The sequence below is a fragment of the Oculina patagonica genome, chromosome 4 (assembly GCF_052425735.1).
Source record: "Oculina patagonica isolate OP01 chromosome 4, crgOcupat, whole genome shotgun sequence".
In the NCBI taxonomy this organism is placed as follows: Eukaryota; Metazoa; Cnidaria; class Anthozoa; order Scleractinia; family Oculinidae; genus Oculina; species Oculina patagonica.
The window spans coordinates 34,921,491-34,993,579 of NC_135761.1; the positions used below are offsets into that span (position 1 = coordinate 34,921,491).

The following is a 72,089-nucleotide window of genomic DNA, read 5'->3' on the forward strand; positions in this document are numbered from 1 at the left end:
AATTAAAACATGAAAAAATCACTGGAACAGAAATCAATCCCCAAAATCTCATGCTGGGTTTCTGACTAAAAAAGGGAATGATATAAATTAAAGAAAAACATTAGAAACATGTTTGTTTGTACTGTATTCATAGAACTATGCGGCCAAGGCACTACCATGCCAAAAAATACTTGCCAAGTTTTTCTACACAAAGACAACAACAACAACAACAATCTTTATTTCGTGCCCAGAAGAGTTTTACAATAAATAGATACATGCAAGAGGAAAACTTTACAATAAAAAAATGGCACAGCCACTGAGAAATAGCTAAGGCTAATCGAGCTAAGTGGCTGGGCCAAGCGGAAAAAAAATATTGCTATAAAGTTACAGAGTATATAAAAAAACGGGACACGATTTCCATTCACACACACACAGAGACAAATAACAAAAAAAGAAAAGTGTATGTACACACAGAAAAGAAAAATAAAGTTCATCAATGTAACCAGTTAGTAGTTGGAGATAATCAATTCTTTTAAGAGATTTTTGAAACAAGCACGACTCTTAGATTTAAGTGAGTCATCAATGGAATTCCAAACTTTAGCACCGAAAAAACGAAGTTAAATTTTCGTAATTATTCCTTGCTTTTGGCAGATAGTATGAAATCCTACTTGCTAGTCTGGTTTGATATTGATGCACTTTATTGATACTCTTAAAGAAATTGTCAAAAATTAGAGGCAGGCTATTAGAGTAATAGTCGTACATAAATAAAGCACTATACAAATATATTAAGTCACATAGTTTAAGTAATGTTTAATAAATGAGCAGCAGTGTTTTATCAAGTTTAAAACACGAGACGCAGCCGAGTGTTTTGACTTCATAAAACACGAACTGCGAATGTATTGAACGGCTTAAAAATCTTCTGATGAAGATCAACTAGTTCTTGCACTAATATTTAGATTTGGAGTTATTTTGGGCTAGAAAATTGGACGTAAATTTTTGCCGTGTCTTTATCAGATATAAAGACACTCATTAAACATTAATTTCTTTTGTATTTTCTTTATGAATTATTAATGAGTTTTTTAAGTATTTTTAATTTCTGAAAGAGTGGACTGGAGTGGGAATTATATTCTGAGAATGTCATTATTCTGACTGCTTTTTTTGTAAGATGATAATAGGTAAAAGAGTTGTTTGATATTTATTCCCCCAAGTTATTAAACTATAAGTCAAAAAGGGATAAATTAGTGAGTAATACAACTGTATAAGGACCTGATCAGTCACAGAGTGCCTGATCTTAGAGAGTATGCCAATACATCGCTTAATCTTTTTAGAAATATGTAAGATGTGATACTTCCAACTGAGATGTGAATCAATTAGGAGACCCCAGTACTTTATGAATTTCTCCTGCATAATCACCCTGTTAGAAATTATTAATTTGACTATGTGACCCTTAGCCTTTTGAGGGGGGTGAAAAATGAGGGGGGCGAAAGAAAACATCTGAGTCCGTAACAGGAATCAACAGATCTACAAGAGACTCGTGGTGGGCTGGGCCACATTGTTGAACAGTGAGAGACACCCTTGTTGTAAATGGCGCAGCTCACCATGAGTCTCTTGTAGCTCAGTTGGTTAGAGCTCACAATGGGTATCTGGGAAGTGATGGGTTCAATTCCTGTCACAGTCAGGGACTGCGAATTTTTCCTTGTCCCATGCTTGTGTTATTGTTTAACAATTCATCTTCATTATTTATCAGCAAGCATGGAAAGTGTTAGATATGTCAATTATAGTGGCAACTAGCTAGTGTTTTGGATAATGCAGTATTTATTAATGTAAGTTACCTTGTAGAACCGTGTTTGAGATGTAATCTAAGATCAAAATGCAATTTATTTACTTATTGTCTTTACGTATTGTCAGAGTTCTTGCTCTGCACGTTGTTTATTATTATTATTATTATTATTAATAAACAACGTGCAGAGCTGCAATGAACTGCGCAGCGCAGTTTATAATCATCTGGGTTGCAACAAAATTTGACCAGATCGGCTAATTGCGCTTTTGTAGTGAGCACCACTCTAACCTCTGCGCCAGTAGTTTAAATGGACACACACTAGGTCCCGATGAACCGTAAGCTTTACCTTTAATGTAAGCGAAATCTACTCGTAACGAGAACTAGATACAATCAAGATGGCGGATGCCAAGGAACAGCATGCGCGGGCTTTTATACCACAATAAACGCCGCTGGCCGATTACAGCGAAATGCCGCTGAACAACCAGCCTACTGGCGTGGCTTCTTCTTTCCTTCTAAAATAAATAATCATGCAAACAAAGAAACTCTAGTCTAGGTGACGAGTTGATATGAAATACACACACGGAGAAATTACTACTGACTGAAGGACAGACTCTGAGCTACGAGTTAGACAAGAAAACAAACTTAATCAGTGAATTGACCAGCTAAATGTCTAAATGTCTAGAATCGTCCGGGCTACTTTAATTCGACTACATAGCCCTGAAGATGCTGCAGGATGTCTAGAATTGAGCCGCTAAATGACTAAATGTCTAGAATCGTCCGAGCTACTTTAATTCGACTACACAGTCTTGAAGATGCTGCGGGAGACGCCGCTGCCAGGTAGGGCGCTTGTTCACCGCAGGGCTAACAATTGGAGAGAGGGCAGGGATAACCTCGACGTCATCTGGCGAGCCGGGTTGGCTATCCTCACCATAACTCGGGACATCTTCTGGTGGTACAGAAGCGGAAGGTGGAGACAATATCTCGATAGGGATCCCTGGGGCAGGCGGAGGTAACGGTTGGCTTTCTGGGGGAGGTTCCTCGTCAATAGGAAGTCCACGACCATCAGCGGGTAAGCCCTGGTCGACACCAACAACGTCAGGATCACAGTCGCTGGAGTCTTCGTCGTTGAGGTACCTGGGCGTGTGTACACTGAAGGGGGCGACCTTATAGCACTCATTCTTCTTCACACGGTACGAAACGTTTCGTAGCTGTGAGCCAACGAACTTGCGAACATTACACCACTCACGGTCGACTGAGACAACGAGGTAACGGTCACGACTTTGGGACTTGTTACGGTCACAGTAGAGGTAAACTAAGTCACCAACATATATTGAAGGAGAGCTACGCAAGACACCACGGGGGGTTTTCGACGTTTCACTGTGAGGATGGTTTTCCAGTCTTTGCAGATGTTGCTCGCATATTAGCGCCTGATCTGTTAGGGGAATCTGAGAGTTGGTAAACTGGTCTCGTTGAGTCCACATTTCTCTAGCAGATAGGCCGCGGGAGCGGATTCTTGAGTTCAGGTTGGCAGTGGCTACGGACAGAGTCCTAGGAGAGACAGGACCACCTTCCGGTTGCAACCGCAGGAGCTCGTGTTCCAACTCTTGGATTGCTTTTTCAGCGACTGGATTCTTGTTCTGATTTTTCACCCGACCAATCTCAAGGCTAATCTTGTGTTGCAATAGAAGCTGGTCACTCACAAGGGCTCTGAAGGCGGGAGCTGGATCACACCGAATGACAGCGTTAGGCCCATCAAGGGGTCGCAAGCCGACGCATAATTGGATTAACCCATCACGTAAGGTCCCATGCTTCTCGTCTACCACGAGGAGGGTTGAAGTATAGGAAGTGATGCACTCTCGGAGTACCAAAATAAGTTGGCGAGACTGCTTCAGGATATCGGCTGCGAAAGATACACCCACTGCTGCCGGAGGGTCAGAAGTTGACTGTTCTATAACAGCGTGCGGGGCGTGGCGAAGTGCAGCGCATGAATGACAACCAAGGGAAACACGCTCTATTGCCTTGTCCAGGTCAAGGGCGAAGAAGTAGCGGCTGACAACCTTCTTGAGTTGGAGACTTGATGGGTGAGACAACCTGAGGTGCAAGGCTGTCAGTAAACCATCTAAGACCTGTCTGGGCACTATGATACAATCCCGCGAAGGAGCCAAAGGCTCAGTCTTTTTCACGACTAAGAGGCCATCACTGGAGATAGAAGCTACTGACAAGTACCTTTTTACGTCCTTAATGTTAGTCAGCTTCTTGGAAGGACGAGTCCCTTGTATTAGGTGAGGATGTGTTCGACGTAAGTCCGCGCACTCAGATTGGATAGACAGCCAAGTATTTCGACTTGTGAAAGGAAGGTTTTTCTGACCAGATAAGACATCCTGGGCAGATAGGTGTCGAACGACAGACTCCTCAGCTTGGGTGATGAACTTGCACACCTGACAAGAGGGATCAGAGCAGTCCGGTGCATTGCGGCTTGCAAAGTCAGAAGGTAAAATTGCAGCACCAGCAACATGCCTCACGTTGGCTTGGAAGCGGCTGACAGTAGACAAATAGGTCGACACTCGTGGGCTAGCAGAAAACTCTCCCCTGCACATTTTCTCGAAGGCCTGGACACAAGGCTTACTGTCGGTGAGCACACAAGCCTTGTGCTTGGATTGTATTATGTACGGACTGAAGTGTTTTATAGCAACCCCAATTGCAAGAGCTTCAACTTCACACGGTAGCCAAGACACTTGATGAGCACGCAATTTGGCACTAAAGAACCCAGCGAGGGCTAGGTTGTCACCCCTCGAGATGTAGAGAGTGGCAGCGATTCCGGGTCTCTTGACAGCAGCGTCTGTCACAATCCATAATTGGTCATCGGGCTTTGGAAGAGTGATTGTGCGGCTGGACGCAAGGGAAGCTTGGGCAGACTTGAAGGCCTCAGTAAGATGTTCGGACCACACGATGTCATCCTGAGACTGTTTCCCAGCTACGGCCTCGTCAAGGGGGGCTAATAGAGAAGAACAATGTGGAACAACACGAGCAAGGACCTTGAAAGCACCAATGAAGGACTTCATGCCACTAACTTTACTGGGAGGACTGCAGGAGGACAGAGTTGAGACGCGATGAGGGTTGGCGCGAAGAGTGCCTTGGGACCAAGTCCAACCCAGGATAGAAATAGTTTTTGGATTGATGATGGTCTTCGACGCCGAGAGGCGTAGGCTAGCTTTATGAAGAGCTTGGAGAACAGAAGCCCAATTTCGGAGTAACTCGTCTGGGCTGTTGCCCCCACAGTACAGATCATCTGCTATCTTGGCAACGATACCAGCCTGGAGGAGGTCACCCAAGACGCGACACATGAGCTCTTCCAGTGCGGTTTCTGAGCCAGGTATACCCATGGCCGACCGGGCATAAACGCGTACTCCTCGGAATGGGGTGGCAACTCCGCAGTACTTCATAGACTCACGGGCGAGTGGGATCTGATAGAAAGCACTGGTTAGATCTGAGACGATGATGTGTTTCCACTGGGCTATGCAGCGTAGGGTAGAATCCACGTCTGGGAGCAGGGAAGGCTGGGGTTTGCTATAACGACCCACGTCTGCGAAGTCAGTGACGAGTCGAAAGCCACCCAATGACTTTTTGACCAAGAAGGACGGGTTAAGATACTCTACAGAAACATCTATGTCTTCAGGGCGACGGAACACGCCAAGATTTTCCAATTCGTCGAACTTCTGTTGGAGCTCGACAAGTTTATCTCGGGCGTACAGGGGAAGGCGACCTTTCTGTTGAGGAGGCTTGACCGGGCCCATATTTACCTTCGCTTGAAGAGGGCCAAAGGCGCCATTGTAGCCGGTAATTGCAGGATCAAAGACAGTGTCGTACTGGACCAAAAGGTTACGGAACTTGCTTGTGATGTGAGGGGGGAGGAGATTGTCGGGGTCCAGTGCCACGCCCTGGGAGTACTTTGACTCTGAGACTGGAACTGAACACACCTTGTGGTACGGAAGGTTGCCGACTGGGATGGAGGACTGATCTTGAGTAGTTGGAAAGAAGACAGGATTGACTTGGCAAAAGTGTTCATTTCGTTTCAGGACATAAGGCCTATCTGAGAGGTTAGGAATACGGACTCTACCAGCGACGCTTGTGATGAGACAAGGAGGCGGCCACACATCAGCGACTTTGGCCATACGGGCGTTAGTGGCGTCAAATCGAGGCTCTAGTGCGTACTCAGCATCAGACATGGAATCCTCAGCAAGAACTATTTCGATAAAGTCGCCGGGCCAGACAGTTGTAGAAGTAGAGGGAGCACGTAGTACTTGTGCACGGCGAACAGCATTGTGAGTCAGAGGATGGTTGACAGAACCGTAAGTGAAGATGGTGCCATCCCCGAGGATAACCTGGCGTTTGGCAGGACGAATGGTTATGTCATTCGTTTCCATAAATGGGGTACCAGCCAAGACATCTACGTCCAGATTCTCCACAACAAGACCTTCAAATTGAAATGAATGGCTCCCACGTGTGAGGCTCAGGCGTGTTTCCCCCAGCACTTTTAGAGGAGAGGAGCCATCCGCTTGATGGGCAGACTGAGAACTGTGCGAAATCTCTGCACCGAGCCTCTGAACAGCAGAGAGCCTGATCATGTTACCAGTAGCGCCGCTGTCAATGATGACTCTAGCCTGATGATGGCCGACAAACGTGTCAATGTACGGAGACTGACGTACAAGAACCCTTCTGGATGCATCAGACGTAAATGAATCACTCTGCTCAACCAGATTTTGATGACACGGCGGGTCAACATCATTAGGAAGAGAATCCAACTCAGCACTGTCGTCATCTAGAATTGAAACAATCTGACGAGCTTTCAGAAGGTACAAACGGTCCTGCTCGGGAAGGAACCCACATTCGCTTAAAAAGTGACCGTGTGAGGTACGACCAGCCTGTTTACAGAGGGGGCATTCTTTCGTCTTTGGAGAAGAGCGACCCTGGAACCTGGCAGATGATTTACTATAGATCGGTGTACCCCTCCGGAACGAGGACTTCTGAGTGGAAAATGAGGCTCCTGTGCGCATGACTTTTGTTTCTTCAGCAGAACGGATTTCATCAAGAAGTGAGTCCAGCGCCTGGGAGATCTCAGGCTTTAAGGACGCCAAAGTGCGAGATCGAAGCTCAGTTCCATATCGTTGCTTAACAAGTTTAGGTAAACCAGGGTTGATCAATCTAAGCCATGTTAAAATAACAAAGTTCTCCAACGTTGGAGACAATTCCTCTTCCTCCTCAAGAACAGAACCGTGATGGAACAAGGTGTGAGGTTTAATTAAACTGTCCTCCACAAAAGCCATAAGGTGCTGGAAGAGATCTTCCGGGCGCTCATCGGGGTTCAAATGAATGTCATCCAGGTCTAAAAAATGACCCCCAGTAGTTTGGAATCCAAAATGAAGTCTAATTGTCTGCCAAATGTCCCCAATACAAGTTGAATTCTTGACAATCGTATTACGAGAGATAATTGGGCAATAATTAGCAATCTGGCCTAACATGAGTTCGAGCATGTTTACCTTTTGGATGGCCGTTCGCCTTTGAGCAGCTGGAACCGGCTCCCCATCGTTAGTGAAACCGCGTAAAGGGCTCGCCCTAGTCTTTTTCAGCCACGAAGACCCTTCGGCCAAAAATGGCGCGAAATTGGAGTCCAAAGACAAGGTGTAGAGAAGATTTTGTTTCCAACTCTCGAAGGAGGTTAAAGTTTCGTTCTTTGAGAGGCACCACTGCTTGGGGGCTCTGTTAGAAGACATCGAAGCTTACAGGATAAGATGGTATTGACAACCGACTCTTGGCTGCTCGGGAATCCCGACGAATCTGTCGTAAAAGTGCGTTAAATCTGACGAGGACGTGACGATTCGAATCTTTTCCGCTGCCACCACGCCAGTAGTTTAAATGGACACACACTAGGTCCCGATGAACCGTAAGCTTTACCTTTAATGTAAGCGAAATCTACTCGTAACGAGAACTAGATACAATCAAGATGGCGGACGCCAAGGAACAGCACGCGCGGGCTTTTATACCACAATAAACGCCGCTGGCCGATTACAGCGAAATGCCGCTGAACAACCAGCCTACTGGCGCTGGGCTTACTTGCAGGGAAAGAAGAAATTTCCCTTTCGACTCTGCAATTTTCAATTAAATCTGTCAACGTATCCTATGTATGTTGGTCTCTCAGCTTTGATCTTTGGTATTTCACTTGTCTGATTCCCCTTGGCAATGTAGCAAAGGCAGTACTCTTTACAACGCCACCTTCCTCGTATAATTCGTCACAAATCGAGGAGGGTCCAAGAGATGTTTTGGCCTTGTCAGTAATGCGTTGTTTGGTGTGGTAGCAGTTGTGTAAAATGGCTGATCAGTTGTTTTTTTTTTTGCATTTGTATGTGGCTCGATTTTTACATCTTCCTCTGCACCAGTGTTGAAGTACTGAAGGATAACAACAGGCCATTCCTCGCCCACATGATCTTCTAATGTGACAGTTCGTCTTTTGAAGGCCTTTGTATAACTGTGTACCCAGCACGTTCGGGTTAACTTGTATTGACCTGGTGTCAAATCTTTTGGATCACTGACGCGTGAAACTTCACCTTCATTATCTAATTCAATGCATTCGGTGTTGCTGCCATGATTGAGAAACGAGCCATTGTCATCAGCTTTGAAATCATTCTGGTTTTTAAAGCAGGAGGTTTCTAACATGAAGGTGTCGTCTTTCAATCCAAGAACTGTGGTGAGGTTTGTCAAGAAGATTGGCTTACTCATCTGCTTCTGCTTTCTGCCTTAATTTAGATCTTTCGTACTTGACTTGCCTAGCATTTCCTCGATAGATCCGACACTGCTTTCACTGCCAGCATTCCTCCAGCTTCTTTGAAAGCTTGATCATAGACTTTGGTTGGACCTTGGCAAGAACAGACTCTCTTGATTATGTTATTTTTTGAATTGTGTGATGTTGGATAAAACTGTTTGCCTCCTTTTGCATTTCCGTGTTTCTTTGGGGACACGGGGGACACAGGGCTCATTCTCAAAGAAGTACTGCACCATGGCAAGAGGCTTTAATTCATTTTTCCAATTGGTTACCTCAGTTGTCTCACGCTTTAAATCTTGGTACTTCTGATGTTTTGCCAAGTAACTGCTTAAACAATTCAACCTTGTTCTCATCGCCTTTCCAATCTTGAGGAATTCTGGTAGATTCCAGGACTTTACGTCTTTGACCAGAGCCTCTTTTTTTCTCAGGGCTTTTTTTGAGAGAATCATTCTTGTACACATTTCACACCAGGATAACTCGACTGGCAGTTTCAAAAACTCTTTGAATGAGGAGGAATGAGGCTGCTTATCCGGGTTTCACCATCTGTACAATGACAGCAGTATTGAGAACCAGTGTCTGCTATTGCTGGAGTTTGATCACTTTGTGGGGTAAACATGTCAGTAGGTCTGCTTTCTCGCCTCCCTTGAGCTTCCCAAGACATCTTACAGCTGGAGCTAATGAAGACAATAGTCCCATAGTTGGTTAAACTGGCACTTCTTCCTTTTTAACATTTTTTGTAGCAACATCAAAAGGAGGATGAAGAGTGGAAAATTCTACTTTGAACCTAACAGCTTGTCTGGAGGGCATCTGTAGTCTCTGAAATACTCCACATTCAGCATCCCTTTTAAAAAGGTCTCTGATCACAACAAGTTGTGTGGGATCACGTTCTGCAATAATTGACAAAGGGGCCGGGTCAATGGTTGTATTGGAGCACTTGTAGACTTTAAGCCTTAAATGAACTTAGACTGCAATTTTTCTGGAACAATGTTAATATATAAATCCCATCATTTAAAGTGACAGGGTGTGCTTTGACTTCAATTCACATTGTAAGGTGTTAAACTGTGTATATACCTGATTGAAGAAACGTTGATCTAAAAAAGTATAAATGATATGACCCAGTGGTTTTCTGGGAAACTTGACTGGGTGTAATTTGCATTAAGTGTGTGTGCAGAAAGCGATGAATGAGATCATCATGCCAAAACCGTACTCTAAAGACTTGCATTTACGGGCCGTGTGGCTTCATTCCTTTCTTGGCTACAATGAAGACGAAACTGCAGGTTTGCTTGCAATGTCGATATGCTCTGTAAAGAGATATCTTAGAAAATATGTGCTTACGGGTGAAGTTAAGGCCAAAAATATAGGAAGATGTATTGACCTGGTTGGAATACATCCGCACAAGGAGCTTGCAATGATGGAGGAAATACTACAGCAACAGGAGAAGACGTTGACTAAAATTGCGTGAGAAATGATGCGAGTATTTGGTAATCGCATTCATTTTTCAAGTATTTGCCGGTATTTTCAAAGAAACGGTGTAACTAGGAAAACGGTAAGTTTACATCAATACTACTCTATCGGTTTATAGACTGTTCAACACATTTTCCGATCACAGCAGGCATTTCTCATTCACAAAACCTCACTTAACAGTTTCCACTTTTTTCAGCTAAAGAACGTCGCTCGACAACAAAGTGAGATAGCCAACGTCAATTTCCGTGCCCATACCTGCCTTTTAAATGCTGAGAGTTCGTTTTTCTTGATGAAGGTGGATTTGTAAGTACAATTTTTCTCATCCCTTCCCCTCAACATGTTTATAATTACTTAAATAAATAAAATATTGTACTTTGATTTTCTTTTCTTTTTTACTTCTTTAAAAAATAATTATAATAATCTAATTTATTAATTTATCAAAAAAAAATTGGTTTCAGCTTTCGTGGTGTTTGTAAACACCTTGACAAGCACATCTTCTGCAACTCTTTCACGCTCATCTAGCGTTTTTTGGAAGCAGGACACCCTCTGCAACATCTCTGCAGATACAGCGTTTTTGTGTTGTATAGTTTGGAGGTGGTGTGCCAGAGCTTCAGGGCGAAATCGTTTGCAAGGTTCCTTGTTAAAAATTTTGGATTTGTCTTGGGGGTTGAATGTGTCATGCTTTTTACACAGTAAGCAATAAAGGAACATACACATACACAGGCCACCAAATCTCGATAGTAAGACAGAATTATAATTACATTTTGAACAACCAGCTGTGCTGGAATTTGTAACTTTGCTTTGAAAGCTGTTGTGCCTCATTCTTGCTCACACTGCAGCAATGAGCTTCCTTGCAGAAATCGTGTTGATGGTACTCGGATGAAAACAGGCTGTTTGCACATTTAATGGCATTATCAGAGAACGCACTTACGTCATGGCTACTTCCTTGTTCACAGGCTTACTTATCAGATGTGTGTGACGCATCCTGAATTGGACTCTGAGGTTGACATTGACTTTCGCAAGACCGCTTTGCTGTTGACTCATCAGGTTCTTTAACTTCATTTCTAATAATTTTGGAATTACAAATCATTAATTGTTGAATGTCTTTCTAAAAAACGATCCCTTGTACTTTTTATCATTTTCATTTATAATTTTTTAATTGAGTCTTTTCCCCTGTCTCTAAAATGATTTTATTAAAATGACAACATACATATATTTTTTTCTAAATCACACTCAGTGATCTATCTCAATACAGTTCAAATATAAAACAAACAGTTTGAATTTTTATATATCTAACAGAAATACGTGCGGTGCCGATAACACACACCAAGACACCAAGTTAAACAGCCGGCGTGACTGGTGACTCATGGCATGACAGAAAAGAGAAGTTGAAAAAGACTGGGAATATATGACACTAACTCGTGACCACGAGCAGAAAACATGGCGTCGAGAACGTTTTGGGAACGTCAAACTGGTAGTTTTTCTCAAAGGAAAACATTGCCTTAAGAAATTAACATGTCAAAACTTTCAGCAGTGATATGGAATACAAAAAGACAAGACAATTTTTTGTCAGGCAAAGCAATAACTGGAACGCATACAAAGCGTGTACGATCAACTTTAATTTATTTCTTTGTTGATGTGCAAAAAAACAAAAGTCAACAGGCGGGACGAGGTTGTAAGTATGCAGTAAACTGGTGGCAGATTTTTTTTTCTCTGGAAATTGTGCACAGTTCAACTACCACTTGGCAACATGCATCTTTTGCAAATTCATTCACGTGTCATCCCGGGTGTTCGATTCGAAAGGAAACGCTGATCGAAACTAAACCCGAACTGTTATTTGTCCGGTAAATTATAACCTTACCTTGAAGTGGAGCCAGGACAGAAGAAGAAGTCCAGTCTTCTTTGGTTAACGGCCTCTGCTTTCCGTTTTCTGGATGCCATATGCGAGCCAAAAACTCCGACAACGAATCTGAATGAAACAAACACGCTGTAAAATCGTGTCCTTTCGAAAGCAGATGACATTGTTCAACATTATGCGTTTTCACTCAGAGCCTCGCACCAATTGTAATATCGCTCTTTTTAAAAGATGTATAAGAGTTTGTATTGAGAAACTTAAGGGTTCTTTTTAAATTCACAATTTTTGTTGTTTGATTTATTTTCTACTTTCCAGTGTTTTGGCTTTGTTTCAAAGTAGCCGGGGATAAAACTCGTAGCAGCCGGGAGAATTCCCCGGCCCCCGGCCCTTAGTGACAACCCTGGGTGACCAGTATCCAATAGACATGTTTTGTGCTGGCTATGGCTGAGCCTTCTAGCCTCCAGACTCTTTTGGGGAGCTTCTTTAACCATTTTTATGTTACAGTTCAAGTATACAGTTTGGTGCTGTTGTTCATGGTAAAAAGGGATACATATCAAAATTAAAGGCAAGGACATCACATAATGTCAATTGTTGTTGATAAAACAAGATCGTGTGCTTGTGAATCTGCAATTTTTTTTTACTTTTTAAAAAAAATGGGTCGGTCGGGCGATGGGAAACAAAACATTTTATTGGGATGGCCTAACTTCTTTTGAAAAATTTTTGAATGATAACTTCCTTGACTCAAACAACAAGTGAAATTTATTAAAACTTCTTCAAACTTAAAAGAACTGCAAAGTCACTGAATTGCAGTGGCCTCCTCGGCCACCACGCCTTCCCTTTGGTCCCCGTCTACGGCCTCTTTCAGCCTCAGTAAACTGGGGGCAGGTACACTCCCTATAGGAGTGCCCTCCTCAATTAAAACATTTGTGCACTGCAAAAGATAATAAAATGATAAAAGTTAATTGCCATTAAATAGTATGTTTTAGTGTAATTGTACTAGGTTTTATAATTAATTTGTACCCATAGTTTGTACCCATACCATAACCGAGAGAATTCCTGCGCGCTGATTGGTCAAAAGTTATGGTCGATGAGTATAGACTATAAAAGTGGTGGTCGTGGAGCTGCGTTTGGTGGGTCTGCAGCAGATTTTAAAGAAGTACTGTTGAGAAAAGGCAGCCTTAAAACTAAGTTTAAGTAGGTTTTTAGTTCGCTACACTTGATCAGCCGTTATTGAATCAATTACCAGCTCACTCATGCGTCAAGGTCATAGAAATTACAACATGAATAAAAAACAGTCTAAAAAATTATTGAGGGGAAATAACTGGGGAGCTTAAGGTAATGGTCAGGGCCTGAACAATCGATGAAACCGATGATCAGAAAATCAATCGATGACAATCAAGGCCAATTAATATTGATAATCGATGAACAATCAATGCTCAGGTTTTTTGTGATTATCGACTTCACCGATGTCAATTAAATGATCAATTGGTATTGATAATCAATAAAAATTGATAATCGATAATTTTAATTACCTTTTCCTTTCTCCTTGAGTGTGTGTTTATCACTTGTCATTGATTGGTTATCATTTTTGATGTGTTACATTTTCAGTCAATATTTCCAACAGCCGAATACTCAAATCTCCCAGGTTTTGTTTTTTTATTTTTTCATTTGCAAAAAAGACTTAAGGTGATTCCCTAGTATTGCATTGCGCATCCTTACTGCGCAGAATTTTACGCGCAATCAGCGCACGCACATAAACAAAATGGCGGCTTTTTTCTATGCGGCTTGGCTCGCGTGAGAGAGAAATCATCATTTTCTCGTAAACGAGTTCGGTAACCTATCATTTTTTTCTCTTAGTTCGAAAGAAGCGATCAAATTCTTTCTATAAAATGAATACAAATCAATTTCTATATTATCACCGAAAACGTGTACTTTCAGCAGTACTTGCTAAGGAAATATAAGGAATTAAATGGTAAATACAAGGTCTTCCTGCTCCTAAACGAATACGGTGACCCCCCTTTTTTATTTCAAAATTTAACTTCCCTTAAGGTAAACAACCAACTGGCAAAGTTTGGTTGGAAATCTATGAGCAGTTCTATTTCTAGGGAATTACCTTAAGCTGTTTTAACATTAATAACTGAGATAGTCCATTGATTGAAGACTTGACAGTATTGTAAGGGGTAAACATTGAAACGTTTTGATTTTATAAAGCGGTGTACATGATCTTTTTCAGCCTAAATTATCCCCTTTTCCACTCCTCCCTGACCAAAAAAATTAATTAATGCATTGGTGCATAAATGGATGAAACAACGAAGAATGAATGGATGGATGAATAAATAACTACAAGCAGACTGACTGCTGGCCATGGGCTGATAGAATACCCAAAAGATTAAGTGAATGGATGGATGGATGGATGGATTCAAAAATGAACGAAAAAACAAATGAACAAACAAATGAATAAGTGTCCTAGTGTTCTCCAATGAGCACTTTAAGATTGGGCTGATACAGTAACAAGACTCAATTTTAATGATAGACTACCTTTGGGTCCATGATAAATATCATCGGGCATCCGGTGTATATATTGGTTGTCATAAACTTGATAAGAATCCCTACCCCTCTGAAAATTCCAGTTAAACTTCATACATTTATTTCAAATTTTTGGTCTGGAGAACCACCAACCTAAGTTATTTCTATTCCTTTTAACATAACATAACATGAACTTTATTTCAACTCGAATTGTAGAGTAGCCTGAAAAAGGCTAATATCTTCGAGAAACAAAAATTGTAAAAATGAAAATTTACATTTAAAATCTATTTACATCTATTTACATGAGAAAAAAATACAATTATACAATTATATAGGGGAGTAAAGAGTTTGGATGAAACAACACTAGTATGTACCTGACAAAGTTCTCATGATATCATGACCTATCCCAAGGTCAACAAAGCCCAAAAGCTTATGCTTTCCATTAACAGATGTCATCCCTAGGTTCTCCTATGAAAAAAAAAATTGAAAGGGATAAGAATTTTTTTTTAAATTTTTATCACTCTTTATCTAATGTTGTAGGTATATGTGGTTAGTTAGGTGGGTGAATTGTGCATCATTGTTGGTTTGGTGTTCATTTTTAATTCAAAAGATTATCCCAATTCAGGGCTAGGTACGGCCCTGCAATTGCATTTATTTGCTGTTCAGCACTAAGTAATTTAGTACATTACAAGAAGACTGTAACATATTTACCTGGATCTTCATCTCATCAATTGCAAAACCACCCATAAAATCTCCTGGCTTCAAGCCATTTTCTTTGGCAGCATTCATGCACCACATTAGTACCTCTTCATTCCACCCCGGAGTCTCTTTAACCTTGTTCTTATACATTCTGTAATTAAAGAATAGTGTAGAAGTTAAAAGTTTAGGTTGAGTTTTATAAACATTTCACTGTAAGTGATAATTAAAGTTTGGGAATTAATTGTTACAGTTCATGCAAAAACCACAACATTAGTATTTCAGATTACTTTTATGATGTTAATTCCTGAAGTTACTAAGCAGCATGAAGTATTTGCATGCACAACTACTTCTGGATGATCATGAGCATGCAGTCACTTTATTTTTGATATTAAAAATGTGTAATATGCATTTCCATGTGTATAATTTAGTGTTCCTCACCTTATTGTCTTATTGCTTGGTAGAATAATGAATTGACGTAGTGGAACTAGCACATTGGGGTTTTTGCAGTAAAGATCCAGGCATAATCTCATGATCCTGTAAATAAATACAACATGGACGTAAATCATTAAATATTGACAGATATATGACAAGGGTTCAATAAAGTGCTTGTGTGTTGAGGGAGAGAAGGGATGGGAGGGGGTGTTGATATTAAGAGGCTTGCATGACTAGCAATGAAATATTCTATGTTATTTAAAACTAGCATAATGATTGCTATATTGTGACCTGTTGAGATTTTAAGAACATGCATGAAATGTTACATACTTTGAATGCCATCGGTATGCATTTTTACTTTTGCCTCTCAGTAGATTCTGTTGCTGTTCCCATAGGCTGGTCATACTTTCAGGCACGTGATCACCAACATCTTCAAACATCTTGCACAGATCTGTGTGGTCATCTTTCTCCATTTCGACACATTGTGCCTCAAACTTTTCCATCCAGTACGTTTCTCTTTGCTCTGCGTTAATCCTTGCTTGCCTTTCTAGTTGCAGTTGCTTTGCAACGTCGTCGTTTGAAAGGTAGCGCTTGTTGGTGAAGGGACTGGGACCATTGCTTGCGATTTTTTTTTTTCCAATTGCTGCAGGTTCTTGCAGTTGGAGCAACACTGCCCAGCACTAGCAAGTACTGAGCAGTTTGAAGAAAAAGCCCTGCGTTCTGTAGCTTCAGTTGTTGCCAAATCACCACTTTCACGGGGGATTATTGTATTTAACACTTCTCCTTCTTCGATGGGAACCCCAAGGCACAAATTCGAAGTATCAACGAAAGTTAAAATAATTTCAATCCGCTTATTTGTTGGCAATTTCTCCAAACACTCTTGTTTAAAGAAGTTTGTCAGGTCGATTTGGCATCCATGTGATGTCAGAGAGATAGAGTATGCCACCCTTACCTCTGTTACAACTCTTTGTTTGCAGAATGACCAGGGCTCATATCTTACGAACGATAAGTGTCCTTGATTATTCAGCAAATGGCATCCGGTTTTTAACTGTGTCTCGGCGATGAGTTGATTTTCATCTGTCGTTGTTGGGGATTACCTTGCAAGTTCAAGGTAGAAATTTTGTCATCCTTGTTTCGACGAACCGCGTTTTACCAGCTTTACTTTTTCGAACAAAGGTACACTGTAACCTTAACCTTTGTAAGAATGTTATTTGTTATAGTAGGCATTGTAATGCGTGGATATCTTGATATTACTATTTAAAAGAAATGTTTATAAAAGTAGTGAAGAAACAATGTAATAAGTAATGTATTGTAAGTAGCATTGTAAGTAGTGTATGTATTTGTGTTGTAAGTGGTGTTCTTTGTGTTTTAATTTTTTTTATAAAAATCGTTTTCTTGCAGATTCCATCCAACATGCAAGGCGTGAGGTGCCAGGACGGTACACTTTTCCTTCCTGTAATGACAGAAATTCTGCCATATGATAGTATTGCCCTTCGTGCTCTCCATAGTTTGGACGAATAGAGTAATCGGTTTGATGTTTTGTGCTGGTGGCTTTTTTGCTTACTCGAAGATGTTTTGGCAAGGGCTCAAGACTAACGTTTTCGTCTACCAGTGAGTGCTTATCTGACGCTTAAGCTGCCAGTTTGTTTTTTGTTTTCTTTTTGCCAACTGGTGTATGTGCTTCCAAACCCTTTGGGTCGAGGTCATACATTGCTGCATGAACTAAATCACGTGGAACATTGAGGTCATGGTCTTGTCGAACCTTGTGATGCATTGCTCTGTATCCTAGAAGTTTCCCTGGCCCATAAAGCTCCTTCTTCACAGCTTCTTTTCCTTCGTCCACTGACACATTTGTCTTTGCTTGACATGTTAGATCTCAAAAGCAGAGTGCAGAAATTAGAAGAACCAAAATAGCACTTTTCCATTAGCGGTTTATGGCTGCATCGATACTGCTAGTAGAAAACTGTTATGGCTTCGCGTCTGGGTCACTAACAGCAACCCTTAAGTCATCGGCCGTTGGTACTAGGAATTTTTATACAAGACCAAAATTATTTCTTCCATAATAAGGTTGGACAAAGGCACAGAGACTGGTACAATGGCAACGATACATGCCTTTCTTCGAATATCATCAAAAACAGCTTGATTCATTTGCATTAAAAAAGCTTCACCTGAATTAGCCTTCATTGCAAGCTCGTTCCAGTTTCATAAAGAGAATACGACAATGGCCTTTTTATGACACTCCTAACAACCCTCTTCGTTCAAGTTCTTGTGTTGTTCATGTCATTGGGTCAAAATTCCCACTTTTATACATCCTGCCATTTATTTGATGAATAATTTCCATTTAAGCTTTTTGGTTCCTTATAGCCTCTCTGTAATTGTCTACTATTATAACTCACAAAGTGATTAGTTTCTAATGAAACTGTTGTACTGTGTCTGCGGGCAAGTAAAATACTTAGTTGATTATCAACTCAAAGTTTTAAGGTAAATTAACTGGGGTAGCTGACGTTTCAAGCGACTTTGCTCAGACGAAGGGCTACCCAGGTCAAAAAAACTTGTCAAGATCTTGACAAGATCATGGTTAAATCTTGGCAAGATCTTTTGTGAAAACTTGGCAAGATCTTTGGTAAGATCGTGCAAGATCTTGGACAAAATCCTGTAAGATCATCCAAGATGCTACAGGTTCTTGCTTGATATTTCTCAAGATCTTGGCAAGGTCTTGACAAGATCTTGGACGATCATGAAAGACCTTTGAAAGATCATGAAAGTTCTTGGATGAATGAAGATTTGAGAACTTGCCATGATCTTGCATGATCTTAGCAAGGTCACTTGACAAGATGCCAGTAAGATGTAATATTAATAATTTAGTCGAGCTGCACGGTTCAAAATGGTTTCACATAAGACCATCTGAGATCTTGGATATCCTTTAGGATTTGGCCACTTATTCTATGGCTTAATTTATTTGACCATAATACTGATTTCCATAAAATGTTGTCCATACAAGGCTTGATCAACAGAAATGCTTTCCAGTCACCCTGGATGCAAGTAGAATTTTCTTGCAGGCAATTAGTATCAATTTATCTTGTCTTGCACAGGCAATTCTTCTGCGAACTACATCATACTCAGTAAAAAGTAAACATTTTGCAACAGCTCAAGGCAATCATATTCAAATTGAAGAAATATGCTTTTCTGAAGGGCAAGCTGGAATTGATCAATCTTTGTCAAAAGTAGTTGACACATTGACTTTGCTCTGCGGTTTTTATGACAAATTTACCCCTAGTTTTTAAATTTCATGACTGTCTGCTTAAATACCCCCTCCCCCCCCCCCCCATCCAATGTTGTAAAATGGTAGCAAAGGACTCCTAGAAACAAACTACAACATTGATTGGGGGAAGGGGGTTGGAAAGGTGAGGCGAAAGGTTGAAATTGGTCCATATAACAATAAAAAAGGGCGTAAATTGACAATGTGTCAACACTTTTGTCAATGATGGAAGTTTTTATCAAGCCAATTTCTAAGATCCAATAAATCAGGTAGAGCCAGTATACAATTATTGCACCTATCAATGTATTTTCCTTCAAAATATTTTAATTAAGTCAATACTCATCAGACGCACTAATAATATGAACATAGCATCTTGAATAAAACTAATAAAATGCTTATATAGCTGCTGTCTTTTTTGCTAATGAAACCAGCACAAAAGTTTTTCCTGTAGTAATGTTGCAATTGCTATCACAAACTTGATAATTAAAACCCTGCATACAGGTTATACCATAATCATGTATTTTTAAACATGATGAAGAAAAGTCAGCTCTTTAGTTTTTCACATTCTTCAATGCGACTGTTCTTTCAAAGACCTTGCAATATCTCTGCACTTCTGGTGGCATGCATCGATGATTGCCTGTCTGTACTTCATTTTTTCGTTGGAGTAATTTGCATTAAGAAAATCTGAAAAACAAAATAAAGAAAGGAATTGGTATGTTTTTTTCAAACACATCAAAGAAGCAAAGGCAGTAGAATTGCTTGTGATATAATGGTTTTGTGCTGATTATTATTTGAAATCGAGGTGAATATTCTGCCGCTATTCACTGTGATTTTAAAGAATAATTGTTTTAGAAAAAAACTAAAAAAAAAAAATTTTTAATTTTTTTTTTATCTCAACAACAAGCGATCTTAAAGTTTTCAGAAGGAAACCATTTAAAGTCGATTTATTTGACCTTTCAATTCATAAGCGGCGGCAAGCTACGGCTGTTTTACCTTCACTTTAAGTGGTCCAATTTGACTTTTTGAGAAGTCCGATATCTTCTAGCTTTCGCATGCTTTGAGGACATCATAGACTTTCTTGACTTTCCTTACGAAGACTACGGCCGATTTGACCTTCTTCACTTGAAATTTCACAGAGGTTTCGTCATTCAGATGATTCGTGATGGCATTCCATACTTTTCCTCGATCTACAGTCATTGGTTTAAAGATCCATGGTTTTGAAGCTCTGACTGCTTTCGCTAGGATCAAATCGCGAGCTTCTGTCCATTCCATGATCCAGCTAGAATTGGGAAAACAAAACCTTATTAAAACAGGCTCTGTCTATCGATTCACCTTTCGGGAATATTCCAAAGTTTTAAGAGACAAATCGGAAGAACAAAATAGCATTTTGTACAAGCGAGTACTAGCAATCTAAAGATTTACAGGAAGTCTACAAGACGTAAACATCGCTCGAAACCGGAAAATAAAGTGACCGTCTCTCGAGGCGGCCAAACCTACCTTTCTCGCCGTCGCCACTGCGAGTGGACGCAGGCAACACGCGAGGTGGGAAATTTTACTTCTGGTTGACCTCCACCTAGCCGCCTCCAGTGTTTGCTTAAGCTCTCTAATAACTTTATGTTGTATATATCAGATAAATGAATTTAAACATAAACATAAGTCAATTTGAACATAAAACTGTACATTGCTTTTAACAATAACGCAAGAGTTCCATACAGTGAATTGTAGAAGAATTTGAACAAAAAATAAAAAAAGAGAATTTGAACAAAAAAACAGTACTTTGCTTGTAACAATAACACACGAGTTCTTCCACCATATAGTGAATTGTAGAAGTAACACAATGCGCAAAAAAGGTGTTCATTTATTTGAAACTTGTGAATCAATGAGATATTTCTATGACTTTAAAAGTAGAGAAGTCATATGTTATGTTCAGGGTGTCAAATGATAATATGACGTCTTGCAACTGCTCCTCTGTTATATCAGATTCACTGAGTGATTCCTTGTTTTGTTCATTAAATAGGTGTATCAGAGATATTAGTGAACTGTTGAAAAAGGTTAAGGTACTTTAACCCTATTCAGACCAGGCTTTTTTTTGGTCTAAAAAATTCTGCCACTCCCCCCCCCCTCCGTAACTTCCAGAATATTTAAGCAATCACAATGAAACTTACAGGATATATAGTATGTCCCAAAATCTATTTTTTGGTATATGTCACGTGGGATGATGACGTCATAACACGTGACAATTACATCATAATGTCAAAACAGCCGCCATCTTGGATTTTGAAGTTTTTTCAAAACGTCAGAAAACCGCCCAAAATTACTGGAAAATACTCAAAATCAATAAAAATGTGCTTAAAACCTGTAAACAGGTGAAAATAATTGCTTTAAAGTTAATTTTCATTAATAGAAACACGAAAATTACAAATTTAGGAAAACATGCCTGTCAAAATGCCGTTGCCATGGTGACGTCAAGTTCCTGACACAACAACCTACCCAGATAAATTTTAGATAAAGTCGCAAAGTTTGGCAGCGTTTGGTTGAATATTAAAAAAGTTATAAGCGTTCAAAGTCGGCGCGGGCACTTTCCCGCCCCCCCCCCCCCCCCCCCCCCCCCCCCCCCCCCCCCCACACACACACGTGCACAAAAATGATTGGCACATTTCTTTGTGCTCATTGTTGCACTGCAGAAATTGCATTTTACAGTGGATCTGGAACCATCTTATACTACTTTCTTATAGCAATTTGTACAGACTTTGTATGCAGACACAGTTGTGGTTCCAATTACTTCAAAGCAATCTGTTTTTTTGTTGTTGTTGAAGGAAGTGGACTGGGTGGAGAAATACTTGGAAATGATTAATGATAAGGGCGTTTTTCACTTGTTGATAAATTAATTTTTTATTCAGAATTTGACTTCACAGTGTTACAGTGTACCATAAGATGAAATGAAATGTTACTCACTCTAGGGTGTTTAAGGGGCAACAGGAACCATTGTGACAACACACTATAAGAATGGTTGTCAAATCATTCTCAAAAGCAAGGAGAATTTTTTAAGTTGTCGGAAGTAAACTAAAAAAAATTAACTATAAGTAACCATTTATTAGCAATGCTTGTGGACAACAATTGCTAGGTTTACAATTTACAATTTCACATAACTGTACTGTGCCTCGTTGCGAAGTTCATTGGAAAATTGGGAACTATATTACGAAGTAGCCAGTTACGTTGCAAGTTTGATAATCAAATTGCGAACTTCCGAACAAAGTTCCCAACTTTGGCACGACTGAACTTCCCAAGTTTGCAAGTTGAGAAAGAACAAGACATGTTGCTCGAAAGTCATGATTACAACTGTACGTCTGAACCTCCTAAACAAGTTGGTGGCGGCTCAAGTCACTGTCAAGTCGCAAAATATTTGTTTAAACAATTCTTACAATTCAATACAATTCTTACTCACAATACAATACTGAATTATGCTAATTACATTAATACAACGAGACACATTTTAAAAAAATACCAACTTGAAAAACAAAGCTTATTTATAAACGGCTTTATTATTCTACATCATTGATTACTTATTATTGCTTTTGTTAGGCAAAAACGCCTCGCCCCAAAAAATTCAACACTTGGAAAAAAAAGAGATGCTGGGGGAAGTAGAGACTTTTCAGAAAGGGGATATATGTATATTTTTTTAATGAAACTTTCTTGACAATACACAAACTTTGCATAAATAAATTTTATTACAAACATAACGAATTAATCACTCATTCTTATAATAACGGGTCAGAGAGAGAGAAGCCTTTTGTCCTTTCTATCCGCGCCAAATTATTTACTTGACACTTCCCTATTTTTAATTAGAACTGTTAGTTTTCCCATTGTTTTACTTTACGTATTATGCCCATAGGACACACAACTATTTTTATTGTTTCACGTTATATATATTCTCATTTTAAAGAGATTAAGCATGACGTTTATTTTTCCCGCGAACGGCAAAAATTCAACTTCTGCTGTCTGCCGTTTGGCGTTCGTACGCGAAAATGAGTAGTTTTGTGTTTGTCGCGAGTGTGATTTTCCCCCTATTTTTATGAGGGATCAATTTTAGAATTCGATAGAAAGTTAACAAAATGAAAGGCAAGTTCGTGTTTGCCGTTAGCCGTATAACGCCATGCTTAATCTCTCTAATAACTATCACTTCTTTTGACTTGATAATGGCGTAGAGTAGCGCCGAAACGTCGTCTACTTTTTTGAAGTTTTAAAATGAATTTTAACAATAATTTAGCGTTTAATTTCATTATAAAATCGTTTTCTAAATCTCTGCTGTTACGAAGTTGCATATTAAAGAAAATTTTCACATCGAAGTTTAAAGAGTAGTTTGGTAATGACTTCATTATAATTACACTGCTTTGAATTACACTTTTGGTGGTATAAAAAAAATTGACAAATAATAAGCAATAATTAAATTTCAATAGCTTTTTGTCGTTTCCGCTATTCCAGATTCCAAAGTGAAATTCAGAAAGGGGATATATCATTTCGGAAGTGCGTTATGATGAAGCAAAACTAGTGGCATATTTGATTGACGTAAGCCAACAAGGGTAATGAAAAAGCAAGGAGAAATTCATGTTCGTGGCAACCTAAATTGCAATCATGCGCAGTAAAAATGTCCCCAAGGGAGGCTTGAGTGAGATGTGATTGCAAGGCTTTTTAAACCTACACCCTGAAATCACATTAGGACCTCCCAAAACTTTGGTCTGGTACAAATCTTGGTTACTAGGCCAATTAACGAATTTATGATCGGCTTCTGCAAACGCTACAGAACAACGAAATTGGATGCCTGCTAGATAAGCCTCACCTTATCTTTAATGCAGAGGAAAGTGGGATTAAATTCGACTCAATTAATAAGATCGTGGCAGCAGCGAGGGGGGCAAAACATGTCTCAAGACTTTCCAAGGGCCAGCTCAAGGAGGTGACATGGGATACAGCCTACCTTCAAAAACATGAATGGCAGGGTTCCATTATATAATTAGTTAACAATTATATAAAATTGTCTATAATTAGTTGTAGCATCAAAATACACACGCCCTATTGCGTTAGGTACTGTAACACCATTTGTACGAGTTATTTATATAAAGAACAACACTATATTTGTAAAAGTAATTCTACGTAGATAATGTTGCGTAAGATGTACTGTGCAACTGAGAGAATTGTTGCAATAAATCTATCTCGAGACTGGAAGAGTTACAGTAATATTGAAGTGTACTATCTATTGTTTACAAGTGAGTTGTACGACTGCCAGCAGCGCTCAATTGAGAATTACTTTTCAGAAAGGAGTCAGTGTTCAATTGAAGTCGGTCCCGCTCTGTCGAGTTATGTCGAAAAGGGGGAAGCAACAGGAAATTAGTCGTTTTTTCAGTCCAGTCTATTCATACGTCTACAGGAAGGTAAGCATGCTAGTTTTATCGATCATTGAATCAGTAATCTTGACTCTGATTTAGCGTACACTGTTTGGTCATTTTACAAGCGAGATGACAGATCCTGTCTTAATTTTGAAAAGCGTACAATTTTTTTCTTATAAAGATCGGACAACTACGAAAATGATGAGCATCCGTCAGCCAGTGAGAGTTCATCGAGTGCAAAGAGGATTCGCTCTGCAAGTGATGCCGGTAGGCATTCATTCATTTGTTTATTAAAAGTAATATTTTGTTTTCTTTGGAATTTTAATATTTTTAGTTGATGGTGTTATTGTTTTCGTTTTGTAGAGACAGAAGAATTAATGGAAACACAAAGTGAAACAGGCCACAGCCAGAATTTTGTTCTGACCACCACTGAGGACGAGGCACCACTTCCTCCCCAAAATACAGGTAAATGAGCTAAATTGACAGCTTATCATAAGTTAAGGTACTTGAGACGCGCCACTGCAGGAGTCAACCATGATTCAGTACTCATGCGTTCTTGAAAAATACTTGCGCTTGTCTGTATAATAAATTTGACAACGCTCTCCATATTTTCATAGGAACATGTGCCATGATGATCCTTCCCCCGCGAGGTGCTTTTGGAAATCTTCAAGTACGTTTCCCTGGAAGGTACACATGACGTGCCTTGCACCAGTCTGCAAATATCTTTACAAACGTTATGCACGATCTTAGACTTTGGCGAACTGTTTATTCGGATGCTGAATTTACTATTGCCTCGTTTAATTGTCTATTTAGACATGATAAAGATTTACGGCACCTAGGCTTTAGGCATTCCAAAAGGTCACCAACGTTTATTTCTGATGAGTTTTTAATAGAAAATACTTTATTGAATTGTACCAATTTGATATCTCTGGATCTTGCATACATTGAGGAATCATCTTGCAACATGCCGCGCGACTGCCAGATATTCCAGCAAGAGCATTCAAAATCAGATCATAGCACTAATCGGGGACCACATAAGGGATTCCATTATTCGTGAAATCAAAGACGTAAAGTACTTTTCAATTCTGTGCGACGAAGTGACTGACAACGCCAACCTTGAACAGCTGTGGTTTGTCTTAAGGTTCGTTGACAAAGACTCTAAGATTCGCGAAGAGTTTTTAGACTTCCAGTCTACGGAAGGATTAACTGGAGAGGTGATCTCTGAATTGATCCTTGGAAAACTTGAGCAGTGGGGCCTGGATATTTCCCACTGCCGAGGCCAAGGTTACGACAGTGCCTCAAACATGTCCTCCCAAGCCAGAGGCGTACAAGGCTTAATTTCCCAGAAAAACCCCAAAGCCTTGTACGTACACTGCAATTCACATGTCCTGAATCTCGTTATTGTAAAGGCATGCAGCTTGCCATTAGTTCGCAACATGGCTGGCACAATTGCAGAATGTGCAAACTTTTTTAATTATTCCCCTAAGCGGCAGAGGTGCTTGGAAAAAGTGATAAGTCTGGATCAGCCAGAGTGGCAAAGAACCAAGATTCGCAACCTTTGCCTACTCGTTGGGTGGAGCATCACGAGGCGTATGAAACGTTTGTCCAGTTACTCCCATCAGTTGTTAAAACCTTTGAGGTCATTTTAGATGAACAGCAACATCAACAATACAGCAACGATACACCTTGGAACTGGGACAGAGAAACCCTCACAAAAGCAAATGGCTGCTACCATACCTGTTGCTCTTTCCAGTTCCTCATGACCTTGACGGTCAAGATAAAAATTCTGGCCGTCATAAAGCCGATCAGCGTAAAGCTACAAAGAAAGTCTAATGACATTGTTAAAGCTTACAATATAAATTTCGGAGATAGAGAAGGAGTTGAAAGAATTGAGGGATAAGAATGACGTTGTCTTCAAAAGATGGTTCACATATGCGGTGCAGATCAGCTCAGAGCTGGGAACGGAACCAAGCGCTCCAAGAATGGCGTCAAGACAACAGCATAGGGCAAATGCACCCCACGACACACCTGAGGAGTACTACCGCCGCCATCTGTTCACGCAAATACAACTTACAGCTTTACCTACACCTATAGTGCTTAATATCTTAACCCCCATTAAAGTTTAATCTTCCAAACACCTCCATCATAATGTTAAATTTACTACAAGTTCACTATTTGTCTACTTCTACTTATTACCAAATAATCACCCCAGTGTTAATTTTCTATTTCTTTTTTCTTATTACAACTATTTCAACTTAAATTTATTTCAGAAAATAATACTGTACACTTTGATATCCCCTTACCATAACATTTTCATTACAATTACAGACTTAACATGAACAAATCACAACAAGCTGATCCTTTACCACCCGGCCCTAGCAAGACCAACAGCAACAAATCCAATAAACAGAAAGAACGAAACAAAAGAAAAAAAGAAAAGTACAAACAGAAAAAGAAACAAGGAAAACTACAGACAAACCACCTCAACACAGCAAACCAAGAACGAAAAAACAGTGGACCTGGAAAATTCTTAGATCAGATCAAATAAAGCTGCAACAAAAAAGGACACTCTTTACCATCAACAAGCTATACAACTTAAAAGAGCAAAATCAAGCAATCATCTACAACCTACAATCCTGTTTATTCACCTCCACCTTCAAAAACAAAGAATCTATCATTACCACTTCCATCAAATCCACATCTGAAAACATCCACTCCCTTCAGCACTCAATTCAAGAACTCAAAACAGATAACCTAAACTTAGACAAACGTATATCATCCATCAAGAGACACACAAATGGCATCTTCAACACAACCATCAAAAAAAATCACCCAACTCAACAGAAACCATGGCTCCTCACTTAAAAAAAGAATCGACAATCTGCATACTCAACAAAGATCTTTCAATACCTTCCTCCAACACAGACACAACCTCCAACCTGACAATCTATCCGACATCAAGCCCAAGAAACATCCCAACGAAAACTCAAACTTGAACAAGAGAAAGACAAACTTCAAACTACAGACAAGATCCACAACTTCACCAATGTCAATCTGCCACCTACCTTCAAGAATCTCCTAAACAAAGGCACTAACTTTATCCCTACTCTTCAACAATCTAACAACAACTTTATTAAGAACACCATCACCGAAGAAGTCAATCAAGCCCTATGCTCTTTAATCAAGAAACAAAATATCAACTCCTGTACACGCAAACAAAAATCATCCAAATCTTACCACCGTTACAAACCTTACCCCAGCACACACCCGCATAAGCTCCTCAAACAAGAACAAAGCAGACCACATTTTAACATACACATCGTTGACTACGTACACAACACCACTTCATATACAAAACAATACCTTCAAACAACCAACCTGTACACACTATCCCACCCACACCACACTAACATAACCACAGATCAGTCTACTTACATACACCAACTACAAAACAACAATGACCTCATACTGACTAAAACAGACAAGAACATGGGATGGGCTCTAGTGCCCATCTCATGGTTCCAAACCGAATACGAACGACACTTTTCAGACAAAGAGACATACCAACGAATCGACAATTTTAATTTGACTACAACAATTGACAACTCTATTTTTTGTTGAACAAACTAAAAGCACGTTTCAAAACACAGTTTCTGATAGAACTTTACAAAGAACGACTACTGTACAACAAAAAAGAAAAAAACTTACAGATACCCTACATGAAACTCCTACCTAAAGTACATAAACTAGACAATACTGCCTCAACAACTAACATTGACAAACTTACCGGTAGACCGATCATCACTGCACACTCCTGGATAACATCTGACCCCTCACGACTCCTAGGACAAGAACTTGACAATATTATTTTGCAACTGAAAACAATTTTTACTACTAACAACATTGCTTTTCCTTTGGTTAACAACTCTACTGAACTGATAAACAAACTGCAAACCGTTGACATAAAGGACATAGATGACTTTCAGCTCACGACTTTTGACTTTACATCACTTTACACCAACATCTCATATCAAAACACCATACAAGCCATTATCACCAGCTGCAAGCTACTTAATTTGCCTAATCTTTATAGAGACTATTTACTTAACCTTAATAATTTCATTAACCAACGTAATTATTTTAGGGCTGGCAATTTTGTTTATCAGCAAATAAAGGGCGTCGCTATGGGCAGCTATCATAGTCGACAAATTGCTGATCTTGTTTTACTCCTTAGTGAGTATAACTTCTATAACAATTTTAATACTAATGGCATTTTTATTTTTTGTCGTTACATTGACGACGGCTTTATGCTTACCAATAAAGCTAATACTAACATTCTAATTGCTAACTTATGTGCAGCATACCCATCACAAATTCCAATCACTTTTACATCCAGCAATCACTCAGTCGACTACCTCGACCTCACCATTTCATTAAATCACCATACCATCAGATACCACCAAGTTCACTACCACATTTTTCAAAAACCACACCACAAATACATGTACCCGCACTATTCATCTAATCATCCTCAACACATTTTTTCTGGCATCATCAAGACTGAAACTGTACGACACAGCCGACTTAGTAAGACAATTGACGACTACAACTACATACACAATTTATTTCGACTAAGACTGAACGCACTTGACTATCCAGACAAACTTATCACAGACAATTCATTCCCATGGCTCCCTTTCACAGCACACAAAAGACGAAACAGAACACGACAAACAAAAACCAAATCGACTGTTTATTACCGAACTATATATAACAAACACTTACGAACAGACAAAATAGTACAACAAATCCTACGAAAATACCACAACTTACGTATTCCCAAACTTTCAAAAGCCTACTGCAATACCACAAAACTCCACACAATGCTCCTCACAAACAAATCACTTCATAATAAATTATCCTTACATACCACAAGCACATGACAATATGTTGCCATAATGATCCATGTTTTTATAAATTATTATTAGCAGAAAAGACTGCAAAGATTGCCTGCAGGCTATACTTCTTGATTTATTTTAGTTATAATAATTTGCTTACTTATGTAATTTTTCATTATAAGTGTCATAATTTCCAAAACATTTTCCTGATGTACAGGTGTACATGTACATGTATATAATAACATCTTTTAATCTCTCTCTGAAAGCCAAAACTTTTAAACAATGATTTATGTAAAATGAACTGTACCATACAGAGCATTTCCCACTAGCTAATTTTGCATTACAAATTATCTAGAGCCTCTGTTTTTAATCTTAATCATTACCAAATAACGTCCACAATATCTATACACTTTTAAGCCAAAATACAATTATTGCACATGGATCTTTTTAGTACGCCATACACCATGTACAAGCTCTTTGAACAATTTGTAATAAATATTTTAAGCTATGTCTTAAAGCATTTTATATGACATTATTTATATCACATTATATGAGGGCATGGTTCCCTAATGACCAATGTTATGTAACTGTTTTACTTCTTCTGTTTTTCTTCTTTCTCCCCCTAACCATACCTCAGCTCCATTAGGCTCCTTACGAACTGAAATCTCCCGAGTTTATATCTCACTTCTCACAGATACCAACTAAAAATCATGGAAACAGAATATAATTCTACTACCCGACCTTTTACAACTTACCCACAGGAAAATAGAACGAAGAATAATTCAACCGACCTTTTACAACGTCCCATCGTATACGCGCCACCTTCGTTTTTCTTGGCTGTATGATTATTAGAACGAAGAATCATTCTACCGACCGTGATGTAAAGAACGAACAATTGTTCTGCAATCATGAAAACGGAGTATAATTCTACCACCCCACCTTTTACAACTTACCCACAAGAAATTACAACGAAAAATAATTCAACCAACCTTTTACAACGTGCCTTCATGTACACGCCACCATCGTTTTCTTGGCTGCATGATGAAATTAGAACGAAGAATCTTTCACCCGACCGCGTGATGTAAAGAACGAAGAATTGCCCTACATGATCTACAAGCTGCATCAACCGTACTCCAATACATATCTCATTTTCTGTTTTACCTCCAATCGACCCTCGAAAAGTCGTACTCCAGATAATTTCAAGATTTTGCCACGAAATAACTCCACAGAACGATGATGAAAGCAACTTACCGCCCGCTCTACACTCGCTTCCAATAAAGACCGCTGAGCGATGATACTACAGTAGCGTTTTAATGCGCGTCACATTGATCACGCAATGCTTGCGTGATCAACCCCGCAAAAAAATTTTTTTTGGTTACGCTCTACGGGCCTTTTGATACAGTATTTCCCGGCAAAAAAATTTTTATTTCAAGTTTTTTAAAGCGTTTGTTAGCAGCTTTTGGTTATTTTGACATCGATTTGGATATTACTGGCCTGACGCGGATCATTTACGCAAGGTATTTTATTTATTTCTTCCCACTAGGTTTTATCTGCTACTATGTTATTGTTACCCAACCCCCGTATGGTTTAAAATTGTACAAGGTTACTCGTACTTTTTTGTTTTTTAATAGCTTTTTATAAATTTTAATTTTTCTCTTTTTATTCAAATTCCCCCTTATATACATTTCACCACGGTACAAAACAATTTTCAAGGTTCCGTTTAAAAGTATCCTCGTACATTCTCCTCGTACATGTAATATTGTTAATAAATTTTTTTTTTTTTCTGTCCGTCTCTCTCTTTTTACACTGCGTTTCTGTCCTCCTTTTTGGTCTCTATAATCTCTCCTTGATGTTCTCTATTAATCTCTTCATCTCATTTCTATAAGGACTCGGCACGAGGATGTCGGGCATTGACCTGGTACCAGGTTAGAAACATCCTCGCTCGGTTGTCCTTTGCCCTTGACGACTCACAACCATTAGGAGTCCATTGGTGTCGATGCATCCTTCTACTGTTTGGCCGGCCGGCAATTTCCCTCTCCTTCCTTCCTATATACATTTTCTTTCTCGGAATTACACCTTCTTTCTTTGACCAGTCATGTGCACTTTCTTTCGTATTGTTACACCATTCAATCCCACTCCTATAAAAATTAATAACAATAATTCACATTAAGTTTAAATACACATGTTCTTACCTTTTGGCCAGAGATTTCAACCTAAACCTCCCAATCCACCTTTGGATTCACCATCTAATATCTTGTCCTGTAAACCGTCTCATGGACCCAAAACAATATGAATCCCACCCCTCGACCAACCCCCCCCCCCCCCACCCCATTCAAACCTTTCTTAACCACATTTTGACCATTTTAACAATCATAAGAGGAAAAAGGATACCCACTCTATTTTTAATTTTATTTTTTCAACCCTGACTCAACCCCACTTGTTCCAATTATAGAACAAATAGTTTTTTACCTCCAATGACTAGTTTCCTTTTACCCCACCTAACGATTCACCCTCATATGTCTTACCCTGTTAACCATCTCCCATACCAAAAGACAAGACAAAACCCCCAACTCCACTCCTCTTACAAACCTTTTTAAACTGCATTTGAAACGTTTAATGAACATTTAAAGAACGAAAAAAAAACAACATGATTTTTCTTTTCCCTTTCATCATCAATTTCATCCCATAGACAGGGTGAACCCCCCTTAAACCCTTACACAACCCCATTTATCACAGTTAAAGAACATTAGATGTTTCATTTCCATTTACAAATTTCCTCTTACCCCACCTAAAGATCTACCCATGAATATCTCACCTCCCCCTACAAAAATTTTTTTTTTACTCCATTTGAACCATGTAAAGAACGAAAAAATCATATAATTATATATTCTTTTCCCTTCCACTTACAAGTTTCCTATCATCTCACCTTAAGTTTAAACCATCCCACGACCCCATAGACAGAATGACACCCTCCTTCAACCCTTATGCAAACCCTTTTATTCCAAATAAAGAACAAATAAATTTGTGTCCTCTTATACCATAACCGACAATTCAACTTAATTCTTTTCCTTTCATTTTGACCCAATTAGATTTTGCGTTTTTATACAATGAATCAGTTCATTACCAACGCATAACCAAAAATTCATAACTATGTTTACTTTAATCTTATACTAGACACAACAACTCACTCCTTACTATGGCCACTGCAGAGACAACAGACGAATCCACTTTACAATTCTATACTTCCCGCATCCGACCTCTCAACAGACAACAAATTTCCAATCGACGTTTACAGCTCTTCCACCTACTTAATGGCGACATATTTTATCCTCTTAACTTCTGGCCCAAAGACATCCAAGCACTTTTCTGGAAGAAACCTATAGGAGACAGTGACACATTTAACTTTTTTTTATTTTTCATTGGCAATGGCTGCTCACCGTATGTGATCTCAGAATGGATTTTATCATCGCAAAACTGGGCCCCTCAGTCCAAAGGAGAAAAACGAGCCCGGCAAATAGATTTCATTAAAACTAACCTTGATTCCAAAAGCAGCACATGGTTCTATTTTGACGTTCACCATGAGGAATGGCGATACCTAAGCGGAGAAAAAAGAGAATACAATGCTAATTAAAGTTACCTGGAATGTTTCACCATTCGTCTTGCATTATTATTTTTTAATAAAAAATATTTTTTTTAAATTTAAAGCAACAAACGAAAACAAATTAGAAATTTAACCCTCAAAGAAAAATTAGCATATATTTAGATAAATTCTCTTGATTAGAAGCAGCTATATGTCACTCCTGTCCATCGTAACATATGCCCTTCATCTCGACATAAGCAACATTACAACATTTTAACCTAACCCTTTTACGCCACTTGTTATTTACACTAAGACATTTCCCCTTCCCCACCTTACAAAACCTCAACCAACCCCACAAGTTAAGCTATTTTTCTACTACATGAAATAATTTTTACCTCCAAATTTAAATTTTTACTTGTCCTCAGGTCTAACGCGAATCCATAAACCTTAATCTAAACTCAAATTTAAACCAAAAAGCAATTTTGCCTTGCCCCCTTACCTTAAATTTTCCCCTTAGAGATAGTTTACACTACTCTCAGCTTAAACCAACCAAGGAAATCCTTTCCCTACCCTCTAGCCTAAAGCCTTTCCCCAACCTTAAACCTGTAATATAACATAACATAAAACTGTTTGTAGGTTTTAACATACAAGCTAAACCTTAATGATGTTTTAAAATATTCTTATTAAATGTTTTGTTATTACTACTATTTTATTATTCTGTGCTAAATTTAAAATTTTATTTTGGTAACAATTACTTAATATTTTATTTGATTTTATTCATTTTATTATTTCATTTCATTTGTGCTGCCTTGTGTTGGACGTGGCTGCATCGCAGTCTGTTGGTCCCTCAACGCTAGTGCAAATTTTATCTTTGTTTTAATTTTACTCAGTTATTTCTGTTACTTTTGCCATTTCCTGCACTACCTTGTGGTAGACGTGGCTGCATTGCAGTTTGTTGGTCCCTCAACGTTAGTGCAGAGTTTTATTTCATTTCACACTTTTTAGTACTGCCTTGTGATGGACATTGGCTGCACTGCAGTTTGTTGGTCCCTCAACGCTAGTACATTTATTATTTTATTTGACATGTACATACAACATTTCCCCTTCCACATGCATACTTCTCCCCTCCTTATTCCCACTATTTTTAGTGGAGACTTGGGAACCCGTTAGCTTGGGATTCCATACATTAACACCTGGGATGCCACAAAGGTTGCTAGTGAAACTACTGGTTTTGTTTGCTTGTTTTTTTTTTTTTTCGACAACACACAAGAAATGTCTTCAAGGTAATCTATATAAATTATTAAATGCCCGACTGTTTACTTAGCCTCAAATATTTGCATGATTAAAAACAGGCTTATTAATTTTTTCAGATTTGGGTCCACTCAGAAGACTGCCGTGCAATTGCTTGGTCTTGTGCCAAGCGCCATTGAAGCGGGCACAAATGTAGGCATTGCTCAAGTATCCAAGATGTACTTGTCAGATCTCCCAAGCCCAGACTCTAGACATTGAATATGATCGTTGGAAGAGAAAATGGCAATCCGAGACGGACAAACCATACGCGCTTCAACCTACCTTACAGGTTTGAAGTAACTAAATTTATTTTTGTTTATATTTTCTTTAGGTTTTCAAATGACCACTTTATTGATTACACTTTCTGTCTATCTACAGGCTTGTGATCCTGACAACTTTCCAAACATCCACATGTTGTTGCGAATTGCATGTACAATTCCAGTGACATCAGCAGACAACGAGTGCTCAAAGAGCACTCTAAAACTAGTCAAGGGCTACCTTCGAACAACGATGACAACCGTGAGACTCTCTGGCCTGGCTTTAATGAGTATCCATTATGAAAAGCCTGTCGATTACGATGCCATAGTTCAGAAATTTGCCGAACAACAACCTCGTAGAATGTTACTCGTTGATCCAATTTTTGAGGAATCTTAACATTAAAAAATAGCGAAGACAAATATAATACAGTGATTTTAGTTTCATTTTTTAAGAGTCAGTAGATCACGTATTGTAAGTATAAAACGTAGTCCTTGTTTAATAAAATTGCTTTAAAAAATGATCGTTTGTCAAGGTGTTAAACCGTCCACAATCATCCCTCAAAACGCTGGAAATCGCATTTCCGAGGACTTTAATTTCAAAATTTCCCGGAGGAGCATACCCCCGGACCCCCTAGAAGGGTCCGCCTTCAGCAGCCCAGTTGTTTGAACCCCCTTGTTTGAAATCCTGGATCCGCCTCAGCCTTAAGAAAGGTTAGATAATGGTCTGTGCTGCTTTTCACCACCTGACATCTATGATCGTCAATCAACGGAATTTTGCCAAAATATTTAACATTGCCTGGCACAGGGTTGTCGCTAAGTGCCGGCTGCCGGCGAAATTCGCCGGCTGGGAAAGAGGTCATCGCCGGCTGAATTTTGGCTGGCGAACACTCGGTAAATACAAGGGCTGATTGAACAGTTCTTAGGTTACGCCCTCGTTCGATTTAGAATCATATATTCTGAGTAAAAAGGTTGAATAAACTCCTGACTACCTTGAGTATCGATGCCACAAAGTAATTGAAATAAAGGCTTGTTTTGAAAACTTGTTTACTGTGTCCTCGTTCCGTTTTCTGCATTCGCCATCTTGTCAACACAAAGCTTGGTAGCCCCCCCGCATTCAAGGCGTTGTGAAAGATTGGGAACGAGTTCGTTACCAGGTCTCCTGGATCCCTTGTAAACGTGGGACAAGATAGTTTGTTTGATCTTGTAAAGTCATTGCTGATTTTGCTGATTTACGATCTATCCATCGATGGAATCAGCTGATGTTAGCATAAATCAAAGGAAAAGAAAACGTGAAACCGACCAGGGGGATATCAGAGCATTTTTTGCTCGAAGACAACAAGGTAATTACAGTTAAGTCAGACATGCCAGAAATTAATATTTTTAAGTTTGGTGTTAAATAGTTCCGCAGTTGCTCCGAACTCGTTCTTATTAAGAGTATTATTGTTGGAATAATAAAGTTACACTTCACTTTTTGTGGAAGAGTGAAAGTTAGCTTAACAAAATGAAAGAGGTACTATTAAATTTATTTTCTTCTTGGAACTTATTATAAGCTGAAGCACATAAAATTAAAAAGAAGTTATTTTGCCGTTTCAACACCATTACTTCTTGCTCCCACTTATATATATAACACAGATATTAAGATAAGCGTGTTCTTTAGATGATGATTCCGGCAGCAGCAGCAGCAGCAACGACCCTCCAGTTCCAGTTCAAGTTCCAATGCCAGAAACTCAAGCAACAGAGCCTGGTCCACAGCATCCTATCCCTGTTATAACTTCTACACCCAATATCCCTTGACCCATCCCCTCCTCTACCGAATGCACTCCCATTAACTCTACCCATGATGTTAAGCATATTGTTGGCAAAATCTTTCCTCAAGTTGATATTTCTAAGGTGCATCATTATGACTTGTGTCAGGAAAAGACCTACTGCAACCTATCTCATTCTAAGTTTAAGCATGAATGGTTGTCAGCAAAAAGTGATGGAAAGTCAAAAAACAACAACACTGCTTTTGATGTTAACGCTGGTCTGTGGTGGCTTATTTATATTGAAGGTATGGGAATGTTCTGTCTTCTGTGCATGAAGCACATGCAGGGGGAAGCTCGGCTAAGTCAGTTCTGCGAAAAACCATCCATCCGTATGCGGCTAGGTACCCTAGGAGACCATCTGTCTAGTGGTAGTCACAAATCTTCTGTCCAAGTTGAGCATACTCAACGTGTTTCCCACTTTCATAAATTAGCAGTCCAGAAAGATGCAGCACAGGACGTCATCTTACAACAAGCATTCCTGTCTGCATACTGGCTAGCAAAAGAAGAGGTGGCAAACAGAAAATTCCCCTCACTGTTGGCACTCCTGGAACATGCCGGAAACAGCACCATTAAGTTCTTCATGCACCGGTCTCAACAGTCAACAATTGAGATCATTCAGGCCATAGGAGATGAGCTACATGATCGCACCATTGGTGCCATCACCAATTGCTCAGCCGTCGGTCTTCTCTGCGATGATGCCATGGACGTCAGTGTAGTCGAACAATTCATTGGCTTTGTTCAATTCTATGATTCTGGCCAGCAGAATGTGGAGGTGAAATTTCTCTTTGCCGAGGATGCCCTCGAAAACAGTGACTCGGCAAATAGCCAAGCATTGTACGACATAGTCATAAAACAGTTTGAGAGCATTGGGCTGAGGAAACTGACAGGACTGTGCACAGATGGGGCAAGTGTGATGGTTGGTAAAAAGGAGGGTCTGGCAGCAAAGCTTAGGCGAGTCTGCCCGGATATGATTAATCTGCATTGTGTCTGCCATAAACTGGCACTCGCTTGTGCTGATGCCGATCAGGAATTGAAGTATGTCGATCACATGGCCACCATCATTCGCCAGCTGTGGCAAAGCATGGAAAACTCCTCCAAGCGTACCAAGGCGTATATGAAGACACAGATGCAGCTGCATGAGTTTGGCCTGAACAAAAAAATGAAGAAAAAAGTATTTAAAAAGCTCAAGAAAGCTTACAAGACAAGGTGGCTGTCATTCAACAACTCTGTCTCTGCTCTGTATGAAGATCTGCCAGCTGTATTGTTGACCCTAAGTAGTCTACCTGAGAAAGATGTTATGGCATGTGGTCTTCTTAAGAACATCCGAAGCGGAAAGTTCATAGCTACATTGTATGTTTTGAACAGCATCCTGCCTCACCTGGCTTACCTGTCATTGGCTTTTCAGAAAGGAAAAGTGAATTTTGGACATATCAAGCCTGCCCTTCAATGCATCAAGGATGCCCTTAAAGACCTGAAAACAGGACAGATGCTACAGACACTGAGAACAGATCTAACACCTGAAGGTATAACTTAAAAAATAAAGGTACCTTTATTCATTTTTTTTAAATTCATTCTGCATTTAGTTATGTTTTAATGCAAGGTGTATCTTGTATTCATATCACAGGACGATTGTCCCCAATTGCACATGATGTTTCCATTGATGAGCCAACATATAAATGGGCTGAAACCTTCCTAGGGAAATATATCACTGCTTTAATTGTAAACCTGGACGAAAGGTTTGCCAAAGTACCAGTTGTTGCTGCCTTCTCCATCTTCCAGCTAGAAGAGCTGCCAAATCGTGAGGAATCAGCTTTTCAGAATTACGGCAAGGACAACATAAAGCAGTTGGCTGAACATTTTCGTGTGAGTTAAACTAATTTTTATTTCATAATTTGCATCAACCATATTTTGTAATCTATCCTCTTACTCAAGCAAGAGTGTATGTGTGTACTTTAATAAGTTTCTAATTATTGGGTTTTAGCTTGACCATGACGAGCTGTTGTCAGAATGGCAGAAAATCAAGTACAATTACTTACAATTACGCCTTCCAAGGACAATGATGCCTAAAGACAGGCAAGAGACAGGAGAGGGAGTGGCTCAGGTAGAAGAAGAGGAAGAAGAAGAAGTGGAGAGAAGTGCGGAAGTAGAGGATGAAGTAGAAGTTGAAGATGTGGAGGAACAAAGAGCTTTGAGGCTGTTCCACTTGGAAGAAGCAAATAAGGAAGACAGTGATAGTGATAGTGATTCTCATTCAGACTATGACAGTGATTTCTTCTCAGATGATGATTTGTAAATAAACCCTAAGAGCAACAGAGCACATTATCACTATGACAGTGATTTCTTCTCAGATGATGATTTGTAAATAAACCCTAAGAGCAACAGAGCACATTATCACTATGACAGTGATTTCTTCTCAGATGATGGTCTGTAAATAAACACTAAGAGCAACAGAGCACATTATCACTATGACAGTGATTTCTTCTCAGATGATGATCTGTAAATAAACACTAAGAGCAACAGAGCACATTAAAAGTATATTCCCTTATTCATTTCAATATTATATCCTGTGTTAAATGTATTTTTATTTGCATTCATATTAAAAATAAAATAATATGATATATAATCCCAATATCAAGGGAAGGTAAGATAACAAAATGCCTACACATGTACAATTTTTTCTCTTTAATTGTTGTTTCTTTTTGCATAAAAGAGCCCCTAGATTTCACCAAAGTACCCCAAATTGAATTAAAATTTTCAAAATTTCCTGGGGGAGGCCCCCCCGACTCCCCAATGGGAGGGGGCGACCCCCTCCCATCCCTACCCCCCTTCGGCTCCGCCGACGAAAGAAGGCACTTCGCGCCTTCTTTTGCCACCTCAATTTTTTAGCTAACCGGCAGACAAAATCCTTAGCTACAACCCTTCTGGCACTCAAGTTCAATGGCAGATGTAATCAGGGACAGATTCCAGAAATGCAGGATCTTTCCGTTTGACCCTTAGAAGTTCGACTTTACTAAGCTGGCTTCCAGCAGGCCGTCTGGGGTTCCTGTATGGACATCTACAGAAGCATCTACTGCCTCCACCTTGAACCTAGAGGGTCTGGATTTGACGTGCACAGATTGCTCTCAATAATAATAATAATTTATAAATTTATATTGCGCTCTCCCCTGAATGCGGATTTTTCACCACCAAGGGTACCAGTCCTACCAAATGTCTCACCATCTACCTTCAGAGCACATGTTCTTGTACATGTAGAGACATTGGTTTCTGCGACTGCATTGAATCGATAGTGTCTTTGTGGCCTTCCCTTGTGCAGCAAACAACTGCTACAATTCCAACTTTATCCCTGCCTGACCATTCAGTGAGATGTGTCTCAGCAGATTCAGAACCTCTACCCAGTACTTCTCCATGTCCATTGTTTCAACTACCAAAAGAGTACTCCATTTCAACACCCACTGGTGATGTATTGATTGACCAAGATCTCTGCTTCATTATGCTGAGGACAGCGGTGTTGCCATTTTGGAGCAACTGCAAATTTAAAAAAGGAAAAATTTCCCACGCAATTGTTAAAAGTATACGAGCGATCGCGCTTGTTCTTGTACTGTTTCACACGCTTTTTGGATTCAGTTATAAAAACAGTTCCCCCTGAGATAACATTATTGATAGACATCCCGACCCTTTCAGCAGTTATTAACTTATCAGCACATGTGCAAGTAATGACGACAATATAAGCGGAAATGTTATTACTCGCACATGTGCTGATACCAGGCTGATAGAAATGGTCATAACTTTTGAAATACTAAAAACGTACATTTTTAAGAGGCTGTCTTTCTTAAAAACACCCACTCAAATTTGCGTCAAAAAATAATTTTTCCTGAAACTCTGGCAACTGAAAGACTTTACCGAGGCTAAAACTAAAACAGATTTGGTTTGATTCGAAATGATTTTCTGGCCCCATCAGGAGTGATTAAATATTTTGCCTTTTCGGGCCCGTCGCAAGGTCTGAAAAATTAGAAAAATAGGCGTTTTTTCGAGTCACTGTAAAAAATTTTATTCACATCGAACACAGGCACTTTTTATGTCAATTTGCTCATAAACATTTCTAGTTTTTTAAGAAGGTAGCAACCCTCGATGTATCTTGAAATGTGAAATCAAGGTTATAATGACCACTACTGATTGGCACTGAACGAAGGTTGAAAAATGGCCTTGATTTGGAAGCAAATATCTCAATTTCGGGACCTAGCTGATAACTCTACTCTACATAGGCGAAAAGTGTAGTCCTTCATCTGCTAAAATATGCAAAATGAAATGCAATATTTGAGCTCCCCAGCTGTTTTCATTGATACATATTGGCTACCACATGTGTAGTGAATGGTATATGAGCTCATATACCATTGCCTGTTAACCAATCAAAACTCAGGAATTGCAATATACAATTGCTAGTTTTTAACAAACATATATATGCATTTAAATGAATTTTGTAGGGTTGCATTATTATAGGCTATATTTAAGCAATAGACCACACTTTCTAGGGCTTTACTGGTGTAATAAAACGATGTGGGATGTTGGGTGAACACGAAAAAAGCTTGTAAATCACGAGCCATCAAAAAAAAATAACTATAGAAAACATTCTTCAAAGAAATAGGAATCTATTTTATTTTTTGCAATGAAACGTCTTATTCTCAAAAAGTTCATCGAATGAAAGAATAAAACACAGGTTCAGCTCCACACTCAAAATCCACAAATCGATGCGACAACAACGTTTAAAAGCCCTCTTAAAGCTATTAAAGTCATGAGAAAGGAAAGAAAAAAACAAAGTATCGTTGTATAAAATGTATTAAACAATTTTAAAGTTCTTTGACGAGGAAATCTAGCAAATTGTGGCCGGAGTCGTTCATCGTGAAAGTAAAAGCAGGTAAAAAACTGCATGAAAACTTTGCAAGTTTACAAACTTCACAGACTGACGAAGGTATTGAGAATAAAGGTTAGTTCCACAAACACTGCTTTAGAAATTTGTTATAAATATATTTACTCCGTTTTCTTTTTTTCTTGCCGATTAACAGACTAAGGAGAAAGCATGTAAAACTGAAGAAATGATTCAAGCAATAACAAAATAAATCAGCGTGAGGTTCTGCCATCAAAATAATTCAAGTTTATTGCGAACAGTTTGATCAGTTTTAATTCCTTTCAAATAACATTACCGAGTTAATGTTGAATGAAACCATATCCATGTTTTAAATATTTTTCCAGTCCAGTGAAAGCGGACCTGTTAATTGTCTTCCTTCTCATATGTTTGTCTCTGCATTTTCATTTTTTCTTTAGTTCCTTTCCTCAACTGTGGTGGGTGGGAGAATTCAATTTTGTGATCCCCCCTCAGTGAATTTTCCTGATGATCATTTATGAGAATCATATATCCTCCGTTTTAACCATCAGATAGATTAAACTAAGTTAGATTTTTCGTCCTTATGCGTAATCGAGCATAGTGCGGCCATAGTGCGGGACTTAACTGTTACAATAATACATAGGTTTTTGACCAATCAGAGCACGCATAGTATTTGAGTTATTTAATAAATGGGAATACCCCCCCACCCCTCTGGGCATTATTGATGTTCTACCTTTTCATGTATTGGTGCTACCTTATTGTTACTTATTTTCGCAGGAACGTAAAAAAAGGGAACATGCATATTTCAAGGGACTTAATTTTCGTGATTTGGCCAAAAAATATATAATTAACATAAAAAAAATAGAATAGAAAACGTTTGAAATAAATTTTTGCGGGTCTTTAATTTCGCGATTTTTTGAAAGTCGCGAAAATTAAGTCCTGCAACAATAAGTAACAATAAGGTAGTAGTAAGAAGTATGTGTCAACACCTTAAGTGTTTTCATTATCTTGATTAGGATATCAATGATGAATTATCAGAAAGTGGGGAATCCGTGTCAACTTTCTCTGTAAGTGAAAGTGAATCTGAGGGCTCAAGTGGCCAAGGCAGTGAGAGTGGTGTTCAAGACACATCGACTGTTAAAGTTACTTCTGCAAAAGACACGGTGAATGTCAAAGTTCCTTCCTCAACTGCATCATTACAATTTATCATCAAAGCTGTTTTTGACAAATCATAGCCATATTGAAATCAACGTAAGCTGACAAGTGAGCTGTTGACAGTTGTTATCAAGAAACCTAACATAATTGCAATGTGTTGAAACTTCAAAGAAATTACAAGAATGTTTTCAAATTCAGGTTGGAAATTCGGGTTCAAATATAAAGTTCAAAGTCAGGTTGAGCATGCAAGTCTGTTAATGTTAATATAAGAGTCATGGCGGAAACATGTAACCAAAAGAGAAGCTTATCTCCTGCCGATGAGCAGCAAAGGAACTCCACCCTGATAGAGTTACCCAGTAGTCCCTCCCATGAAAGCCTTTTTTTTCTAAAGTACAAATTTATTATGTACACACTTCAAAGAGATTATGTGAAAATTAAAATTGCATGCCAAATTTATTACATGGTTACATGCATGTATGTACAATTAATTATTGCACTGCAATAAATGCTATTTACTGAGATGATTATAGTCCCATTTTTGAGTTTACACTAGGTTTATAAAGTACCATTCCTGGGGTTATACTGGGACAACATAATTCCATTCTTGGGGATCGACTGGGTCAGTTATGATCCCATTCTTGAGGTTATACTGGGACAACATAATCCCATTCTTGGGGACAGTCTGGGTCCATTCAATCCCATTCTTGGAGTTAAACTGGGTCAATACAATCCCATTCTTGGGAATAGTCTGGGACAACATAATCCCATTCTTGGGGTTTTATTGGGTTTTGTTAAACCCATGCATGGTTTTGGTAGAACTTTTCCAGTTTGGGAAAATCCCACCAAGATCCCAAGTAAAACCCACAAATTTGCCATTTTTAACCCATTCTAGAAAAACTGAACGTTTCCTGTGTGTATGAATGGCTATATCTAAAGACTAATAACAGCGGCTGTTATATCATTTCTGTAAACAAGGGTATTCTCTGTGCCCAACCGCCATTTTGAAAGTGCAGTAGACCCCTGGGAACAAGGTTGGTAATCGCCTTCGTGCCAAAATGAGCTGACAAAAACTATTTCTCACCTTTGAATGCTTTTGCTACTCCTTCCCCGAAGTTTCCATAATTTGTTTTAGAATGTCTTCTTCGCTTGCACAATTGTTTTCATCCTGCTCCAAATTTTGCTTCATTTCGTTGGCACTCTCAGCCATTTCCCTTCCCTGAAAACTTATGAGTTCCCTTCACTGTTTTTCACATGAAACAGTCCATTGTAAATGAATAGCTTTCAATCTGGAATCTTTATTATGAGACTTTTTGACACTCGTAAATTAAATTCAATTATTCTCTTGGTGACATGATTTCTTTTAATAAGCTTTTTTTAATTGCAAAACTGTTCTTACAAAGCCAGACGTTCACTAATTATTACTTGCAACTTGGCTACTTACAACACGACACCTAAACTATTTTCAACAAAAAACTTACAATACAGTACCTATGTTACTTGCATTACAATGTTTATACTCCTTACAATGTAATACTTATTTTATTTTTTTTTATTTTAATACTTACAAATAAATAAGATATTAAGAAAACTTTAGATGCGGTAAAAACATTAACAATGCTTACAATATTAACGAAACTTATGGTTTAACAGACTAAAGCTACGATTACACACTGATGCTATACACTACTCATAGGCAATAAGGCTACGTTACTTGTACAATGCTACATGATAATAGGTAGGCTAGAGATAAGACAAAACAAACAAACAAAAAGAGGCTCAAATATTTATTTGTGATTTGGATTTATGTTTTTCAATTTCAAGGTGGCTTTTAAGTATGATTTTTACGGCAAGGAACCGTTAGGTGATCACTAATGAGTGTTTATTGTTATGATTGTTGAAGCTTGGAAGTATTGTTGTTTTTTTATCTTGTGACAAATGATTTTCTTTATAAAATTAATATATGTGATTATGACAGTACAATTCTTGCAAACAAATTCATGACAGTACAATTCTTGCAAACATCCGATAACATCAGATGTGATTTTTCATTTGATGACAACTGTTCCCATGGAAACATTCTCCCTACCGTGGCATGCTTGATGGGTCCGACAACGATTAAGGTAGAATGTAAGCTACGTCGGGAGCACGTCAATTTATTTATGGTATGCGTTTCTGCCCCCGGGTCTGGAAAATCGCCAGCATTTCACAATGTTTACTCCCAGCCAATTCGGACTCGCGTAGAGGAGCAGTCCGATACCGCACTTTTCGCAGACGTCTTCACCCAAAAGGGTCTTTTTAACCAGCTGAAGAAAACCAGGGGCCACAAAGCAATAGTGGGAAAAGAAGAGGTCTCTCAGTTTTTCGAACAGATCCTAGGAGTAAATGAAAGGAGTAGGCTCGATGTGGAGAGATTGATTCAACTCTACGATGGAGCAACCTGGGTGTACACGAAGGGAGATAAGGAGATAAGGATGCTCAACAGGTAAGGGAATTTTTAAGATAATATATAGCCTGCAGGCCACGGCTGTTTCACCGAAAAAATTGCTATACAGTGGATAGGGTAGTAGCTTTCTCTGCACTGGAGGTCATGTCATGTCACCAACGCAAGATTGCATTTTGTTTCCGTCACAGAGAAAACGTTGTGGAAAATAAAGTTTTTAAGTGGTTTACTTGCGAGATAAAGTGGTTTGACTGCAGGTGAGTTTGAAACAGAACTATGCTTTTTATATGCTGGTGTTATTTAGTTGAAATACGATGTTTTTATTTTGGACCATTTTAATACATTCATTGCATTTTTCTTTTCCATTAGAGTTGCAATCATGTCAAGCCTGCCAGAAGCCAGTGAGGTGGCAGAAAACAAAACCAGGTTGGTTTTATATTATTACATTGGTAAAGACGCATTTATATTTTTGTGATTTCCGAAAAAGTCTCCAGGAATGTCTGGTCGATCGGTCGCATTACTAAGGTTTTTCCTGACAAATATGATCTTGTTCGCCGTGTGAAAGTTAAAACAAAGACATCTACATTGGAACGACCTATCAGCAAACTGTGTTTGCTTGAGGAGCAGAGTACGGGTGTCGAGAACTGAGATGTCGTGACTATTTTGTTTGCGTGACAGCACAGGATTGCGTGTCTGACAGAAACATTGAGTGACAATCATGACTTTAAGTAAAAATTACTTAAGTAATTCTGAGCCTTGAATTAATTTGTTAGTAAATACAAGGTTTTTACCATCATATTTAGGGGCCGGAATGTAGGCGTCTGAACTTTTCTTTTTGTTTGGTTTTTAGTGTCATAGCTTTGTGTTAGTTTTTGCGTTAATTAGTTTCCTTTGTTTTTAGTCTATTTCAGTACATGTTACTTTTATATGCATATGGGTATATATTCTGTTGCGTGTTATTTATTCAGGCAGTGTTTGTTTGCGAGTATTGAGTCAAGTATCTAGTTTACGGTTTATTTCGAGTCTACTGTTTCAAGTCCTAGTTCACGGTTCGTCTTTGGTTTTCCTGTCGTCACATTCATCTTTTTACCGTATCTATCTTCAATATTAAATGTGTGTACTGCAAGATGGACTACGTGTGATTTAGCGTTTGCGACTACAAAAGGGTTGGGTTTTTGAGCATTGAAGTCTGGGACAGAGTATAACATTCAGAGTTCTAGTCTTGATTAGATTATCATTTGTTGGAAATCTCATCAGTGGTACCAGCAAATTAGGTTCAGAAAAGGGATAAAAACTCCAAAGGGAAAGGGGCTTTCCTGAATGCACATAAACTCCTCTTGCCAGTTGACGTTGTTGACGAACAGTTTTCAATTAAAAACACTAATAGTGATACAGCTCTAAAGAAACAAGCCTGAGATAGATAGAAACAAGCCTGAGATAGGGTAGGATTTTCAGTGTCTAGTCTAGCATATGGTTGCAATATAAGCTCAACACCACAACAGTTGCCATGGAGACTAAATTTTGGTAGCTGCTGACTTAATTGGAACTAAAGTTTCCAGGCTGGCGAGTAAAATGAAGAAGACAGATTTTAAGCCTGAGCTTAATTTATCCACTACAATTTCCACCAGTGACCAAACCTGAGCAGTCAGCAGCCTAATGGCCTATAAGGAAGACGTTTTACGTAATATTATTACCAAAAAAACATTAATTACACTCAGGTACCATGCACATACAAATTCTCCTTGCTGATATTCATACATCACTTATTAGAAACCTTTCTGTTAATTAACTGTTTATGTTGTAAAGAAAAATTTATTGTGGCTCATTGTTGAGACTTAAAGGGCCAGACAAATTTCTTTCCACTTATTTCATACATCAATTATTCTTTTAGCAAGGGTGACAGAGGAATCTCCATGACAATGGAGTTTACGTACGAGAAACAAGACGCTACCAATAGTTAAAATAGGTAAAACGCTTTACCTTCAATAACTTATGTTATGAGCAATAGATCTTCTTAGCTTCATTTCTTTGTCTTCCCATTTCATACCATGTGATATTACCTTTGAGAGTAACTTGTTTCAATGTCAACAAATTCACAATGAATATTTTCCATATGGACAAAATAACACCTCAGTAAAACACCTCTCTGGTGATCTAGAGTATTACATGATCTTTAATGGGCACTTTACATATATAGCTAAAAAAGGTCTACCATGTTCTTGAGTCACCAACCATTGTTTTTTTCTTTTGACATTGAGGCAATGTTAAGTCTGTTTGAAGTTCATTGGAAGCAATTTTCAATGAATTATCAATCAGTCAATAAAGATTTTTAAACATTTTTAGTAATAGAGTAGCCAATCGATGCTGTTGTTTGTAAATGATATAAAGAAAAATTTAAAAGAGATCAGCTAACACCAATGACATCAATAATTATGAAAGAAAAAAAACTTTTTAAAGTTAGTGTAATATGTTGTAGTTTAATTTTGTCTTTGGTTTAAAATTTTTCAAACCAGTTTGCTTTTTATTTTTTATTTTCTCATATTCATTATCATAGCCTGAAACAAGGGGAAATGAAAATCAAACTGGTTTGAAAAAATTTTAACCAAAGACAAAATTAAACCAACACCCTTACAAATTAGTAAATAAATCCTATAAAAATACCACCAAATATTATCATCATTATGTTGCGATTGTTTTTTAATTAAGTGTAACTTCCACTTTGTCTTAATTAAGTGTAACTTCCACTTGAAAATGGATCCCCATATGATCCAGCCAAATTAGGCTTGCTCCTGCTGGCCACACGTGGCGCTTTTGTGAAAGAGCTATGGAAGGCTTATCAAGAAGGTGATTTTTCAATCAGAGATGAGGCGAAGTCTTGGCCACTTTTGTGTCAAGTTGATCAAGCAAGTGGTTGTATAAAGATAATTTAAATCATTTCCTTATTACAAGATTCAAACATATTTTAATGGGTTTAAGTTCATGATTAATAGTGTGTGTATAAAGGATCTAATCATTTCAGTCAGCATTGAGTTAAGTTATGCTAGCAGCATGAATTCTGCAATGAACACAACTTGATGAATACAACTACCGTAATTTCCTGCAGGTGCGCGCTATAGAGGGAATCAGGTATTAACCAACGACCTTTTAATTCATGAAAATTGTGCCTGAAGGATATGTTGTTCGTTGAAACGTCGATTATAATATTAACACCCGAACACTAAAATTCATATTTGTGTTATTATTGACCACGCGATTTAACCGTGAAGTATTCTTCAAAGTCAAATTTTGTTTGATAAACTACAAATAAATTCAAGAAAGTCAAGATAATTTGATGTAAATCACAACACTGATTTAGATCAATTTATTAATTAGAATTCTTTTCCCCTTGTTGTTAGGTTCAAGAACTAGGCCTGCAAACCGTCTGCAATTCAGACCAGGGAACCCACGATTTAATAAGGAAAATGATGGCCCTTCCCTTCTTGCCACCAAAGAAAATCAAGCAGTCCTTCCAGAAGCTGAAGAGAAAGGTGACGTCGGATGCGCTAAAGAAGTTCGCCAAGTATGTGGAGGAAACCTGGATCAACAGCACCACCTGGCCACCAAAAAGCTGGTCCGTCTACATGCAGTCCATCAGGACAAACAACGATGTTGAAGGTTGGCACAACGGGCTGAACAGGAGAGCGCAGGGCAAGAGTCAACTGCCATTGTACATGCTTATCACACTGCTGCACGAGGAAAGCCGGCTGACGACACTACAAATCAGGATGGTATCCAAGCAGCCTGTGGGATCAGCACAAAAACGGGGAAAAGACAGTCAAGCAGCTGCTGACGGCGTGCTCCAAGCTGCACGGACCACGCACCGAGTAGTCACTTGTGACTTTGTAGCCTTGTCACACAAAAAAACGGCTCGTTTAGGAGCCACCAAATATATAAAAGTCATGATCAACAATTGGTTTGTGTTTTGTAGTCTGTTTTTTGGGCTGGGTACTCTATTAATCTGTCCACAACTGTTTGCATACAGTATTTCAACCGACCGGAAACAACATCTTACGTTGCTGTTTCCGGTCGCCCCAGAGCTCGCGTCTGTGTCTTAAGTTTCAAGATGGCTGCGATTGAAAATTCGGTTAAGAAGGCTCGAAAAGGGTGGGTGCGAACTCGGTTTTTATTGGGAGCGAACTCGGTCATACTGGGTGCGAACGCGGTATAAGGTGGGAGCGAACTCAGACGGTGCGAAATCGATTGGGAGCGAAACCGGTAGAATTCCTGGAAAAGAAGGTAAGTGAAGCTATTACCAGATGCTTTTACTCGTTTTTCCCTATCTTTACTCATTAGTTCCTAGTTACTTTTCATCATATTTTGCTAGATTTTCGAACATTCACAATTATTCCACAAGGAAGAGCATGAGGCTATCCCTACCAAACGTTAAACAAAGTTTTGGAAAAAGGACCTTTCTTTTTACTAGCGCAAAACTTGTTAACAAACTTCTTTAAACAGTGAGAAGAGTGAGAACATTCAAACGTTCTGCCGCCGAGCAAGACATTACCTTTTTTCATAATTATAAGTATTTCTAGGCCTTTAATGTAGTCCTTAATTTCTAGTATTGTATTTTTATTAGGCTTTTTAAATGTAAATAGTTCATGAAATTCTTTAATTTTACCGGTATATAATTTTTAAGATACAGGTCCCCTATGGCTCAAAGCTGAATGGCCTACCCTGTGAAAATTAAGTTTTAATTTACTTTACATTATAGTGATTGACATTTATCAGTTGAGTAACTTGATCTAGGAATCTGTATTCATTTATGTTTTTGGTTTTACACGTGTCGGTATGGACAGCTTAACCATTTATAAAAATTTTAGTTTTATTGATTTCTTTGGTTTCTGGAATCCCGCCACGAAGTGCATCTGTTTTTAAAATTGTCTTTTCTGGTTTTTAAGGCTTTGTTATCTTATGTTGTTTCCTTTGATTTCTGTTAGCGTAATTTCTATAATCGACGCATGTAAATAATAATTGTATAATCGCCTTGTGGTTTAATCTGTTTGTGTTTCTTGGTTCATACGATGTACTTAGGCTTTTTGTATTCTGTTTAACTATATCATTTGCTGTATTTATTTCAGATCGAATAAAAATCTTGTTTTTATATGATTTACGGAAATCCAGAGTCAGGCTATTATTGGGGTTTTTCGTGTGATAAATCACTTTCTTTCGATTTCTGTGTGCTAACCGAAGTTCCAAGGATTGAAAACCTATTATGGCAGACAAGGTGGCAATGGATGAGGCAAAAAGGAAGCGAAGAACAGAGAAGAGAGCCTTAACCTGCCGTGGAAACACCCTGCCAAAAACAAAAAGAGAGCAGGCCCATAGACGAAATTAAAGAAGCCTTTCACAGCACAAAAACTGTATTCGAGAACTTGGTGGTAAAGCACGAGGAATACACACAATCGCACTTTAGGCAGAAGTAAAAACATTTTGGCGCGAAACTTAAGACACATGTTTAGATCGAGGAGTAAAAATTTCAGCTATGTCGGTTTTTCTAAAGTTTAAGCTTCCTCAGCTATTAGGAAAAGGGCCGTCTGGAAGTGACATTGGTGAAGACATTCCGCGCTTCAATTGTAGTAAATTGCCGTTAAAACAGAGAATAGGACAAGGTTCCTTTGGAGATGTTTACACAACAGAATACAGAGGTTCAGGAGATACAAAGTGTCTTGAAATGTCACACCATTGTCATCAAGAAAATGCTGCAAGTGCTCGATCAGGAAGAAAAGAAGCTATTCTATAAAGAAGTTAGACTCCTCAACGATTTTCAACACCCAAACATTGTGCGATTGAAAGGGGTTTCCTTCCAGCCGCTTGCTATGATGCTCGAATACATGCTATGAAGAGCTAAATGTTATTTATAAATAGAATGTGCATATTGTCTCACTCAGAGATGTCTCATCTCTACGTCGTTTGTATATCAAGAGCTTTTTAAAATTGTGAGGTACAATCCGTGAAGGCCTCAAGCGAACAGTTTACTCTCAAAACCAGCAGCCTTACAGTTACGTCTCGAAGTATTTTCTTGTTTTTCGCTTGTCACTTTTAAATAGTATTCAAATTTTTCCTATGGCAAGTTATGGTTTTAAAAAGAGACCCGACAGTTGTTTGTTGCGTTCGACGAAGGAGAGCGCAAGCCTAATTCTGTTTTGCGTCCTGTGTCTTTTGAGTTGGTATGCCTGTGCACTGTTATGCGGAATGAATCGAGCCGTAATGCGCACGCAGGTGTATGGACTCCAAATTGGCTGCCCCGATTGATTTTTGCAGGGGCAAGTCTCGGCCGGGAAACTGGTGCGATGATATTTTAGTCTCGTTTTCGCATTGAATCGTCCCTTTTGTCGTCTTTGGTCGCTGTTCTGCACACATGCTTCACGAATTCGCTATAACATTTCGTTTGGTCGCTAGATTGTGTACTTAGTAAAACTGTTTACTTTCGTTCTTGTACTAGAATCACTTCTTCTGTCGTCTTTGGTCGCTGAACTTTACACGTGCTTTGCTTCAACATTCCATTTGGTCGCTGGACTGTACACATGCTTTCCTAAAATATTCCGTTTGGTGGCTCGATTGTGGTGCTTCGTGAAACTATTGGTCGTTTTGTGTGGTGGAATTTCAAGGTTCGGTAAGTTTATTGGTAGCCCTTTTAAGTATAATGTTATTGAAACACTTCGTAGGTTGCATTTATCGAAGTCTGATGGAACTGTGTACGACTCCGCAGTTCGCCGTGTTGTTAGTGTCGCTCTGGACGAGAAACACTCCCACCTTTGCTGTCTGCAGGAATGTAAGAGAACTCAAACATTTTACGCAGCCAATAAAGTATAGCCAAAAAAACTTAACTCTTCGAGGTGTGCGGCGCTGCGACCAAAACTGACCGTTGCTTGTGGTCAAATAGCAAATTTTCTGAGTTGTATAGCTCAGCGGCCATTGTGCCACTTGATCATGGCTTGTGATCAAATAACAAACTTTCCGAGTTATGTAGCTCGGCGGCTGTTGAGCCACTTGATCATTACTTGTGATCAGAACACGGCGTTATCAAGTGATGAGGCACGCATTTGCGTTAAACATTTGCACGGTGTAGACGACATCAGAGCAGATGAAGCGATCGAATACAACCGAACCATTGTTCAGTCGAGTTAATGCGGCACCGGAATGGTATACATTTTAAGATACAGCAAGTCCTTATCACCGGCACTTTCATAATCATCATCAATAATCTTGCTGAGGTGATCGGACCAGACATTTTTTTCTGCTACAGCCTTATTCACCTGACTGCAGCTGGATTGTTTCAGTCCACAAACGTTTGGAACATGAGGCTCGTTCTTTGTGACAGTGGCTGCCGGAACAAGTGTATAGCTGTATGCCCCGTCTTGCCAGACCTGGAGATAGAAACGCGTTATTGCCACGATGTTCAGTGTCGGGATACTGAAACAGTGTTTTATGCCTGTCCCATGGAAGGATACATGTGCACTAGTTGCTGTTGGATCATGGTCAATAATATATCGACCGCTGATGTCGTGCACACATCAATGTTTAGTGTAGATGGGCAAACTGTTCCAACTGTCTCGAAGGGGCTAGTGGCAAAGTTGCCAAGGTCGACTGCAAGGACACGGTCAAATAAAACAGATAATCCTAGCCTGTTAAGTGTATCCACTAAATCTTTTGATCTTTGTTAGACTTGAGTGTACTAATGCCCCGAGAAATAATGGCCGTGGCATTTATCGTTGTTCGAAATGCCTGGTGTTAAATACTTTTTCAAGAAAAACAAAAACAAAGGGAACAAGATAAAATTATAAAATCAGTGTGAATGAATTCTTTTGAAAATCTAATTGCAAAATGGCAACAATTTTCCCAGAACATTTCAAAATTTTAATTTCTGTACAATTTTCTTAACTCTGGACTTTCTTTAATAAAAGACCAGCCTTAGAAATATAATTAAACCTTCTAGTAAGTAATTTTGCACTATGCTGTCATATATAAAGATTCTGGCTGGCGGCCATTTTGAAAAATGCCACAGCCCCCACGGCAAAGGTCATATCCAGATTGCCTATAATCTTTAAAATATGCCTCATTACTCACAATATAAGTGTGCCAAGTTTTATGCTTTTATCATAAAGTGCACGATTGGTTCCTAAAATGACACTTATCCGCTCGACTATTAAGTAGGGTTTTCAGAAATGAAATAAATATTAACAGCTGCAAAATGACAAAAGAAAACACGGATCGACCGGCACGGAAAACAAGAAACGCACTGAAGTGGTCGCTTGCATACGTGTAAACCATTGCAATTCAAAGTTGTATTTAAACATTTCCGTAAAAACAACTAAACGAAAAAAAGAAATAACGAAAAGACAATCAACTGAAACCTTTGTTTAATAGTTAGTGACTTTTGAGCAACCCTTTTGAAATGAGTAGTCCCGGTCTAACGGGAAATGGACGATCGATCTGCCACTGAGTGCGGTCTATAAGACCACCGTGTTAACGATTCATTCTAATGTCATTGCACTAAGGTGGCTCTTATTCAAACCTCTTGAGTAGAAAACAACTGAAGACCTACCAACACACCCCTCCTCCCCCCTTCTTGCTAAACACATCACCCGCACTTTGGATCGCTCAACTACTCCCATTCAATCGAGTTTTCATGTATTCTGTATAATACTTATTGCATTTCTTCGTCGGCAGAAGTCCAAAAAGAGTCTACTGAGGCGCCTTGTTAGCCCTCTCAGACGTCTCTTCAGACGAACTTAAGAATTTACAAACTGAACAGTTATTTCTTACTGCTTAATGATTTTTTAACCGTACGTTCCTTTATTCCTTTTACTTTTCAAAATAATTTTTTTTTTTAAAAAAACGATTCTCCTGGTGTAACTTCTTTAAAGATGATTTCCAGTCCGTATTGCGCAATCTCCGCCTGCAATGTTTGTGAGCCTCACAAACAGAAGAATGTTTACTAGCAAAAATAAAAATTCCGGGACAAAACTTACCTTTTTCTTCATTATTAACGCCAGATATCCTTGCAAAACAATAATAATGAGTAAAAGAAGCTCGACGGTATTTCAAACGGACGTTTTAGCTCATCGTGAATTCTTGAACGAAACGATCCGTAATGGCGAACTAAAAAACTTCATGTACGCTATCACCGAAGTGTAACGTTTTAACGAATTCAAAACAAAAATGAAAACAAACCCTGAGTCTGCGCAGTACGGACTGGAAATCATCTTTAAATCCTCTTATTTTTCAAGATATATTTATTTTGTTCCTCCAAATGTAACTGATGTAACTGTAAGTTTTTTGTTATATTTCAAAAGGATTATTTCCTTGCTTTAAAGGGAACAAGATAAAATTATAAAATCAGTGTGAATGAATTATTTTGAAAATCTAAGTCCAAAATGGCAACAATTTTCCCAGAACATTTCAAAATTTTAAATTCTGTACAATTTTCTTAACTCTGGACTTTCTTTAATAAAAGACCAGCCTTAGAAATATAATTAAACCTTCTAGTAAGTAATTTTGGCTGGCGGCCATTTTGAAAAATGCCACAGCCCCCCCGGCAAAGGTCATATCCAGATTGCCTATAATCTTTAAAATATTCCTCATGACTTACAATATAAGTGTGCCAAGTTTTATGCTTTTATCATAAAGTGCACAATTGGTTCCTAAAATGACACTTATCCGCTGGACTAATATGTCTGGTGTTAAGAAAATTCCCACTTCACGCCAAGGTGTCCTGCATAAACAAGAACTAATCATACGTGACCCAACAGGCTCCATCAAGGTAGTCTTGTGGGAATCATATTTTAACTATTTGGACACCAACACAACCTACCTCCTGCAAAACTTGAAAGTGAAAGTGAATAAACAAGAAAGGTATTTAAATACAGCAAAGGATGAAAGATTCAACTTTCAAGAGGTCAGCGCATATCAAGAAGCCCTTGCAGAAGTTGACCCCACCGCAGAAACGCCATTGATAACTGGGAAAATAATAGGGGTGCAACAAATCAACAATACAATGGCATGCATCACATGTTACAAGAATGTTGCCCCTTGTCCTGATAATGCAACCCTTGGTGAATGCCAAGGGTGTAAACTTTTACAAGTTATGTCGTTGTGCACACCACATTGGTGTATCAGAGTTACTGTCCAAAGTTCATCTGACTCGTCCCAAAAGCGTCGTCTAACGCTTTTCAATCAACAAGTGAACCAACTTTTCTCTGCCCTTAACTTGGAACTTACAATGGACTCTACAAATGAAAGAAAACTGACTTTGACAATTCTCAAAGCAAATAAAAACTTAACCTTCTCATATGATTCCTCTTCTTATAAAGTTACGGATGTAAATGAATAATTACTTAAAACATTTACCAGAGAAGCAAATTTGTACTTGTAAAATTTTCCACACATGCTGTTTTCACACCAGACACCTGCGGTCAACAAAGTCATGGGTGTTTTAACTCTTTATTCCTCAATTACACAATGTTGTTGTTCCAAAAACCTTGATTAAGAACTATAATATTTTTTCATTCATATTTTTAAACTAATATTTTTTGATCTCATAAGTTATGTACTTTATTGTACCATACATTTGTAAGTATTTTTAGTTGAAAGCAAATTCTGCAATATTAATTCATACTTCAATATATTGCTGTTTCAAGTTAAAAGTGCTTTCTATGGATGGAATTCACATGTTGCTGTTTCAAATATAAAATAATGTTGTCTGTAACCTTAAAGGAACAGTGCCACAGCTGAGTTTAAGTTTGAACTTTGAACTGTGCCGTTACTTTCATACTTGTGTGTTACACATAACACACATTCAAAGACAAGCAATTGTCATTCATTCTTGGAATTAATAAAGTTATTGTTTACAGTTTATTCGCAATCAATGTTGTTAAATTATTCTTACAAACATTTCACCTTCCTCTTTTGTCCCATCACCAACAAATTGTACAAGAAAAATGGGAAATCTCAGTCAACACCAAAAACTACCCCTCCTTTCAAGCCTTACTCGGACACATTCCCCTAATCGCTGATTACTACTAGCTGTTATTATATATTATACACTACAGTGTGTTGGAAGAATTATAAATAATGTTAAGTGTGCGTTTCTTTTTTTTTGTGCTCATGATAGTGGCATTGAGCACTGAACTCTGATTAAGATAGAAAGCTTTGTTTCATTATCATATCATTTTCATTAGAAGGAACGGTAATAGCTGAGTGTAATCGAGGCAGGCTGCAAGAAAATGTGCAGATTTGTTTAAGAGGCCAAGAAATCCTGACCAAATGCGGTTTTGGTTCTTGTTGTTTGTTTGAACTGTCAAGCGAGAAATATTCTTGTCAAGTTGTTGGCAAGATTTACCCACTTTATCTTGTTATCATTAAAAATGTTCTGAGTTCTGTTATTAAGGGATTTTCAAATAAAGAAACCTTTCCTTTGCGAAGCCACATTGATTTTATTAAATCCATTTATTCCAATTTGTTTTTATCGAATGCCGATTTCCGTGACATCTGGTCATCGATTTTATGATTATTATCTGTTATGATAGGTCAGTGGGTTTCAATTGCTTTCAGGTGCGTTTGTATTTTGTACTTTGACTGATCAACTTCTGCTTAGGCTCGATTATTAATACACCTCAGTTTCATATCGACTTTTGGATATCGCGGTAACAGTTTCTAAACAAGAGAAATAGAAACGACAAACTAGGGGATTCATAAATTTTTATTTTGGCGATAATTCGCTTGCTGGCAAAGGCTGTCATTGATTACAATATTTTTGACACGTTAGTGGTTTTAAGTAGGTCTGTGTTTTTGAGGTCTGCATTTTCGAGGTCTGTGTTTTCGAGGTCTGGGGTCTGGGTTTTTTAGGTCTGTGTTCTCGAGACACCGTCTGCCCTACAAGTGTTGGATGTGCAAAAATTCAAGTCATTGGACTGACCAGTGTCAGAAGTTTGTCTTGCTTAGTCTATAGGATTAAGGCTGTAAAGGAGAACCATGCATGTTTCAGTTGTTTAAAACTCACTGGAAGAGATCACAGGTCTGTGAACTGTTCCAGAAGACGTCAGTGTCCTGAGAAGGGCAATGGAAACCAGTACCCTTATTACCATCACCCTCTCTTACACAGAGCAATAGACCCTTTTCGCTTGAAAGGTTTTGTTGCCCCATTACAGACCATGGGATGATACTCTTGAGAATTCTTGCTTTCAAATTTTAAAATCGCTGCGTGTATATGACTAAATAAATTTTTGTGGATAAAAGGAAAATTCTGTAGAGAATATCACGTGGTCTGTAATGGAAAAACAAACCGCCCAGCAAAAAAGGTCTATTCAGTCGACTGTCACTACCGTTTCATCGGTGACTAACAGTCAGCAAGCATTGTTACCTATCCTGCAAGTAGATTTTTATGGCAAGGGACCCTAAGATGATCACTAATGAGAGTTTATTTTTATGATTGTTGGAGTTCGGAAATATTGTTATTTTGTTTTACGCGCAAAATGGTTTGTTTTCTTTAGAATCATTAGATTCCAGTCATTCCCCCTCGCCCTTTCAGCCAGAAAATGTGACATCCAACAACAGCAACAAGCTGCAGACTTGGCAGCATCACGATGTTAGAAACTTTATTACCTCATGGGCTGATCATGAACACATTTTCCCATTGAAAAATCCCTGGAAATTCATACCAAAATTTCTTTTTTTTCTAAATGGAAAGCACCCTATGTTTCCTGCCGAAAAGCAGTGCTGAGTCCACTGTGTTATTTGGCCAGCATACAACTTTCAGAAGAAAAAAAAAACAATATGGTGGTCAATGCAAGTGATCAGGATATGGAAAGTAGCCAAAAATGTCATCAAACCAAGTGAAGGTATCCTGACAGCCTATGACAGGTCCACCAAGACAAAGAAGCCATCAGGAAGGCACTCAAATTGTCCAACAGAACATGTGTTGGCAGTAGTAGAACATTTGCTTGATGAAAATGTGTATCAGAAGATTCCTGGAAATAGCCACTCTTCTTTTCAAAGATGCCTCACAACTTATTTGAAGGACTAGATCCCGATAAGTCGAGGTCCTGGATCAGCACTTCATTGAAAACTTTTTTGAGTAAGAAGCATTTCTTCAGTATATAATCATGCTCAATCTGTTTGCAACACAACCTGTTTGTGTTTCATTATAAAGATTTACATGTAGTTAATTTATAAAATATCCCTTTACACCACTGAAACTGAGTAAGTTAATTAAGTATAACTTTTTATCGGTATTCAAAAGCAACATATCCAGATGATTGTAAGCTTTTTTCCCTTTTTTATTACCCAACAACAGCTTTAAAATGAGTTACCTTCACTGTTTTCACATGAAACGGACCATTGTAAATTTATAGCTTTCAATCACGAATCTTTATTATGAGATTTTTTGACACTCTTGTAAATTAAATTCGATTAATTCTCTTGGTGCATGATTTTAACGGCGAGGAACCGCAAGGTGATCACTAATGACAGAAATATGATTGTTTATTCTCCTGGTGACAAGTGACCCTAAGATGATGATGTAATGATTGTTGGAGCTTGGAAAAAATGTTTTTATCTCGTGACAAATGATTTTCTTTATAAAATTGGTGTTATAGCTAGGCAAATAACAGAGAGGCTGTGAAAGAGTTAATTGGGGTTTGATAAAAACATTTTCTACCTTTGTCAAAAAAGGCTTGCAGTGGTTTAATGAAATAAACTCTTGTCAGATTTGTCCCACCAACGAGGAATTCTTGTTTGGTATTATCTCTAGTATCCATGAAACGACAATAAAGAAAAAATTTAATTACACCACCTTAGCTATGCGCCATTACATATATTCAAACAAAGTAAATAACAAGGCCATCTACATTCAGAAATTTATAAATAAGGTACTCATTAATTATAAATTTGAAAACATCATTTAATCATTTAATTAACTAATATTCTACTGAATAGTCCCCTCTGCACCATCATTTAAAATATAGCAAGAACAATAATAGTGTTAAGTATTATTAAATAGAAATTGGGTTCGTTAAATTAGAATTGTACGCAAATACAAAGCTGAGTGTCAAATAATTGTATTATTAATGATAGTAAGGGCTAAAATTTGTAAAAAATTTTAAACAATGTCTGCAATTGTAACACTGTTTCGTTCCCTCGCGAACATTATCAACTGTATGTTGTACTTTAGTTTGTTTGCTACCAGTGCCTATTTCTGTTATTTACTGATTTATTTATTTCTTTTCCTTTGTATTTTTTTGTTGCATATGTAATAATAAAGTTAATTTAAAAAAAAAACATTTTCTAGCATTTTTGGTCGAATTAAGAGACATGCAGGCGATGTTCAAAAGGCAAAATCTGTTAAGAGCTTTCGCTCACTTAAAGAAAACATTTCGTCCAAAAGAATGAAACAACACCACAGATTTTAGTCTTAGCATTGCATTGACCTTCTCTCACAGTACAAAAGTGTATCGGAAGATGAGGAGAACAGTAAAAAAAAGTGTCTGTGAGGAAAGCTCAAGTGCAGATGAGGGGTTAAAAGAAAATCAACCTCGTCGCCTTTATTAAAAGCGTACAGCCAGGCAGACCTAAAAAAAGTACCAAGCAGGCAATCTTTTGCTGTTTTAGTACTTGAAGCTGTCCGGGAGTGCCATGCTACAGAGGTGCAGTGGGATTTTCTCAGCAAAAGCATCGTGGGAAAAAGGGGGGGGTTGGGGTCTTTTTGACAAACTGAAACGCTGGCACGCAATTCGAAGATACATCGGTGAAAAGGAAGGAATAAATGTTCATACGTAACGAAGGAGGATAAAAGCTATCTTGAATCACCAAACTACCTATGATCTGACCAATGCTGGACCACCTCACAATATGGCTGTCTGTCAATCGTTGGTTCAATGCACACGTGCGTCAGAGTCATCCAGTGACTCAAAAGAAGGGGTGGTGATTTGAGTGTAAAAGATTGCACACAAAAATCGGACAGGAAACAATGCCATACTTGTTTGACCATATTTGAGGTCGCCAAGATCGCAGTCGTAAAGGGAATAAAAAGCCACACAAAGCTGTTGGTGCTGGAAAACCAGCAGAAACAAGAGGGGAAGACGAACCTGGTGGAGTTTATCCTCAACACAGCGCTGAAAGAGGTGGTGGCCAAAGCACTGGAACACTGCGTAAAATTAATCTTTTGTGTCTGTGCAACAATTTTCTTTTCTGACCGCCAGCTGATTGTTTCTTTTTCAGAACATTCGGGAATGTTTGGGTTGTAATTCTCTGAACAGATGACGTAGAAATGTTACAGATCAGATGCTCTTTCTGTCGGAGATACCTCACATATCCTCTCTTTTTGGCCGGTATGTCCCGTCTGTTAACCATCTTGATTAGCTGAGTTTCCTCTAGGCAAATTTGAAAGTAACTTCAGCCGGTTTGCTTTCTTTTGAAGACTCGAAACACCAAAAATAACATGTAACGTCAAGAATTACATGTACCACTCGCTTAAAGTAGGTCATTGCATCAATTGATGGGTTGAGCCCATCTTATTATCAACTAATCTAGTTGACGTCTTATGCATTGTCATTACAATTTTTCACGTTTCAGAGTTCAGACAATGTTGGACATTTTATGATGGAATTTTCCCCCGAACCCAGAATCAACAGAATTGATGGAGAACAATTTTTTAAACAGCATTGAACTGGGGAAGAGGGGCGTATCTTTTCCAACACTTGTGTCCACGGTTGTAGCAGCCATTTTAAAGTATGCGTTTGGAGAGGGAGTCAGTATTGAAACGGCAAGCAGTAGCTGTACAGAGCCACAGACAACAAGACAACGATGAAAGATGTGCGTCCAACCCTCTTTGCCCTTGCTCCTGAAAATTTCACGATTAGTCTCCCTTTGTGCCATAACTACACTCAAAGTTAAAAAAGGAATATTCCAGGCTAAACGGCATTATGAGGGTAGGGGCGTGAATGTCTGCATTCCTTTCTACTAAGCACCCGATATTGCCCCCATAAAAATTGTTTATCTGCAAACGTGAACTGCATCCTAGACGAAGCAGCTGAATCTTCAGAAAACTTCTGTGTAGATTCAAGAGGGTCTGAATGGGGTTAACCGACTAGCGACAAAGGGCGAAAAATATTACCGACTACCGACAAAACGACGAAAAAATGACCGATTAGCGACAAATAAATTCTAACTGACAACCGACATGGTCCGATGTTATACGGACGTTTGTATTCAGAAAGAACAGCATTTTGAATTTATGTCTAGCTTAGGAAATGTCTAGTTCAGAAGTAACCACACCAATTCAAAATTTAGTCAATCATAAAGTTTCCTGTCACCTTTTCGAGCAGCAGCGGAGGTTCATTTGTAGAACAGTGGCTGGTAATCGAGGCCACAAGGCGTCCCGCTGTTGTATTTTCACTGCGCGTTGGTTATTCATGTGGTGACAGGCCATGAGCGGGATTGTTAAAGTGATTGTAAGGCGAGGAGGTTGCCATCGAACGCCATCGTGGCCGGGTTCCGGTGGAAAAAAATCTCATAAAGGTGTTTCCAAGCTAATTTGGCATTGGCAGGTTCTTGCTGAAGTTATTTCGCCTGGCGAAAACGCTTACGGGAAAAATGTAAAAATTTGCAATTGTAACAGATGGGCAGTGGCTGCTTGAGCTTCCAAATTTAATTATTGGATGAAAGCAGCAGTGAGCTCAACAGTGTGTGGAACGTTCTATTAGCTGTATTAGTTTTAGTGTCCAGCGAAGTTAAATGTTTCACATGCAGTTCTGTAGTTAAGTATTAAGCTCAAACATTAACGTGGTTAACCTTTGGTGCCACGTTTTTTTTGCTGTTTTGTTAAACGGAATGTTTGTATACACCGTCCATTCTTCAGGAAAGCAAAAATTGAAAAGAAAAATCTCTTACAAATAGAAGAAGCGAGTAAAAGAGTTTATAAGCATCTTTCCGTTTTATTCTTATTCTTTTCTGAGAACGGTCCAAATTTCAGTTTCGCTCGATGTATAAGTAATATTTGACGAGCATTTGCCGATGCAAACTAATTTCATCGGTACTAGACAAACACGTTGCTTAAAAACAGAGTTAACGAGGTTTAAGTGCAACCAAATAATGAATTATTACAAATTTTCATATCGTCTTAAGTTTAAAGTCTTAAAACTGCGTAAATTAAATAACAAATATTAATAATTAACTTGTACTTTAAATCATTAACTGAGATTTACCGACAACCGACAAAGCTCGAAAATTTTAACCGACAACCGACAAAGTAAGGAATTTTTAACCGACTACCGACATGTGGACCCCCCCATTCAGACCCTCATTCAAAGATGCCAAATCGATAATAAGACCTAATTCTAAATTTGGCAGGAAAATGTGGAACCAAAAGGTATATTCAGACCATCCTTATGATCAACCTGGACAAAGCAGTCATTCCAGCTACCATCTCTTTGTGAGAACTGTGGATTCAGTCAACTGCAAGGACAGTATTGAAGAATTGGGTTTCTCCACAAAGGGTCGTGAAGAGACCGTAATACACCTTAAATGCACCGGAAATGCAGTATCAGTTTTATGTCTAGGCAAGTCAACAAGTTTTTGTACCTTCTAATCTTACCTTCATTGGATCTTTTTTTTTTGAAACCCTGCAACTGGAAAGTTGAAAGCAAACATAGTAATTGTTGTTGACAATGGCGTTGAAATGCCAAGAAGTCCAGCAGTACAAATGCAAATAGTTAGACTGCAAAAATACTTAGGGGTAGAAAAAGTGGTAGTAACGTCATTTGCGAAATACCATAGTAAATGTAACCCAGTTGAAAGAGTACATGCTGTGGATGAAAAACAGCTGCCGAAACACTAACGAATTTGCATCTAGCCCAACTTGCCAAAGAAGTAACAAGACCTGCTTCAGGAACTTGTCTAGATCACATATGGACAAGTCACCCAGAAAGAATGAGGTGCGTACAAAGATATTGGAATGTCGGATCACCTCCCAACAGTGGCGGTTCAACAATACAAAGTTTAGACTCCCTGAACAGTAATCTAAAGAACACCTTTTCCTACAGGGACACAAAATGGCAGGATGAGCAAAAATTTGTAAACGAGCTGAAGGATGCCCCGTGGAATACAGCCTTTGTTTTTGAAGACACTGACGATATTGTAGACAGCTGGTACAAAATATTTACTGATGTTCTTGACTCTCTAATACCTGTGAAAGAGAAAAGAGTAAAAAACAGGGCCCAGCAAATTTGGTTCACTACTGAAATCAACAAACACATAAAGAAAAGAAATAAATTGCTAAAGAAAGTGAGAATATCTGCAAGTCCTGATGTCTGGGCCACTTAAACGTGTGAAGAATGAAGTCTGTCAGTTAATTAGGAGTACCAAAGAGCAATATTTCAAGAACCAATCTGCTGAACAAAAACATACCCTAAAAGGTTGTAGAGCCTTATCAGAAATCTAAGACAGGACATTAACAATCATGCCTCTTTATGTCAGCTGAAAGAAGGCAAAAAAGTGTTTACAGATACACTCGAAATTCCAGAGCACCTAATACCACCGATAACCGCATCACCGACTACTCCTAGGGATGGGACTTCACAAGTGGCATAAACAAACCACAGTTCACTATTCCACATATTACACCGCAAAAGGTTGAGGAGTTGTTACAACACATGCCATTCCACAAGGCCTGAAATGGACAAAGACCAAGTCAGTGGACTTGTATTCATTGATTACTAGAAGGCCTTTGACTTAATTGATCACAACATACTTTTGTCAAAGCTTGAGGCATACGGCATAGCTTCCAGGGAACTACTGCTCTTTAAAGACTACTTTAAGGGTAGAAGGCAATCAGTTGTTATTGATGGAGTGCAGACAAATCACACACTGTGTTCCTCAGTGATCCGTCCTTGGGCCCTTATTATTTATTATCTTTGTAAGCAAAATTTGTCACTCTGTCTTGACAAATGCACATGTCATAAAACAAAAGAGTACTATTTGCAGACACACCTTTCAACCTACGGTAATTCTGACTTGCTTGGATCTGCGGTTACAACTGTACAAAACCATTCTTGGTTACACCAACAATTAGTTCTGATAAGTTTACACCGTTTACAGTCACAGTTAATGATCATCATAAAAATGCTTTGATGGATTTCGTTCTAAAAAGAGAGGAAAGTATCACAGAGTACTTTGAAGTCGAAGAAGAAACCCCAGCTGAAATGCACCATGTCCCACCCGAGTCATGGGTGTCACAGGAAATGGCAAAGGTGGATACAGTATTATTGTAACGTCTTACACTTCACAACATGGATAAGTCTCAAGAATCACTATTCCGTAATCTTTCCATTAATTTCTAGAAAATCAACGCATCACAACGAGACCCCCAAAAGAAATAGCCAATGATATAAATGCTTGGCTACATAGGAATGGCGTGTGCCAATCATTGTTTGCCTGCGAAATACTCAGCCAGAAACAATCCACGCTGTCTGATGCATTTAGATTGTCACCATCGGAGCTTCCAAATGGCCAGGGAAAGTTTTTATGGCAGAAGATGGATGAAATTCTTAAAGATAAGTCCGAGCAGGAAAAGCTCTTCACTCTCAAAAAGGTATATGTTTTAAACTCTATCAGTGCAATTCATGTAATTGATTCTGAAAATATGGCCTGGTAGTTTTTGTGAAGTGCAGGTCGTAAAAGCTGAACTAAGACTTCTGGTTGCCAGGAAAACGAAAGTCAAATGAAAATGTGGCGTCAACATCGTCAAAGAAAAGGGTTGTGTTCAAGGATTATCAGCTGTCACGATTGAAGCAAGCCTTTAAAGGAACAAATGGCCATGCAAGCAAGGAGATGTTGAGTTGGCCGAGACTCTTGACATGGAAGCGAAGCAAGTAAGAACAAGAAGCCCATAGGCTTTACAGACGGGCCTGATATGTAGCTTCAGGGGCCATATAATAACGACATATCGATGTGTCGATTTTCAAGTTACCAATGAGTGATGACAATGTTGATTACAGGTCAGGATTTGAATAAAGATTTATTCATTTAGTACATATATTTGGCACTCACAAATAGGATAAAAATAAAATTCGTTCTTACCCAAAATTCAGCCTTAGGCCCGTTCTCAGGATGTTCTTAAATTTGGGGCTTTTTGTAGCCTAGACATTCTTATAAAAAAGGTTCTTATAAAAAAAGAGTGTATTCAATTGCTCCACAAGAAACATTTTGGGTTATTCTTATTTCATTATTCCTCTTCAGCCCCGATTATTTCCTTTTGTTTTGTTTAACAAAAGTTGTGTTATATTAAAGGGGATGTACTAAAACCAGAAACAACGAAATGAAACCACCAAAACAAGCAAAACGACCGAAATTTTCGCAATTTTTAAAAATATACAGTTCCAATTTATCTAAAAAGTGGTAAAGTCTCCTATACAAGAAAGGTGATCGCTGAAGACTAAAAAACTGGCGTCCTATAACGCTCCTCGCCACCGACTATAAAAATCATAACCAAAGCACTAGCCAATCGCCACAAGAATGCTTTACCCAAGCTGATTCACACTGATCAAAAGGCCTGTATTCCTGGCCGAACAATCAACGATAATATCAGTTTAATCCGTGACGCCATTAACTATGCCAGTAAAAAAAATGAGCCCCTTACTGTAATCTCCATCGACCAACTAAAAGCCTCTGATCGCGTATCTCATGCCTTTCTCCACGCGACACTGGAAAAATTTGGCTTTGGCACACGTTTCCACAGCTGGATCAATATCATTTACCATTCTGTCTCTAGCTCCGTCAAAGTCAACGGATGGCTTACAGCCTTCATATCCCTCGAACGCGGTCTTATACAAGGCTGTGCGTTGTCAATGCCCTTATACATTCTAACAGCAGAAATCCTGGCTATTCACAAAGATCAAACCCAGAAATTAAAGGACTTCGACCACCAAACAACAAACAGGAAGTCAAGCTATTCCAATACGAGGACAATACGACCCTTGTTTTTTTGTGAGGACTGCTCCGTGCATCAAAGCTTCAATACGCTCGACCTTTACAAGCTCGCTTCAGGAGCCAAAATCAACAAAGACAAATGTAAAGGACTGTGGTGCGGTGCACTAAAAACCCGAACAGATAGCTTACACAATTTCGATTGGTTTAATGATTTTATCCCCAACAAAATCCTTGCCCAATATTTTGGAAATATAGTCTGTACTCATCTCAATCTCAAGCCCCAAAATTAAAAAGATAAATGACACCATCGCTGCCTGGCGCCATAGAGACCTTAGTTTTAAAGGAAGAGCACTCATAATTAATGGTCTACTCACCTCCACCCTATGGTATACTGCAACAATTTCGATTCTGCTATCTCTATTGATGTTATTAGGATTAAGTCTTATATGGATAGCCTCCCAGACCCTGGGTGATGCCAACTGCAACTGCAAGACAGTACCTAAAGGAAATCAGAGACACAAATGATATGGAACTTCAAAACCTTAGCACCACTTGATCAGTGGTGCCAAGAAGGAGGAATTACAATTACCATTACATCCAGTTTAATAATGAGAGGTCCAGTGGAAGAGGTGTAATGTTGTTTTCTCAACAGCTGGAAAAAATTGTAGAATACAAGTCAGAAAATGCTAAAGCCATGACAAGTCATCAGATGCATGAAGGTGATCAAATATCCCTTATCCTGGCTATTATAACACCTCTTATGAAGTGTGTACACAAAGAAGTTCCCCAATCAGGTGATTTAGTTTTTATTGGTGCCACATCAAACACTAAGTTTTCATAATGTGTACACACAGTGTTGGAGCTCTACCATTGGGCATTTTGATAACTAGTAATAAAAAGGCGAGTTCACTGAAGCAGGGTATTGATATGTCGACGTCATGTTTGCCAGACTTTGCTGTCTATGGACTACAGCTTGGTCTTCAGGTGATTGTTCCCAGATTCTATTTTGAGCAAGGTTGAGTTAGTAAAATCGTGCCAATGCATAATTTTTCTTCCACTCTATAAAATCTGCTAAGCATTATGGACATTGTTTTCTGTTAACTTAAATTTACTTTCAGTTTCCCTGACAGTCATTGTTTGTGATGTGAACTTTTACTGACATTTGGAAGTGCAATTCTTCCCATCAACATCCCACATAAAACTTCTTCACCATTTTGTGTTTGGTTATGTAGTTACAAATGTTTAATTGTTACATCTGCCAAGGACAAGGGCATACTTCAAAAGTACACCCTTCACGCAAAACAAAACCAGGGCCAAAACAGATGCAACTGCAGTTTTTCCTTGCAACTGATTGTAAATTCTACATTGAATGCTGATCTGAAAAAAATCAGAAAAACATATTTCAAAATCCTTGTTTCCACTACGTTTTAGCAGTCCAGAAACGTGAAATTTCACTTCCAGTTTAATCAGTGATCACTTCCAAGGAGACCGAACAAAGGATACCAGGAGGCAGGAAAAAGTCGACATATTATGTTTATTCATTTACCCATTTTTCATTATTTAGTGAAGCATAAGAAACAATCTATTTCAATGCAATGCTTATTTATGAAAGTTTACAGTTTTAGACATGAATATCCAGTGGCAGTGATGAAATTCTCTTTAATTGTGGATGATGTTTTAATCTGTTTTTCTATCCACAAAGCTCTGAGAAGCATTGTAATTCATGCATTTTCAGGGTACAAAGTATTTGGAAAATTGGAGTGGATTTTCAAAACTACATGAGAGGTTGCAGACAACATTTCCGATGATTGTATTTGGTCAGTTTTAAAATCCCTTTTTAAAAGAATAAATATCGTTCTTGACAAGTGTTACACACTATTCAATTGTTGCTTTATTTGCGAATTTTTTTTTTGGTGCTATAAGTTTAATTTATTTTTGGCTGAACCTATGAAATCCATGCAATTCCATAACTTCGTTATTCAGAAAAGCTAAATTGAATGAGCTTATTTTGATAAGCTTATTGGATAGAATTTTATGAACGATTTTCTTCCTCTTTTGAAGAAACCAAGAAAACAAAGATAAGTGACACTCTGTTTAAAACAGTTGCTTCTGTCTGTTTCTCAAACAAACATGTATAAAGAGGACCTCATTAAGATACTTTTGTGGTTTAAGTCTCACTTGGAAGAGATTCCATCTAGTGTAGCAACTGCTAAACATAAACAAGCTTACAAGCAGCAAAACAACTTACTTGTAGTCATTTAATTTTCGATCACAAGTCTGCATACAATCAGTTGGAGTCTATTGTTCATGGATAACAATAGAACTGATTCTAACTGATGCACGTCACATCAAAATCTCTGACTTTCCATTGGTCAGTTTCTAGACTTCTTATTGGTCAGTTTTTAGTTTAAAAAAAAAACAGTTCTATTAAGAACTCCATGGCCAACTTAAACAATTATCAAGTCCCTGCCATACTCACAGACATGAGTAACAGACAAACTCCAGCAATCTCGCCAGTCAAATCTTCAGCAAAGAGAGCCAGTTCCAACCCAGATGGAGACATTTCATCTCCTCAGCTTGCCTCTAAACGTCCACAGACCAACCATGTCTTCAAAAGGCTGTGGAACAGAATCGTCCACTTTGAGACGAGACACACCAAGACGAAAAAGTCACTTTGTGTGCTGAAAGCACACGTTGACAAGGGCTCCTGTCCTGTTGGTCTTTGATACTGGCCCAGGCCGCACCTTAAACCAGAACAGACCTTCAATGCTGACCCCAAAAAGACCTGTCAGCAAGTAGAACAGAGCCTATGACTCATGATAGAACAGCAGGAAAGAAATGTTGGCGCAGATAACCAGGCCATCGGTGCCCTGAAGAAACAGCTAACCACCATGATTCCTAAGCAGACCAAACATGAGCAGGTAGAGAAAAGGATCTGTTCAGCGACCAATACATCCCAAAAATTGAGCCAACAGACCCAAAGCTGCCAGATCCAAACAGCCGAAATCTAGACTTAAAAAGCCAAGATCAGTGAACTCACAACCCTTGTTATTGCATTTTCTTGATTACTGTGTTATGATGTGATTCCTAATCATTTGTTCCTCCTGAATGGGTTGATGGAGGGGGGTGGGTGGTATTTTCTCCATGTTTTTGGGAGAGTTAATACATAAATAAAAATGTCAGTCAAACACTGTCTGTATTGAATTGTAAAGATCGACACAGTCCATTTATTTCAAATTTTGCAGTCAGTGAACTGCATTCACTATCATGAGGATGTATGACATACAGCTATTAACTTAGCGATTCCATGTTAAGTTTTGACTACTGGTAGAAGATATCAACTTTGATTAGAAATGCTGCAAACAAATGGTATTCTACAGAGATACCGTAAAGAAGTAATGATACTCCGTGGTTATCAAAGTTGCAGAAGCTCTCAACATCACTGCAGAACCTGAAGACATAGAGATATTCTACAAGCTGAACTATGAATCATCTAGCCTGTTCCAGGCGTTCGGTTAGTTGGGGAGCGCGAAAAACGGCGAGCGAAAAAAAAAAATGAGGGGAGGGGGGCGGGGAGGAGGGCGAGCAAGGGAACGCCTGTGAGCATTCATAACAAAAGGTCTTTTCGGCCACTTCTAGACCTCCGACAGGGCCCGGGTAACATGCAGCTTGTGGTTTTCAGTTGTCAGTTTCAATCAGATTTCTGACAGTATCCCGGGAAATTTAATCAAGTTCTCCCACGTAGGGAAATGTGCGCTTATTTTATTGTCTGCGTTTTGATGTCTGTGCACTCGGGAGTTTCTCTTTTTTAAAATTAAAATTCGGTTTCAAACAAAGATTTAGTTGGGTTTTCTGGAACCAAGAGTTTGGTATTGGCCGACCTCGCAAGTTCATTTGGACATGAACTGAATCTCTACCCAAGATTTTCTGAAATTTGCTGTTTAACCTGCGCAAGGACACTTGCAACAACTGATGCCAGCGTTCAAAAATTATTCTCGGGGATTTTCAAAAGAGAAACTTCGAAAAAAGCGGCAAGTGAATGCACGATCGCCGATGGGAGAAACTCCCTCTGCGAAGCATTCACATACTTCAGAAAATAAATCTACAAGTACAACCACACAAAGTAGATCGCGGCGCTGCTCGCTCTGGGTGAAATCTCTAACAGTAGTAAAGATGACGAAACTACCCTTGGAGTATGTCCTATTTTGGACCAGATTGATTCAGCAAAGAATATTGACGCAGAACAAACTGTAATCAAAGTGAGTTTTACCGCTACTGTTGTTTACAAATATTCTCAAGCGAGGCCGTTTGAATTCGCCTGGAATGTTCTCATTGCTGTTTTACGCTTTTCAGTTACTGAATGTTTTAGCTTATGTTGTTTTGATTGTCTGCTGGCTGAAGCCTGTTTGAATTCCTGGCTGAGAGTTTCGAGGAATAAATAACAATATGTCAATAATAAAAGCATTTACAAATTTATCTTTTAGACGGACCGAATTCGACTTTGCTTGTAACGTGTTGTTTTAATATTTATTTTAAAACTAGAAAGTTCTTTATCACATGTATATTTATTTAAGTGAAGCTTATAGGTTATTGTATAGTCTCGTTATCGATTCCGATAGCCGTTGCAACACAATCAGACATTTTGTTCAGCTGGTCCACTTGATCTTTCATGATGGCTACTAATGGCGTAACGACAATTATTGTTGAAACTGTGTCATTTTGATTTACCATTTTGATTTAGGCTATGAATCATCTAGATACTTCTTCAGAGAGCACCCTTCAGGGACAGTTGGTAGGTCGTTATCCCTGTCACCACAACCGCTGCACATGTCACCAATGTAATCCCTGTCACCACAAATGTTACAACTGCTGCACATGTCAAAAATGAGCCTCTTCATCAACTAATCATTTGAACTCATGTTATTGAAGGCAATGAATGAAGTAAAAAGGTTGCTAGCAATTAAAAAAGATGGGACATGGGAAAGCAGAGCCCTTAACCCCTTCCCTGCCATTGACGTATATATACGTCATGAGCTGCGTGACATGAACGACCTGCGACGTAGATATACGTCATGAAATAAAACGTTTCACCTACTGCTCGGTTGTTCTAAAAAGTGAAACAAACTTAATGCTGGTCGTCAAGAACAACCACTGGAACAACCACTGACCAATGTACAGAAGGCCAATATCCTTTGTTTGTTTTTCAAACTGAAAACAAAATGGCGTCGCGGCGTAGGTATACTCGTGAAGAAGTTGTGGATGAATTATTTGCTGACCCAGGCTCAGATTTTGACAAACAAAGCAGTTCAGAAAGCGAAGAAGAATATTCTTCAGATAAATCTTCTTCAGACAACGAAGAGATTGAAAATTCATCGGAAAGTGACGAAGCAAATGGAGACAACAATAAAGAACCATGTGGACGTGGACGTGGTCGCGGACGTGGACGTGGGGCACCACGAAGAAACAGAGCTGCAGATCGACAACAAGAAGCATTGTTAGAATTACAGTGGACTTCAAATGATCAGGAACCACAAATTCATCCATTAACTGCTCGCTCAGGTATTCAAGTTCAGCTTCCAAACAGTGCAGGTGCAGGTGACTACTTGAGTTTGTTTCTTACTGATGAATTTTTTGACTTGTTGGTGGTGCAAACAAACCTATATGCTGCCCAGTACAAGTATGGGAAGTTCTACCTGTTGATGCTTGGGATGTAAACTCTGTGCTTAATATTGTATTGTTATTTTATTTGCTTTGGGAAAGAGCGATTCTTCGCAGATGATCGAAAGATAGTTCGTTCGTTTGACAGATCACATTATTGCATTTTCCTACTCTTGAGCATGAGAAATAGGTTAGTTGCCTTCGTGTATTCATTGTTTCGTTCAAAACATTTTACAGAAGAATGTTCACTTTTTTGCTTGTGAACTAAAGCTCACACTCCCTGGCTTCTCCGTCTGTGCTCTGGTTTTCATTGTTATAATTTCAAATTGTAGGTATTTTTATTGTAAAATTTTCCTGGGCACAAAATAAAGATTGTTGTTGTTGTTGTTGCGACCAATTTGAAATATATTTGCTTGTTAGCAAAACTGTGGCCATCCAGGCACGGTCCTGGCATGATTCAGGCACGATCCCAGCCTAATTACAGCCCAATTCCCACCGCATCACGCTACGATCCACGCCCCAAAGTGGGAATCGCGGCAGCCAAAATCTTAGCACGACCATGGCAAAAATCGCGGTAAATTTTTTACAAGGGAAATGATAAAAAAACGATCGACTCTACTGATTTTCTTAGTGTAGTTTTCTTGGTATGTTACCCTAGTGAGCCGGGCAAAGTTTGCAACAAGTGGCAACGCGACTGTAGAAGGATAAGAACATAGTATAATTTAGTCCTGATTTTCTGTCCTTGCGAATGGAAGCGATGAAGCATATCTGGTTTTTAAGTTTGCACAGCTGAAAATGAGCATTAGGACGACTAACACCATCGTAGAGAAGAAGTGAAGCCAGTTACGATTATGAAACATCTTTTCACCTTATTGTCCCTCACCACAGAATGCAATGGAATGTAGCTAGATGTGGAAGCAACAAAACTAGGAGCGAAAGAAAGAGATTGCCGACATTGAGGTGTGGAATATCGG

The 72,089-nt window shown here is 38.7% G+C and overlaps 1 protein-coding gene, 3 long non-coding RNA genes and 1 pseudogene across 4 annotated transcripts; all 5 read right to left on the reverse strand.

Moving 5' to 3' along the window:
* Window positions 1-2,541: 2,541 nt before the first annotated feature.
* LOC144648369 (uncharacterized) lies at window positions 2,542-7,854 on the reverse strand. The gene has a single exon (XM_078507951.1). It carries the CDS (start codon window positions 7,528-7,530, stop codon window positions 2,542-2,544), a length of 4,989 nt encoding a protein of 1,662 aa, XP_078364077.1. The 5' UTR covers window positions 7,531-7,854.
* Window positions 7,855-10,900: 3,046 nt separating this feature from the next.
* On the reverse strand, window positions 10,901-12,009 carry LOC144650322 (uncharacterized). Its single transcript, XR_013570098.1, has 2 exons — window positions 11,902-12,009; window positions 10,901-11,104 (listed from the first exon to the last, which is right to left on the reverse strand). It is a non-coding gene; the product is annotated as an uncharacterized LOC144650322 (long non-coding RNA).
* A 682-nt stretch (window positions 12,010-12,691) lies between these two features.
* On the reverse strand, window positions 12,692-17,420 carry LOC144648370 (uncharacterized; annotated as a pseudogene).
* Window positions 17,421-19,841: 2,421 nt separating this feature from the next.
* LOC144648670 (uncharacterized) lies at window positions 19,842-30,499 on the reverse strand. Its single transcript, XR_013569724.1, has 3 exons — window positions 30,080-30,499; window positions 27,980-28,034; window positions 19,842-20,090 (listed from the first exon to the last, which is right to left on the reverse strand). It is a non-coding gene; the product is annotated as an uncharacterized LOC144648670 (long non-coding RNA).
* Window positions 30,500-30,734: 235 nt separating this feature from the next.
* LOC144648692 (uncharacterized) lies at window positions 30,735-32,738 on the reverse strand. Its single transcript, XR_013569737.1, has 3 exons — window positions 32,626-32,738; window positions 32,279-32,467; window positions 30,735-31,228 (listed from the first exon to the last, which is right to left on the reverse strand). It is a non-coding gene; the product is annotated as an uncharacterized LOC144648692 (long non-coding RNA).
* Between the last annotated feature and the right edge of the window lie 39,351 nt (window positions 32,739-72,089).

Bases quoted from the DNA above. Each gene is read 5' to 3' on its own strand.
- LOC144648369 (XM_078507951.1), bottom strand. From the start codon at position 7,530: ATGTCTTCTAACAGAGCCCCCAAGCAGTGGTGCCTCTCAAAGAACGAA.